Here is a 72,089-nt window from a genome sequence, read left to right as displayed (position 1 = left end):
CTCAGGAAAGATGATATTTCATTCAGAGTAAGTTGATTGTAACCAACAACCGACTGAGAAACAGACAATGGGATTTACCTGTCCTACTTTTTTACTATCGATGCTGCCTGGCCTGCTTTTGTGTGTGCTGAATGGGATTTACTTACTTCCTGTGTTTAAGGCCAGTGCTGAAAGAGCAGAACAGTTGCTGGTAGATTTTAAATACTGGCTCACTTACGGATACCTTGACCTGCACAACGTTAGTGAGAAACAGGATTTTCCAGTGTACATTGAACTAAAGAAATCCAGACCAAAAGGAACACAGAGCTTAATTTAAGTATTATAATTCATTAAATTCAAACGGTGTAATTTTCAAAAATTTGGGCAATTCCTTTTCTCATCTGGCATCCTGAAAAGTATCAGAAGCTCTGCATTTTTATTTTGTGCTTTGGGCTTTGATCCAGTCATTAATTTTGTTGGTAATTTTCTTTAATAAAATAATGTATGTTTTTCTTTAGAAGGAAACATTTGAGAGGATGTTTTTGCCTTTCTCCTAACAGCATGCAATGTTTGTGTATAACCTAAAATAGCCAAGTTTTGTCTGTTAATTCCCTGGAATAACAAATAGAACTGAAACGTTTAAAGCACTTTCATGAAAAGGAAAGCAAGTTTGCAATGTAGATAGCACCCTTGAAAGCCTTGAATTATTACAAAGTGGGCAGCCATTGAGGTACTTTTCAAATATACTTTTATATTAGAATCATAATCATAGAAAAGTACAGCTCAGAAACAGGCCCTTCGGCCTATCTAGTCTGTGCTGAGCCATTTAAAACTGCCTACACCCATTGACTTACACCAGGACCATAGCCCTCTATAACCCTCCCATACATGTACCTATCCAAACTTCTCTTACGCATTGAAATCGAGCTTGCATGCACCACTTAGGTTCCACTCTCTCATGAGTGAAGACGTTTCCCTACAGGTTCCCCTTAAACTTATTCTTAAGTACGAATGTGGGTTCATGAAAGCAAACAATCTTACAGGTGAGAAACTTTCATAGGTAGTTGCTTCACTGTCCCAAAGGTCAGATTTAGTTAGTAACTGGTATTTAATTTGGAATATTGAAAATACAGTTTGTCATTGCTGAAGCAGTATAATTTGAAAGAATTAAAGTGACCTGCAGGTACTGAAAACTGCCCAAGCTCTTTCGTTATCTGCAAGCTGTTCAAGTATTGAAAGACGTTTTACAGACTCAATTCATTGAAGATCTGTGTCAAATGCTAAAAATACTTTCTGAATATTTTTAAGACTCTTGTTCCTCAGAATTTATTCGTGATCTTTGGTGCTCGATGTCTCATCAGAACTTTGAATACTGCCTCCAAAATTATTCCATTAACTTCAACCAAATGCATTTCAGAAAGTGGTACATCTGTGCAGTGCCTGTAAGTGCTATTGGGTGTGGATAGATTTCCAGGTGATGGTAACTCCCTTCTCAGGATACATTGAATTCATTAAAATGCTGACTCTTCATTTTTGAACAGGTCGTAGGTGCAATGCACGATAGCTTTCTCACCTCCCTACTGAACAGCAAGTTTCCTGACCATTGCAAAGTGTAGGGATCACCAACAGTAACTGTACAGTGTATTAATAATAGGTCACATTGAATTATAATAATTTTAATCTATGTGTCTTTAATGTTGATTGTGAATAGCTTAAATATAATTCCTACTGGAATGATCACTTGCAACTTTTAGTGCATTTTACACTTGAAGGATCTGCTCTAGAAGTTGAAGATGTAGTAGGAATCACAACAATCATCATGCACATACCAAGTAATATGTTTGGATTTGTTTGATTTTGTCAATAGAGGGATAAATAACAGCTAAGAAACTGGGGCTACAAGCTTCATGTCCCACAAGGCACAGGGCAATGGTTACCATCAAGCAACCACACACACAGCCTTCCTTTGTACAATGGAGATCATGCAGATTCTGAGCTGTGTCAATGGGATTGTTGCAGTTTTGAGTCCTGGAGATGAGTGGAAAAATTTGCTGATAGACAGAAGGTTTGGGGCAGGGGGTTGCGGTTTAGCTGTGAGGCACTGGTGGTGTGTATGAATAGTACGTGGAAGATGGGTTAGAAATGATATGACTGGAGAGGTGGAGGGGCTTGGCAGGAATCAAACAGATGGAGATGTTGGGCTGGTGATTGGAAGTGCAAGGGGATGGCTTCAGTGAAGGAGGGTTTATGGGGGTTGGAGGGGGAATTTGGTAGTCTAATATCAATGATAGGGGATATATTGTCATAGAGGAAGACCTAACGGGATGCTTGGATGTTATTAATGGAGTAGATAAATTCAGCATGGATTTCTGTAAGCGAATGATGGGCTGAAGATCCTGTACTGTGATGTGTCCTGATGAAGGGTCTCGGCCTGAAACGTCAACTGTACCTGGTCCTATAGATGCTGCCTGGCCTGCTGCATTCCACCAGCATTTTGTGTGTGTTGCCTGTACTGTGATGTACAGTTCTATGAAATTTTGTATGACTAGCCTAGGGGAGGTCTTTGAGGATGAACTTTTGGCATAGATTAAAAAAAATGCATGGGATGTACTTTGATTTTCAGAAAGTTTTTGATAAATTGTCACATAAAATAATAATGTATAAAATCAAAGTGCATGATTTTTGGGATAATGCTTTCACGTGAATTTTAAATTGACAGGGTAGGAAGCAGGTTAGGAACAAATAGTCAGGCAGCATCTGTGCAGGGAAGTAAACAGTTGATGCTTTGGGCTGAGACATTTCATCAGGACTGGAAAGGAAAGGGGCAGAGGTCAGAATAAGAAGGTGAGTGGAGTGGCAGGTGATAGATAAGACCAGGTGAGGGGGCAGGTGGGTGTCTAGTCTGAGTGCAAAAACAGAAATTTTTAAAAAAGTACTGTGGTAGTGTTTGTGGGTTCAATCTCCATTCAGAAATCCGATAGCAGAGGGGAAGTAGCTATTCATGAATTGTTGAGTGTGTGCCTTCACGCTTCTGTACCTTCTTCCTGATAGTAACAATGAGAACAAGACATGACCTGGCTGACGGGGTCCTTAATGATGGACGCCACCTTTTTGAGGCATCGCTCCTTGAAGGTGTCCTGGATTCTATGGAGGCTAGTGCTCATGATGGAGCTGATTAAGTTTACAACTCTCTGCAGTATATATTGATTGAGTAAAAATTCTAAAATTCAAGTTAAGGTTTAGCAGAATTTTCACTGGCTTCAGTAACGTGAAATTATGACTAATCCCTGCCCGTCAGGAAACACATACAAATGTACTTAATCTCTTCACTGCAGGAGATAATTACTTGGAGACTGTACAAAATTTAAACTGCAAAAGACAAACATCAGATAAAAGGTAACCAGCAAACATAACAAAGCAGAAACAGAAAGTGAGAATATTGGAAGCAGTTACGGGTCAGGCAGCATTAACAGGGAGAGAAACAGAGTTGATCATTTGGTTCAAAGGCCCATATCAGTGAGAAAAGAAGTGTGTAGAGAGAGTTGAAAAGAACAGCAGGGGTAGGCTGTAGACAAAAAATTGTCTACTAGCAATGGCTTTGGGGACAAATAATGATTAAAAAAAGGCAAATCAAATTGAGACAGAAAAAAATGGAGAGAGATAGTATCAGAGCTTTTACTTAAAATTACTAACTTCAATATTTAGTCACCAGGGCTGTAGTATACCCGGATGGAAGATGCAATGCTCTTCCTTGAATTTACTATTTAAACAACAAAGAAAGCCTAAATCAGAGGGATGATAATGAGTATAGAATTAGAATGATAGATGAGGGGAAGTTCCAAGGTTATCCTTGCAAACTGATGGAAGTGCTCTGCAAAGAGATTACCCATCTTGTAATTGATATCAGCAATTTAAGTCTTTGAAGTTTGTCCATCTTTAAAGGGGAAGCTATATGACTTTGGGCATTTGCACCAGTATTCTGTCTGGCTGCATCACCATCTGGTATGGAGGAGCCACTGCGCAGGATCAGAAAAAGTTGCGGAGTTATAAACTTAGCCTGCTCCATTACAGTCACGAACCACCCCTCCACTAAGGACATCTTCATAAGGTGTTCCCTCTAATAGACTGTATCCATCATTGAGGATCCCCATCACACAGGACATGCTCTCTTCTCATTTCTATCATCAGAGAGGAGCTTTAAGAGCCTGAAGACACATCATCATCATCAGGTGCCGTGCCCAGTTTGAACTTTGACTGCCATGGCCCACACTCTCCTGTTTCAGGTCAAGTGGATCAATTCATTGGTATTCATTTCCAGTTCTCTGGCTGCTGTCTCCATCATCATTTGTCTTTGTCTTCCTCTTGCTTTCTTCCCTTCAATCTTTTCCATAATTACTGTACATTCTAACTCCTCTTTCCTAATCACATGTCCAATGAAGTTACGTTGCCTTTTCATGATCTCATACATTATTTCATTTTTTTTCTGCTTGCTCTGTTCATGACATCCTTTAAATGAAGACACATACTCACTGCTTCTGGAATGGCTTCTTCTCCCCCTCTGCCATCAGATATGGACAATGAACCCATGAATACTACCTTGTTATTTTTGCATGAATTGTTTTATATATATATAGTACTGTGCAAAAGTCATGCACACTAGCTATATATGTATGTGTGTGTGTGTGTGTGTGTGTGTGCCTAAGATTCTTGCACAGTACTGTATATAGTGTAGTCATAGTCATACTTTACTGATCCCGGGGGAAATTGGTTAAACTGTAACCGGCTGCATGCACGACCGGCGCATGCGCAGTAATCATATATATATATGATTGTAAGTTTTTTAATGTATTTGGCTGTATTGCTGCCGCAAAACAACAAATTTCATGACACATGTCAGTGATAATAAACCTGATTCTGATTCTGATTCTGGGATACCATGTAAAAACAGAAAATGCCGGTAATTACAGTCTGTGGAGAGAGAAGTAGAATTAGTCTTTCAGATTGATGACATTTAGGCTGTTCAGCATTGAGAAAAGTTAAAGCTCAAACTTGCTTTCAATTTTAATTTGCGGGAGGAAGGGAGATGGTGTGGAGAGAGCATAAAGAATGAACGTGGTAGGTTGGAGGCTTAGAAAGGTGAAATGACACAAATGAGTGAAGAAAGGTGATAAATTAAAGCAAAAAAAAAGGGCAAGCATTAAAAAGAGCCACTTTTCAGCATAATTGTATAAGGGCTAAGAGAGTTGTAAAAGAGCGCCTGAAGGCTTTGTGTGTCAATGCAAGGAGCATTCGTAATAAGGTGGATGAATTGAAAGTGCAGATTGTTATTAATGATTATGATATAGTTGGGATCACAGAGACATGGCTCCAGGGTGACCAGGGATGGGAGCTCAACGTTCAGGGATATTCAATATTCAGGAGGGATAGACATGAAGGAAGGGGAGGTGGGGTGGTGTTGCTGGTTAAAGGAGAGATTAACGCAATAGAAAGGAAGGGCATAAACCGGGATGATGTGAATCGATATGGGTAGAGCTGCGTAACACTAAGGGGCAGAAGACGCTGGTGGGAGTTGTGTACAGGCCACCTAACAGTACTAGTGAGGTCGGAGATGGTATTAAACAGGAAATTAGAAATGTGTGCAATAAAGGAACAGCAGTTATAATGGGTGACTTCAATCTACATGTAGATTGGGTGAACCAAATTGGTAAAGGTGCTGAGGAAGAGGATTTCTTGGAATGTATGTGGGATGGTTTTTTGAACCAACATGTCGAGGAACCAACTAGAGAGCAGGCTATTCTGGACTGGGTTTTGAGCAATGAGGAAGGGTTAATTAGCGATCTTGTCGTGAGAGGCCCCTTGGGTAAGAGTGACCATAATATGGTGGAATTCTTCATTAAGATGGAGAGTGACATAGTTAATTCAGAAACAAAGGTTCTGAACTTAAAGAGGGGTAACTTTGAAGGTATGAGACGTGAATTAGCTAAGATAGACTGGCAAATGACACTTAAAGGATTGACGGTAGATATACAATGGCAAGCATTTAAAGGTTGCATGGATGAACTACAACAATTGGCAAAAGAATCCCAGTTTGGCAAAAGAATAAATCAAGGAAGGTAGTGCACCCGTGGCTGACAAGAGAAATTAGGGATAGTATCAATTCCAAAGAAGAAGCATACAAATTAGCCAGAGAAAGTGGCTCACCTGAGGACTGGGAGAAATTCAGAGTTCAGCAGAGGAGGACAAAGGGCTTAATTAGGAAGGGGAAAATAGATTATGAGAGAAAACTGGCAGGGAACATAAAAACGGACTGTAAAAGCTTTTATAGATATGTAAAAAGGAAAAGACTGGTAAAGACAAATGTAGGTCCCCTGCAGACAGAAACAGGTGAATTGATTATGGGGAGCAAGGACGTGGCAGACCAATTGAATAATTACTTTGGTTCTGTCTTCACTAAGGAGGACATAAATAATCTTCCAGAAATAGTAGGGGACAGAGGGTCCAGTGAGATGGAGGAACTGTGGGAAATACATGTTAGTAGGGAAGTGGTGTTAGGTAAATTGAAGGGATTGAAGGCAGATAAATCCCCAGGGACAGATGGTCTGCATCCTAGAGTGCTTAAGGAAGTAGCCCAAGAAATAGTGGATGCATTAGTGATAATTTTTCAAAACTCGTTAGATTCTGGACTAGTTCCTGAGGATTGGAGGGTGGCTAATGTAACTCCACTTTTTAAAAAAGGAGGGAGAGAGAAACCGGGGAATTATAGATCGGTTAGCCTAACATCGGTGGTGGGGAAACTGCTGGAGTCAGTTATCAAGGATGTGATAACAGCACATTTGGAAAGCGGTGAAATGATCAGACAAAGTCAGCATGGATTTGTGAAAGGAAAATCATGTCTGACGAATCTCATAGAATTTTTTGAGGATGTAACTAGTAGAGTGGATAGGGGAGAACCAGTGGATGTGGTATATTTGGATTTTCAAAAGGCTTTTGACAGGGTCCCACACAGGAGATTAGTGTGCAAACTTAAAGCACACGGTATTGGGGGTAAGGTATTGGTGTAGGTGGAGAATTGGTTAGCAGACAGGAAGCAAAGAGTGGGAATAAACGGGACCTTTTCAGAATGGCAGGCGGTGACTAGTGGGGTACCGCAAGGCTCAGTGCTGGGACCCCAGTTGTTTACAATATATATTAATGACTTGGATGAGGGAATTAAATGCAGCATCTCCAAGTTTGCGGATGACACGAAGCTGGGTGGCAGTGTTAGCTGTGAGGAGGATGCTAAGAGGATGCAGGGTGACTTGGATAGGTTGGGTGAGTGGGCAAATTCATGGTAGATGCAATTTAATGTGGATAAATGTGAAGTTATCCACTTTGGTGGCAAAAATAGGAAAACAGATTATTATCTGAATGGTGGCCGATTAGGAAAAGGGGAGGTGCAACGAGACCTGGGTGTCATTATACACCAGTCATTGAAAGTGGGCATGCAGGTACAGCAGGCGGTGAAAAAGGTGAACGGTATGCTGGCATTTATAACGAGAGGATTCGAGTACAGGAGCAGGGAGGTACTACTGCAGTTGTACAAGGCCTTGGTGAGACCACACCTGGAGTATTGTGTGCAGTTTTGGTCCCCTAATCTGAGGAAAGACATCCTTGCCATAGAGGGAGTACAAAGAAGGTTCACCAGATTGATTCCTGGGATGGCAGGACTTTCATATGAAGAAAGACTGGATGAACTGGGCTTGTACTCGTTGGAATTTAGAAGATTGAGGGGGGATCTGATTGAAACGTATAAGATCCTAAAGGGATTGGACAGGCTAGATGCAGGAACATTGTTCCCGATGTTGGGGAAGTCCAGAACGAGGGGCCACAGTTTGAGGATAGAGGGGAAGCCTTTTAGGACCGAGATTAGGAAAAACTTCTTCACACAGAGAGTGGTGAATCTGTGGAATTCTCTGCCACAGGAAACAGTTGAGGCCAGTTCATTGGCTATATTTAAGAGGGAGTTAGATATGGCCCTTGTGGCTACGGGGGTCAGGGGGTATGGAGGGAAGGCTGGGGCGGGGTTCTGAGTTGGAGGATCAGCCATAATCATAATAAATGGCGGTGCAGGCTCGAAGGGCCGAATGGCCTACTCCTGCACCTATTTTCTATGTTTCTATGTTTCTATGTAAATACTTGCTAATCACAGCACCACACACAAAATGCTGGAGGAACTCAGCAGGCCAGTCAGCACCTATGGAAAAGAGTAAACAGTTGACATTTCGGGCCGAGACCTTTCATGACCCCTGATGAAAAATCTCGGCCCGAAACATCGACCATTTATTCAGTTCCATAGATGCTGCCTGACCTGCTGGGTTCCTCCAGCAGTTTGTGTGTGTGTTGCTTTGGACTTCCAGAAAATCTGCAGATTTTCTCATCTTTGTTTATCACAGCTGTTTGTTAAAGGGGTTGAATGAAAGCAGAGAGGGTTGAGGGGTGGGGTAGAGAGATCCAAGAGTGAGATCCAAACCACTATGCCTACTAGAAAGTTGAAATAAAACAGATTGCTAAAAATACGCAAAAGGTGAGGCAGCATCTATGGGGAGAGAAAAATATGCTAATACTAAAATTTGATGACTTTTCCTCAAATCCCCTCAGTTCCTAGTCGGAAGATCAGATACCATTCTTCGAACTTACAATGGACTTTATTTAGTCCATTTGGGGCAGCACAGTTGTATAGTAGTTAGCGCAACATTTTACAGTATCAGTGACCGGGATCAATTCCCACCGCTGCCTGTAAGGAGTTTGTACGTTCTCTTCTTGACCGGGTGGTGTTTCTCTGGGTGTTCCAGTTTCCTCCCACAGTCCAAAGACATACCAGTTTGTAGCTTAATTGGTGATTGCAAATTGTCCTGTGAGTAGGCGAGGATTAAATTAGGGGATTGCTGAGAGGCACAACTCCAAGGGCCAGAAGGACCTATCCATACTGTTTCTCAATAGGCAAATTATTGAAGTACATGGAATTTACTTTTTTCAACTTTACAGTGAAAGCAGATGATTGTAAGTACAACCCAAGGCGGTCAAAGCATGTGAACATCAGGGTGCCTTGCACATATAGTCATTTCCCTGTTTGTTCAAGTGTTGTGGACCCACCCTGAAAAACAACAGGATAAATGCAGGGTACTGTCAGTTTCACCACCGTACAATGTTCGATAAAACCACATTGTTTTAAGTGGAGGAAACCACAAGAACAACATTAAAGTGGTAGTGGTTGGAAATCTTACAGATGCTCCACTTTGTCATTGCATTGTATATCATGTGTACTGGTACTAATTAATAAAAGGCATTAATGTAAATTACTCACATTGCTATGAATGTAGGAAAATCTGTCCATGGAGCGAACTGGCATTCAGGTGCAACTTACTATTTGGAAGATGATTGTGTGACATTTTTTTTCTGAAACCAATTCCGAAAAATAGGAACCATAAACTTTTGATAAGGTACAGAAAGTTCTAAATAAAAGGAAAGCTGGTGGAATTTTTGGTACTCTCAGTTCTCCGCCCTTATTTACGTACCAGCTCATATGTTTACATGCAACCCTAAACCATTTGTCGGTCTCTCAGGATGAGGACAATTAGTCTGAAGTGACCCTCATCCTGCTCATGAATATATCTGGCTATTACTAAGCATTCCATCATTTACTTAAAACTGATTGCCAAAAGACGGTTGAAAATATGCACACTTTGCATTATTTCAAAACATTAGCTTTTGGATGAAATCAAACACTTGTTAAAATTTGCAAAGTAGCATGTGAATATGTAGACATTCTGTGAAGTTTTGCCCAGAATAAAAAGAACTGCATAGGCTATAAATCTGAAATAAAAATAGAATATGTTGGAAGTATTAAGGTGGTCAGTTATATCCATGAAAAGAAAGATTGCCTGATTTTCAGTTTTATGCATTTTCTAATTGTATTTAACCTAATTTTAGCACAAATCAATTAACAGAACATCTTAAAATTGAAATAAATGGTCTTAATCTGTGAATTTGTTATGCTTGTTAACATGAATGATGAAGTTGTGAATTAAGTTGTTGTTTTGTATATATTATTTAATTTAGAAAGTCACCTCTCATAAATATATCACATTATTTTTATGGTTTCCCAGAATCAGATTATCAATGATATATAATGTGAAGTTTGTTTTTTTTGTAGCAGCAGTACAATGCGAAAACATGAGGATAAATAAATAGCAAAAATAAATAAATAAATAGAGCAACGGAAAAAGGAATAACAAGGTAGATTTCATGGGTCCATGGGCCATTCAGATATCTGATGGTGAAAGGAATGAAGCTATTACTAAATCACTGAGTGTGGTTCTTCAGGCTCCTGTACCTCCTCTGATGTTAATAATGAGAAGGGGGATGTGCTGAATGGTGAATGACCTTAATGCTGGATGCCACCTAGATGAGGTACTGTCTTGTGAAGATATCCTCGATGATGGGGGGCGAGGTTGTGCCTGTAATGGAACTGGTTGATTATGTAACATTCTGCTCTGCAGCCTTTTGTGATTCAGTGCATTGGAGGTTCCATAGCATGGTGTGCTGCACCCCCACAGAATCCTCTCCACTGTACATGTAGGGTGTTTGGTAACATATCAAGTCTCCTCAAATGCCAAATGAAGTAGAGCTGTAGGAGTGACTTCTTCATGCTTGCAGTCAATGCGTTGAGTCCCTTCTCTGAAATGTTGATGCCGAAGAACTTGAAGCCGCTCTCCCTTTCCACCGCTCACCACTCAAATAGGGCTGGTGTGTGTTATCTGGACTTCCCCTTCCTGAAGTTGTTCATTTTAGTAGGTCAAATATGATGGCAGAATATATTATTAATGGTAAGACTCTTGGCAGTGTGGAGGATCAGAGGGATCTTGGGGTCCGAGTCCATAGGACACTCAAGGCTGCTGCACAGGTTGACTCTGTGGTTAAGAAGGCATACAGTGCATTGGCCTTCATCAACCGTGGGATTGAGTTTAGGAGCCGAGAGGTAATGTTGCAGTTATATAGGACCCTGTCAGACCCCACTTGGAGTACTGTGCTCAGTTCTGGTCACCTCACTACAGGAAGGATGTTGAAAATATAGAAAGGGTGCTGAGGAGATTTACAAGGATGTTGTCTGGATTGGGGAACATGCCTTATGAGAATAGGTTGAGTGAACTCGGCCTTTTCTCTTTGGAGCGGCAGAGGATGAGAGGTGACCTGATAGAGGTGTATAAGATGATGAGAGGCATTGATCGTGTGTATAGTCAGAGGCTTTTTCCCAGGGCTGAAATGGCTAACATGAGAGGGCACAGTTTTAAGGTGCTTGGAAGCAGGTACAGAGGAGATGTTAGGGGTAAGTTCTTTACACAGAGTGTGGTGAGTGTGTGGAATGGGCTGCCAGCGACGGTTGTGGAGGCGATAGGGTCTTTTAAGAGACTCCTGGATAGACAAGCGGAGCTTAGAAAAACAGAGGGCTATGGGTAAACCTTGGTAATTTCTAAAGTAAGTACATGTTCGGCACAGCATGGTGAGCCAAAGGGCCTGATCTGTGCTGTAGGTTTTCTATGTTTCTATGAAGTCCAAAATCAATTCCTTGGTCTTGCTGATGTTGAGTGTGAGGTTGTTGTTGGGACGCCACTCAGACAGCCAAGCAGTTTCAGTCCTGTATGCCTGCTCATCACCTATTCTCTTTACCATGCTTAAAAGAGCACTGACACCTTCTAGGCACTGCTTCACTGTTCCAGGGAATCTTCAGGATCTTATTGCAGAAAGGTATTTTGTATGGGTGCAACCAGACAAGATAATTGATAGGCTGCTTCATGTTGGATGGTGTTACAGCTACATCTAAGTCTCCCTAAGGCCAAAATTACTTCCATTAGGAAGTCACCCCATAGCAACCGAGGACAAAACACACCAGCATGTCTCCACTGTGCCATCGGGATCTTGAGTGTAACAACTGTATTATAATTCTGATTAAGGATTAGAGATTGAGAAAATAAATATACTGTATATAGCCAGGAAGAAAGAAACCAAGACTTGCATTTTTTAATATTTTGCTCTCAGCAGATCAAAAGAATTCTTTTGTTAGCATTGCCAGCAAATTTAAGATGGAATCTTAACTCATCTGGATGTTAGGAAAAATATGATACCCTAGCCTTTTCTGATTTAGACTAGAGGGTCCTGCACATAGTCGACTATGAAAGATTTGTTTATTGATGGTATATGCATGGGTGGGCACAATGAGCCCCATTGACATGTAGCCTTCTATAGCAACCATCATGTAATGCCATCTGGGTGCCATGGTAACGTGGTGGTCAGCATGATGCTATTATAGCTCAGGGTGCGCGGGGGCTGGAGATCTATTCTGCCACCATTCAGAAAGGAGCCTCTCTGTCCTCCCTGTGGAATGCATAGGTTTTCCACAAGTGCTCCAGTCTCCTCCCACAGTCAAAAGGCATACCGGGTCAGTTAACTGGTCATTGTAAATTGTCTTGTGATTAGGTGAGGTTAATAGTGTTTGTTGGGGTTTGCTGGTGTGTCATAGCTTGAAGGACCAGAAGCGACTACACCACACTGCCCCCTCCCCCAGCTGCCTATCACCTCCCTCATGGTCCTGCCTCCTTCTACTACCCATTGTGTTTTCCCCTATTCTTTCTTCACCTTTCCTGCCTATCACCTCCATGCCTCCCTTCCCCCACCCCTTTATCTTTCCCCTTACTGATTTTTCATCTGGAACCTACCGGCCTTCTCCTTCCCACCCTCTCTCCACCTTCTTCATAGGGCCTCTGCCCCTTCCCCCTACAGTCCTGACGAAGGGTTCCGGCCCGAAACGTCGACTGATCTTTTTCATGGATGCTGCCCGACCTGCTGAGTTCCTCCAGCTTGTTGTGAGTGTTGCTTTCACCCCAGAATCTGCAGATTATTTTGTGTTGACATTGCACCCCCACCACCTTATTTTGGTTGCTGCTCCCTTGCCTTTCCAGTTCCGGTGAAAAGTCTCAGCTCAAAATGTTGACTGTTTATTCCCCACCATAGATGCTACCTGACTTGCTGATTTTTTCCAGCATACTGCTTCCATTCCTCAAAGTTTACAGTAAATGCAGAATCCCTAGTGTTTATGATGTGTATTTGGAAGTAAGTTCTAAAATAAGTGGTTCATGAAGGTTTGTCTCATTATGGAATTATGTCATTAATGCCCCATTTCGTTAAATCATGTAATTCTGTGTCATACAAAAGACTAGAAGCAGCTGCAGGATCTCCAAGTTTGAGCATGTTCTGAATTTGTATAAATTTCCATCAAAGAATTTGGGCCCTGTAAGATCCAAATTTCATTATAAACTTTACAGTTTTAACATATCTCATCTACAGAGATTTTTCGGGATATGCTATTTAAAGTTCAAAAGTTGTAGATAATGATGAAGCACAAATAGTATTATTTGTGGCAAGGACTTACCCTTTCACATATTGCTTCAGTCAGGTGAGTAGTGTTCACCAGCTGTGATCTTACCAAGCCAGCTGATTAAGAATTTTCACAGACGGTAGATCAGGAAATAAATGGACATTTTAAAATCTATTTTTTACAGAGCTCTATATAAAAGAAGGAATGTACAAATAATTTTGAAGCTGAAATGTCTTAATTATACATAATCAAAAACAGTGGGTTCAAGCTATATTTTCATAACAAACATGAACAAATCTGCAGATGCTGGAAATCCAAAGCAATGCAAGCAAAATGCTAGAGGAACTCAGCAGGTCAGGCAGCATCTATGGAAAAGAGTAAATATTCAGCATTTTGGGTGTTTTGTGTATTCTTAGCCAACTGTAACCACACTATCGAATTTACACGGTTAGGAGTTGTGCTAATAACATATATTTGAGACTTTTGCCATGACTTATAAATAAAAATGTAAATTAAGTAATCTCATCCAGGGACAATGAGTAAAAGCTGAAAAACCCTATATGAACATAATTCTACTATAAATTTACTTTAAATATCTGAAAGTACCTCTAACCAGAAGATAGTGAATCTGTGGAAGTCATTGTTACAGCTGACTGTGGAGATCAAGTCATTTGGGTGTATCTGTCTATTTGCTGAGATACAGTGTGGAATAGGCCCTTTCGGCCCTTCGAGCCGAACCGCTCAGCAATCTCCTGATTTAATCCTAGCCTAATCATGAGACACGATTTGTGCAGGCATGTGGCCAAGTGGTTAAGGCATTGTACTAGTTGCCTGAAGGTCGTGAGTTCGAGCCCCAGCCGAGGGAACGTGTTGTGTCCTTGAGCAAGGCACTTAATCACACATTGCTCTGCGACGACACTGGTGCCAAGTTATATGGGTCCTAATACCCTTCCCTTGGACAACATTGGTGTCGTGGAGAGGGGAGACTTGCAGCATGGGCAACTGCTGGTCTTCCATACAACCTTGCCCAGGCCTGCCCCCTGGAGAGTGAAGACTTTCCAGGCGCAGATCCATGGTCTCGCAAGACTAACAGATGCCTGCTTAATTGTGAGACAACTTACAATGACCAATCAACCTTCCGAACGGTTTGTCTTTGGGCGGTGGGAGGAAACTGGAGCACCCGGAGGAAACCCACTCAGTCATGGGGAAAACATACAAACTCCTTACAGGTATTAGTCAGAGCATCAAAGGTTATGGTGATAAAGCAGGAGAATGGGGTTGAGAGTGAAATTAAGTCAGCAATGATGGAATGGCGGAGAAGACTTGATGGACCAGATGGCCTAATTCTGCTCTTATGTCTTATGGTTTTACTTTCCAAAGTACATAAAATTCTGACAGATTTACTTTCTGAGAATGCATTTGAATTGCTTGAGGGAACTGAGGAAGGATAATAGATATGGCCCAGTGAAAAGCTAGACATTACCACAAGCATTAAAAAGCTTGAACGTACTTTTCAGAGCACTTGTTGTGGGGAAAATTCAGGATTTTCCACACTGCCATGTAAGAAATATTTTATGCTGGATTTTTTTTGTGTGGTCATTTGGTCACAATCCTTGAAATTTTGTCCTAACAGGACATGGTTGTTGGGGGAGGGGTGATTGAGGGGCAAATTTAAATGGGACCTGATCAAGAAATTGGTCTAAGATAATAATTGTAAACAAATTGCTTGGCACAACTTTAATAATGGTATTGTGTGATCTAATGTTCTCTTTATGTTTGTAAGTCTTTTTAAAATAGAAATTACTATAACTTGTCTCTACGCAATTGTGGAACAGTAGTACTTGCTTTTCTGTACATTTTGTCACACAAAAATAACCTTACTCATTTCTCTAACTATGGTTTGATATCCTAATAATGATTGAGTGACGATATTGAGACAAGAGATGTAAGAAACTGCAGATCCTGGCAGCTAGAAAGGCAAGTAATCTACTAAATAACTCAAACAACAGGAATTCTGCAGATGCTGGAAATTCAAGCAACATACATCAAAGTTGCTGGTGAACGCAGCAGGCCAAGCAGCATCTATAGGAAGAGGTGCAGTCGACATTTCAGGCCGAGACCCTTCGTCAGGACTAACTGAAGGAAGAGTGAGTAAGGGATTTGAAAGCTGGAGGGGGAGGGGGAGATGCAAAATGATAGGAGAAGACAGGAGGGGGAGGGATGGAGCCGAGAGCTGGACAGGTGATAGGCAAAAGGGGATACGAGAGGATCATGGGACAGGAGGTCCGGGAAGAAAGACAAGGGGGGGGGGTGACCCAGAGGATGGGCAAGAGGTATATTCAGAGGGACAGAGGGAGAAAAAGGAGAACTCAAACTAAAGAACTCAATGGCTTGAGCAGCATCTGCAGGATGGAAGGAATCCTTGATATTTAGGGTTGAATCCTTGCATCAGGTCAGAGAGCAGAGAGGGGAAATAGCCAGCGTAAAAGGAGAGGGGGAGGGGTGTGACAGAAGCCAAAGATGATTGCCATATGGAGGGGGAGGGATTGTTGTTGAAAGATGGTTGGCAGTTTGAGCTAGGTAGAGAAGTAAGATTTCAGATAGGATGCAAGATAGATTGAGACAGGAAGACAAAAAAAAAAGAGACACTGAGACAATTACTGACTTGGGAGAAGCTCGTGGACAGCAAACAGCAGTTATATAGTGGAATAGAATCAGAACCGGAAGCAGGTTTATTATCATCAGCACGTGTTGTGAAACTTAGCTGCAGCAGTTCAATGCAATACTTAATATAGACAAAGGAGAAAGAAAAAAATAAATAAGAAAATCAATTACAGTATACATATATTGAATAGATTAAACATCATGCAAAAAACAGAAATACTATACATTAAAAAAGTGAGGTAGTGTTCAAGGGTTCAATGTTCATTTAGGAATCGGACGGCAGAGGGGAAGAAGCTGTTCCTGAATCGCTGAGTGTGTGCCTTCAGGCTTCTGTATCTCCTACCTGATGATAACAGTGAGAAAAGTGCATGGCCTGGGTGCTGGAGGTCCTTAATAATGGACACTGCCTTTCTGAGATACCGTTCCTTGAAGATGTCCTGGGTACTTTGTAGGCTAGTACCCAAGATGGAGCCGACTAAGTTTATAATCCTCTGCAGCTTCTTTCAGTCCTGTGCCTCAGCACCACCACCCCCCCACAACAGACAGTGATGCATCTCTCCACGGTACACCTAAAGAAGTTTTTGAGTGCATTCGTTGACATACCAAATCTCTTCAAACTCCTAATGAAGTATAGTCACTTTCTTGCCTTCTTTACAACTGCATCGATATGTTGGAACCAGGTTATGTCCTCAGAGATCTTGACACCCAGGAATTTGAAACTGCTCACTCTCTCCACTTCTGATCCCCCTATGAGGATTGGTATGTGCTCCTTCATCTTACCCTTCCTGAAGTCCACAATCAGCTCTTTCGTCTTACTGACATTGAGTGCAAGGTTGTGGGAAATATGGGAAAAAAATCCCTAAAATCCACACAGAAAATACCAAACAAAACTTGACACAAAGGTGTAGCACATCAGGCCATTAAATCAGCATATATATTTATGTTACCATATATATATATTCTTGTTACCATAAATACATTTTGTAACATGCAGAAAGCTTTATAAGCAATAAGATGATCTGGAAAGCAGATTAACATGTGATATAACTTTTTTTTATCTAATGCACCATTCTGAGGAAATATTTTAATAATAAATGTATTGTAACTAGAATAACCAATCAGACAAAGTAATCAGAATTTGTAAAAGTGCAAAATATGGTAAAACTTGCATTTTGAGACGATCAACAAGAAATTCTGGGTATGACCTGGTTGCATAACACAGGTTAACACGTAGGTAATCTGTCTGGTATGTTGAGCAGGTAGCACCAGAAAGGCTCCTGGTACCAGTATATATGGCACGGATGTTTGTGTTTAGTGCCGCTTTGATTCAATTCACATGCTGGGGGCTCTATAATTACAAGACCCTCAAGAGCACTTCTTGCTGTAGAAAGTGGAGATCTGGATTTGGGATTCATGCCATGGCAGCGCTTAAATTCCATTTCAATACAAATTTACAACAGGAAAGATTGTAGGATTTAGGCAGTGCACCAGCTGTGAAGGATGCGGTATTTTTTTTGTATTTTCCTAGGTTCTTGACATTGAAGGTAAGTGTCCATCTCAATAGAAACTCATTGCTGATGGTAAAAGCTAGATGAAGATCTCAGGTTTGGACTGCTGCCTTCTCATTGAATTCTTTAACTCCCAAGGGTTGTGGAGGATAACATATTGGCTGTATTTGAAGAGGAGGTAGCTAAGATAGACTGGCAAATGACACTTAAAGGATTGACGGTGGATATGCAATGGAAAGCATTTAAAGGTTGCATGGATGAACTACAACAATTGTTCATCCCAGTTTGGCAAAAGAATAAATCAAGGAAGGTAGTGCACCCGTGGCTGACAAGAGAAATTAGGGATAGTATCAATTCCAAAGAAGAAGCATACAAATTAGCCAGAGAACGTGGCTCACCTGAGGAATGGGAGAAATTCAGAGTTCAGCAGAGGAGGACAAAGGGCTTAATTAGGAAGGGGAAAATAGATTATGAGAGAAAACTGGCAGGGAACATAAAAACGGACTGTAAAAGCTTTTATAGATATGTAAAAAGGAAAAGACTGGTAAAGACAAATGTAGGTCCCCTGCAGACAGAAACAGGTGAATTGATTATGGGGAGCAAGGACGTGGCAGACCAATTGAATAATTACTTTGGTTCTGTCTTCACTAAGGAGGACATAAATAATCTTCCAGAAATAGTAGGGGACAGAGGGTCCAGTGAGATGGAGGAACTGTGGGAAATACATGTTAGTAGGGAAGTGGTGTTAGGTAAATTGAAGGGATTGAAGGCAGATAAATCCCCAGGGACAGATGGTCTGCATCCTAGAGTGCTTAAGGAAGTAGCCCAAGAAATAGTGGATGCATTAGTGATAATTTTTCAAAACTCGTTAGATTCTGGACTAGTTCCTGAGGATTGGAGGGTGGCTAATGTAACTCCACTTTTTAAAAAAGGAGGGAGAGAGAAACCGGGGAATTATAGACCGGTTAGCCTAACGTCGGTGGTGGGGAAACTGCTGGAGTCAGTTATCAAGGATGTGATAACAGCACATTTGGAAAGCGGTGAAATGATCGGACAAAGTCAGCATGGATTTGTGAAAGGAAAATCATGTCTGACGAATCTCATAGAATTTTTTGAGGATGTAACTAGTAGAGTGGATAGGGGAGAACCAGTGGATGTGGTATATTTGGATTTTCAAAAGGCTTTTGACAAGCTCCCACACAGGAGATTAGTGTGCAAACTAAAAGCACACGGTATTGGGGGTAAGGTATTGGTGTAGGTGGAGAATTGGTTAGCAGACAGGAAGCAAAGAGTGGGAATAAACGGGACTTTTCAGAATGGCAGGCGGTGACTAGTGGGGTACCGCAAGGCTCAGTGCTGGGACCCCAGTTGTTTACAATATATATTAATGACTTGGATGAGGGAATTAAATGCAGCATCTCCAAGTTTGCGGATGACACGAAGCTGGGTGGCAGTGTTAGCTGTGAGGAGGATGCTAAGAGGATGCAGGGTGACTTGGATAGGTTGGGTGAGTGGGCAAATTCATGGCAGATGCAATTTAATGTGGATAAATGTGAAGTTATCCACTTTGGTGGCAAAAATAGGAAAACAGATTATTATCTGAATGGTGGCCAATTAGGAAAAGGGGAGGTGCAACGAGACCTGGGTGTCCTTATACACCAGTCATTGAAAGTGGGCATGCAGGTACAGCAGGCAGTGAAAAAGGTGAATGGTTTGCTGGCATTTATAGCGAGTGGATTCGAGTACAGGAGCAGGGAGGTACTACTGCAGTTGTACAAGGCCTTGGTGAGACCACACCTGGAGTATTGTGTGCAGTTTTGGTCCCCTAATCTGAGGAAAGACATCCTTGCCATAGAGGGAGTACAAAGAAGGTTCACCAGATTGATTCCTGGGATGGCAGGACTTTCATATGAAGAAAGACTGGATGAACTGGGCTTGTACTCGTTGGAATTTAGAAGATTGAGGGGGGATCTGATTGAAACGTATAAGATCCTAAAGGGATTGGACAGGCTAGATGCAGGAAGATTGTTCCTGATGTTGGGGAAGTCCAGAACGAGGGGCCACAGTTTGAGGATAGAGGGGAAGCCTTTTAGGACCGAAATTAGGAAAAACTTCTTCATACAGAGAGTGGTGGATCTGTGGAATTCTCTGCCACAGGAAACAGTTGAGGCCAGTTCATTGGCTATATTTAAGAGGGAGTTAGATATGGCCCTTGTGGCTACGGGGGTCAGGGGGTATGGAGGGAAGGCTGGGGCGGGGTTCTGAGTTGGATGATCAGCCATGATCATAATAAATGGCGGTGCAGGCTCGAAGGGCCGAATGGCCTACTCCTGCACCTATTTTCTATGTTTCTATGTTTCTATCATTTTTTGAATCACTGCTATCATTGGGCAAGAGGTATAAACGCCTGAAGTCTCAATCCACCAGGTTCAGGATCAGCTACTTTACTACAATTATTAGTTCATGAATTGATCTTCATGACTCTAATTCTACCTGAGAAATGAAACACTATGGGACCATCACCTGCACACCTGTGGACTTGCTTCTAATTGTGTTTCTGTACTAATATCTTGCTTTTTTCACTGTCATGTATACATTATACATGGTACTGATCTGTGTGTTGTCTTATGCTGCTACAGGCAAGTCATCTCACTGGACCCTGTACTTCAGCGTCCTTGTGCATATGTCAATAAACTTGACGTAAAGACCTGAAGGAAGATCAGTGAAGTGCAGTCTATAGAGAACTGACAGAGTATAGGAATTGAGACTGAGGCGGATCAGTCATGATCATCTTCAATGGTGGGCAGGCTTGGGGGATGAGATGGACAATTTCTGCTCCATTTTTCTCTTGCGTTTTACGTGAATTCAAAGCTGTAAAAGACCATAACGTAAGCCAGGTAACTCTATTGAAAATATGAAGAGCCACCTAATTACCTGCATGTTGCTGGCATTCAGATAGGGATGACCCAGCTCCAGCAGGATTACACTACCCCTATGTCACATATAATTATATGAAAAGACTTTCTATTTATCATTACTAATCTGTCTGTTTCTCTCTCATTGCATGTTGCTCCTAAAAGCAAACTACTGCACAAACTGAGCAGGTCATAAGCTGCAATCCTGTGGTGACTGAGTCACTCCCTGACAATGGAAGCCATTCAAAGAAGGCTCACCAGACTGTACCTGCAAGTGCTGATTGGCTTGTAAAACTGGACAGACAAGAGTCTAGAGGAGAGGTGATGCGCATGGTCATTTTAGAAAGCATGTTTACGCTTATGGAAGATTTCAGTTTCAAGATTCACATATATCTAATAGCAAGGAATGTATAAATTATACAACTTTGAGATTGCCACAAAGTAGGAGTCCAGAAAGAACACAATTTAAAGGAAAATAACAGAATAAAAATAAAAGACCAGCACCCGATGGGCAAGACAAAGGAAAAAAAAATGCAAACAATTGAAGTGAACAGCAACATTCTGAACCTGTTCAGCTGGGTCCTCAGATGTGAACCCCGGAGTATACCCAAAAACTCGCTTATCAGATCATCATATTAGTGGGCACAGAGCACAGCAGCTGGCGCAGTCTTCATAGCCTCGGCACCATGGAGGGAGCAGTGATCATTGCGGAGAATGAGTGAAATCAGCTCCCGCCCCAGATCCCAACACCCTGTCTTTTCAGTCATTCTGGGCTGGTGTTTAAATTGACCAAACAATGGAACGGTGAAAAGCTCCGGCGTTCTAAAGACAGGTGTGAGTATCACCAAGAGCAAGCGAAATTGGTGAGAAGAATCTAAAGCTAGGGTGACTATTTAATCCACTTAAGACAGAAATCTAATTATTTTCTCTCTTACTGGAGTCTATTGAACTTCCTCAAACTTCAGTGAAAGAAGAACCTTTGAATATTTCTCAGGAAGAGCTCTTAGGCAAGGAGGTGAAAGGATTAATGGGTTGGCAGAAATACAGAGTTGAGCTTACAATCAGATTCAGCAATTGGTCTATTGAATGGCAGAGTAAAATCAAACAGATGAGTGGATTCCCCCACTCCTCATTCAGATATTTATACAGAGGGTTATATGTATTCCGAAGCATTTACACTATCTGCAAGGGGAGACTGGTGAGCAATGAAATACTCTCCATTTGCCTGAATAAAGCTAATCAATATCCAGGAAGAAGTTGCTGTCTTGACTGGAATGCAATCCATCAGCAAAACCATTTGCTCCCCCCCATTACCAGTGCACCGATACTGCAAAATGTGACACCTATAAAACACACCAGAGAGCTCTGGGGTGTACTACATGCTGTGTGTTGCAAAACTTTACCAACTGCTGACTTTCCAATCATGTGTTGCTTACTGTGCTGGCTCTAATGAAGATCTTACAGTGTGTCCTTGTCCTTCTTCTGGGGTAGACCAAGATATTAACCTCTGAACTAATAAAGGACAGGAAGACACTGAGTTGATTCAGACTTAAAAGACCCTTGCTCTGATCACCGTGCACACATTCACTTCGGCATCATTTCCACCTCAAGGAGAATTATATGGCCCACTAAGCAGCTGCAAAACTACATAGAATACATTCCTTATTGTCTGATCTTACTCACATGCAGTGCAACTGTATGATTTTTTTCCTGTGTGTGGGTCAAGCTGTGAAGGTGAATGAATGATGCTGCCTTGGATTGTGTCTGCTCTCAACATGGTTGCAGCACTTCCCTTAATAAAGTGAGTAAACTCACGGGATATTCAAAGTTCAAACTAAATTTTATTATTAAACCCATATACAATCCTGATACTCATCTGCTTGTGAGCATACTCAGAAAATTTATAGAATTGTAACTACAACAGGATCAATGAAAGATCAACCGGAGTGCAGGAGATAACAAACTGCGGCAAATGAAAATATAAATAAGTAGCAATAAATAATGAGAACATGAGATAATGAGATAAAGAGACCTTGGAAGTGAGATTATTGGTTGTGGGAATATTCCAAGGATGCGGCAAGTCAAGCTGAGTGTAGTTATCCCCTTTCATCAGATTTCATTTGCAAGATTTGCTTTTTGTGGCAAATTCACCACACACTACTTTTTCTTTTCCCAGCCAAAGACAACAAGAGTTCCCTGTGCACAAATTGGCTGCTGTGTTTCCTTCTTTTGAATGGTGACCTCATTTCAAAAGTATTTCTTAGGCTACAAAGGACATTGTTTGATGTAATAGTTGCTATATAAATGTACATTTTTCTTTTTCAGCACAGGAGAATCAAAAACACATGCAATGACATTTAACTAGTTATGGTGACACAATCTTTTAAAAATATATCTTTTCCTATCCTGTCACTGTGCATTGTGTCTGTGGAATTGAAGATTGCATATGATTCAAAAGCTCTGGAAATGTAATGAAGAATTTAACCACAGCTGAAGCTCCTTTAGGTGAAAAGTACCATTGTGGTTTAAAATGGAAAACATAGTTTTATTGCATGGAGATTATTCGATTATCCATTTATTACAAAGGGTAAACCACACATCAAATCGGCCTCTAGAGCTTTGTAGCAGCACTATTATTTCCAGACCAGCAGTTTACTCCCCCTTGTTACAAGAGCAGAAATAGCTGCAGAATTAGTTTGGAAGTGTGTGAATTGCAAGACAAAAATTATAATTAGATTTAGGTTGTTCTCAATGGCAGTCAAGTGCACAGACATGACAGTGGAGAAAATGTCAGCAAAAGCAGTAGTCAAATAACAGCAGACAAGCAGCACTGTTATTTAATACCAGGCATGTTAGCATAGTGAAATAACATCAGATAATATAACACAATTGTTTAGGACTGGGCAAGTTAGCACAGCTGAATAAAGCCAGGCAAAGTTGCACAGAAAAGTAACCAGAAAATCATGGAAATTTATAAAAGAGAAATACAATTTGATCTGTTGCATTTGTTTTGGGAATACAAAAAAGACAGTCACTTTATAATCTCAATCTCCTCCCCCTTATCTATTCAGTCCATAAATCCATTGGATCCTCATTCTCCAGTAATTATCCAGCCCTGTTGAAGTTATTTAACAGCGTCAGAGACTATCAGCTTTCTCAGTGAGAAAATCTTATTCCCCCACTGGATCTTAAATCTTCTGTCGATGATTGATTGGCTCACTAGCCAGAGTTAATCATATTTCTACTCAAAAAAACATAAAAAGTAGGAGCAGGAATCAGCTGCCTAGTTCTTTGAGTCCACTGTACCTTTAATAAGACTGTGGTAGATCTGAGCTTCACTTTCCTGGCTGTTCCCATTACCCTTGAGTCTCTGAAAAGCAAAAATCTGTGCAAATGTGCAGTATTCAATGATGGAGCCTTCATAACTTCATGGCGAATTTTAATGACCCGTAACCCTTTTGGAGAAGAAATTTCTCATCATCTCCTTAAGCAGTATCCTCATTAGTTCTAGGTGGTCCTTGTAATCAGTATATTAAGTGCCCTCCCTCTGCAAGTTTAGCTTTCAGCCTTCTACTCTCCAGTGAGTTTAGGCTATATCTAGTCAGCTTTTTATCTTAAGCCAATTCCTCTATCCCTGAATCAACTTGCAAATCTTCACTGAACACTGACCAGTGGAAGTCTATTCATCACAAACAGGCGCTTTTGTAGGTGGGCAGCTGAAAGAAGGCGACATTTATGCAATGGCAGCCAAATAGGCTTTCTTTGTAATTATATTTAACTCTCTTCCTTTTGTCTTAGGCTTGTCACATCTTGATCGGAGCACAGTGACGACAATGCTCCCTGCTTACCTTACTTCCTGTCCTGTGAAAAAAGTTCAGAGGTTTAGATAGACACTATTAAAGGAGAGGTATTAATTTAGTTCCTGTTGACTGCTTTCAAGCTTCATTGATGGTGTTAGTTTTTAGTGAGTTTGAGAGTTTTAGTTACCGACCCTGTTGTTTTCCTCTGTTCTGAACATTCTTATTAAAACTCAGTGAACTATTCATTTTGTGACTTTGGCTCTTCCTCTGCACTTGTGCCATCAATGAATTCCTGCCAGAAAGACTTGACCAAACAAAATGGACCCAGAGGTGAGAGAACAGCTGAAACTGGCACCGAATTTTGTTGGTCTGATGGGGGAGAGGTTAAAGGCGGCCGACGCTGGGTGGGTAGAAGTGGCTCTTGCAGTGCGACTACTCTCGGGAAAGCAAGCCCAATCCCAGCTGAATTCCAACGGTCAGGCAGAGAAGAAGTTAAAGCCACTGGAGATTGGTTTGATAGAAATAGCTCTTGCAGTGTGACAACTACTCTCAGAGCAGCAAGCCCAGACCAAGCCGGAAGAACAGGTGTCCATACTTGTAACAATAGTTCAGCAAATCACGACAGCCAGAATCAGGCAGCAGCCATTACTGCCCTCTCTGCCACTATTCAGCAGCTCTCTGCCAGGACAGTTCCACCCCCAGCATCCTCCTCTATTGTAGTCTCATCAATCTTAGCCACTAATGCCTGGAATCGCTTGGCTGCTTCTGGACCTGAACTGAGCACTCCTCCACCAGGCAGGTACTCCAGTGACCCCGAAAGCTGCAGAAACATTATTACCCAGTGTGAGCTGGCTTTTCAAACTCAGCCAGGTTAGTTCAGTGATTACGCAAGTAAACTGGCTTCCATGGTGAATCTCTGAAATGGACCCCCACGCAGTGTGTTCAATGCCCTACAAGAACAAGGTTCTCCTGCAAACCTGTCTTTCCAGCAACTTGTAGTCGAGTTCCAGGGAGTGTTCAACCCTCCACTGCGGGGTCAGGAGGCTACCCACCGACTCCTGAACTTGCGCCAAGGGAAAGGGTCGATGAGAGGCTATGCAGTAAAGTTGAAGCAGAGTGGAATGAGAGATTTTACATCACTACTTTCCAGCATAGGTCGAACTCAGATGTCTGGCATGAGATCACATTGCATGATGAGCAGGACAGCCTAGGTGACTTGATAAATCTGGCCATTTCAATAGACAACCGGGCAGCTGAGTGGCGCAGAGAGAGGAAATGCCCTGAGCTTCATACTCATCAGATTACTGCCTGCCTTCATCCCTTCTCTCATCACCCAGTACACACTCTGCAGTGGCGTTTATGCATCTAGGTTTCCTTCACCTATCTCAGGAGGAATGAGGTCGGCCCAGAAGAACAGCCTCAACTTGGCTCTTCAGGACAGCTCTGGGCATCATGGCCTAAGAGTCCAGCAGAAGAGGAGACCTTTCAGTAAGAACGGGAATTCTATCGGTTGGTTCCCTCTGCAAACATCTTCCCCTAAATGAGTAATGCTCCCAGTTTCCCCACCATGGAAGAGATAGCTTCTGGCACTTATTGACTCCAGGGCTGCTGGAAACCTGATGGACATCACTCAGGCTTAAAGATGGGAAGTTCGCAATCAACAATAGAGAGAGAATAGTGATGTAAAGGCTTTGGATGGTTGGCCTCTGGGCACCAGCAAAATCGACCTTCCAAAAAAAACCTCTCAAATTTGTGTTAGAAAGAAACTACAGGGAACAGCTCTCCATCTGTCTTGTTGAGTCACTGCCCTAATGCTTGGCTGTCCTTGGTTCTTTCAAAACAACCCATGGAATGATTGATCCCGAAAGGCATTCCAAGAGTGGGGACTGGCATGCTTGTCTGCCTGTCTGGGTTCACTTCAAGCCCCTGTCAGCCTATCCTCTCCTGAGCTAACTACCAGTGTGGACCCGTCTGGGTGTCCCAGGTGAATATACTGACATTCTTGAGGTCTTCAGTACAAAGAAGGCCACCTCCCTAACTCTACACTGGCCACACAACTGTGCCATTGACCTCTTACCTGGTTCTACACAAAAACAAACTGATTCGATATGTCCCAGAGGACATCGTTGACCAGGACCTGATGAACAGCAGAGGCATTGGCCAAACCAAATGACATCACGAGGTCATAGTAACCAGAAGGGGCTGGCTCTTTTCCCCTTCCTGTCCTGAAACAGTGACTGTGGAAAAATACATCAAGAAGGCATTCACCTTAGTATTTATCCATCCATCTACCTCACCATCAGGGGCAGGTTTCTGTGTGAGCAAGACGGATAGATGGCTGGCTGCATCCCTGCATTGACTATCAGCCCCTCAATAACATCATGGTAAAGAACCGCTACCCTCTTCCTCTGCTTGCCTCTGCATTTGAACATCTCCAGGTAGTATCATATTCTCTAAGATAGATCTGCATAATGTTTACAATCTGGTTCGCATCCAAGAAGGGAACAAGTGGAAGAAAGAATTCAATACCCCCTCTGGCCACTATGACCTCGTGATGCCATTTGGTTTGGCGAATGCCTCTGCTGTTTATTAGGTCCTGGTCAATGATGTGCTCTGGGACATATTAAATCAGTTTGTTTTTGTGTATTTGGATGATATTCTTATGTATTCCTGCTCTCGCCAGGAGCACGTCCAGCACGTCTGGAAGGTTCTCAGATAGCTTCTTGAGAACAAACTTTATGCCATGCCAGAGAAGTTTGAGTTCCACAAAGAGCAGGTGTGGTTCTTGGGCTAGATTCTCAGCCCTTCCATTGTTCACGTGGACCCATGCAAAGTTCATACAGTCGCAGAGTGGTCCAAACCATCTGCAATCAGACAGATGAAGTGCTTTGTGGGGTTTGCAAACTTTTACCGAAGCTTCACCGGTACCTTCATTTCCCTCGCGCCTCTGCTACATGCACTTACCAAGAACACATCCGCAGGATTGCATTGGAAAAGTGACCAACAGACTGAGCATTCCCAATGCTAAAGCGAAGCTTCACCACTGCCCCAGTTCTGCAATATCCAGACACATACTGGTCTATTCACTAGTGAGGGTGATGCATCTGATGTTAGCATTGGAGCTAAATTTCCCCAGTTCTCTTCAATAGATAATTGGGTGCTTCTGTGTTTTTCTTTCCCATTGCTTGACTCCTTCAGAGTGTAAGCTTGAAGTCAGGAACCAAGAACTTCTAGCTGTCAAGGAGACTCTGGAAGCATGGCTATATCCCTTTCTGGTATGGACAGATCACGAAAACCTATCCTACATTTGTGATGACTAGTGACTCAACACCCATCAAATCCATTATGTTCTCTTCTTTATCTGGTTTAATTTCACCATCACCTACCATCCTGGCAGCAAGAATCCAAGGCTGATGCTCCCTCTCCTCAGTTTGACATCTGAGGCCAATGTGAGTCCAAAGTCCATCATTCCCTGCATGTGCATAGCTCTTCTGGTGACTTGAGGATTAGAAGCAGGGGTGAAGGCTGCCCAATGGTCGGATCCAGATCCAAATGGCTGTTTGTCTCTGCCACTGAGCACCCCAGAGTGTAGGAATAGTGTCACTCTTCCTGTCTGGTGGGCTATATTGGGATTCAATGGACACTGGAATTTATATGGAGATGATTTTGGTGGCTGTCTACTGTATATCCCAAGATGTCCACAACTTTGCCTTGCCTATTCCACTTGTGCCTGGGGCAAGACATCACATCAGCGCTCTGTTGGTCTGCTCTGCCTGCTGCCTGTGCCTCTCTACCCCTGGTCCCACCTTTTGGTGGATTTCATCACGGATCTACCTCTGTCAGATGGGAACAGTACCATTCTGGCAGTTTTGGACTGGTTCTCTAAAGCAGCCCATTTCAATGCTCTCAAGGCTCAGCCCATGTTCAGCTGCATGGCTTCCCTCAGGACATATTGACTAATCGAGGACCACAGTTCATGTTCCATTTTTTTGGCCCTGTAACAACCATTGGCACTGCCATGGAGTCTGGGCACTCTCCCAGGCAGGCAGCTGAAATAAGATGACAATCACACACATGACAGCCAATTAAGGATTCTTCGTAATTGTATTTAACACTCCTCCTTTGATTTCAGTATGGTCAAGTCTTGATTGAAGAACAGTGATGACAATGCTCCCAGTTTACCTTAGTCCACGTTCCGGGGAAAAAGATTCATGATTTAGATAAATGCTACTAAAAGAGTAGTAGCTTAGTGGTTAACACAACACTTAACAGTACACGTGACCCAGGTTTAATTCCCATAGTCACCTGTAAGGAGTTTTACCTGCTCTTTATGACTTCATGGGTTTCCTCCAGGTGCTCTAGTTTCCTCCCACAGTCCAAAGATGAGCCAGTTGGTAGGTTAATTGGTCATTGTAAATTGTCCCGTGATTATTTTAGGATTAAATCAGGCAACTGCTTGGCAGCACAGCTTGAAAAGCCAGAAGGGTGTATTCCATGTTGTAGCTCAGTAAATAAAATAAATAATTTAGAAATATAGAAGAAACGTAGAAAAACTACAGCACAATACAGGCCCTTCAGCCCACAATGTTGTGCCAAACATGTACTTACTTTAGAAATTACCTAAGGTTACCCATAGCCCTCTATTTTTCTAAGCTCCATGTACTTATGCAGGAGTCTTTTAAAAGACCCTATCGTATCCGCCTCTACCACGGTAGCCGGCAGCCCATTCAATGCACTCACCACACTGCGTAAAAAGCTTACCCCTAACATCTTCTCTGTACCCATTTCCAAGCACCTTAAAACTGTGCCATCTCGTGTTAGCCATTTCAGCCCTGGGAAAAAGCCTCTGACTATCTACACGATCAATGCTTCTCATCATCTTTAACACTTCTATCAGGTCACCTCTCATCCTTCGTCGTTCTAGGTTCTAGGTTACTGCGTTTGAGCCACAGTGATGGCATTGGTTTTTAGTTAGCTTGAGAGTTTTTAGTTAGCGGCCCTGTTGGCCTACCATTTATTATTTTCCTTTGTTCTGAACAATTCTTAATAACATTTAGTGAACTGTTCATTTCGTGTCTGTGTCTCTCCCACTGCACTTGGGGCATCATTGAACTCCTGTCAGTATTATATGTGGTACCCTCAGATATGATCTAACCAACACAATGTATGGTTGTAACAACACGTTACTACTTTTACAAAGACACAAGAGAAAGCACGAGTTGGAACCTAAATAAAAATAAACAAGCTGCTGAAGGAAATCAGTAGTTCAGTCAGCATCTGAGGGAAATGGAGAGCTGATGTTTTAGGTTGAGATCTTTCATCTCCACTGAAAGAATGGGAGGAGTATAGAGAGCATCTGCAACTTCTTGTGTTTTCATCTAACTTTGCCTGAATCAAAATGTCGGCAGTTCAAGCCCCACTCCAGGGCCTCAGGATTCGTCTCCAGTACAGAAGGGAAGACAGATTGCATTTGGGGCAGAACTGTTGAACCAAGGCCCTTTCAGATGGATGGGAGAGATCCCGTGGAGAATTGCCAGAGAGATCTTCCAGTCACACTTGGCTCAAATTTGAAAAGCATCTCATGACTACAATAAACTTTGTCAGGAGTTTGAAAAAGGCACCTTATAAAAATAACTTTTTTTTAATAATGCATTGTACTCAGCCGTAATTTGAATCAGATTGGAATTGGAATTTATTATTGTCACATATATCAAGGTACAGTGAAAAGTTTGTCTGTACAGATCAATTCATTACACAGTCTATTGAGGTTGTATAAGGTAAACCAGTAATAGATTGTGGAATAAAGTGTAACAGCTATAGAGAAAGTGTAGTGCAAGCACACATTAAACTACAAGATAAAGCAAGGCAGATTAATCTAAGTTAAGAAATTTTACAGCAAGATGCATTATTTTGATCCTGCTTTCCCACTCACTGACAAAATGCCCGAGTTTTCAACTCAACTGCAGTATTAGCTGGAAGAGTTCCCTAGTTCCCTGATGAATACTGGTTGTCTCTGAGTGCAACTGGAAGGCTCAGTCTAGCGAATCTGTGTGAGGCTTAACTCCTCCGATTGTTGGCAAAGCGACTGACTTTGTAAAAGTGATTGAATGGCAGGGTAGCGTTGTGGTTAGCCAAATCACTTTATGGTGCCATCGATCACTGATCGGGCTTCGGTTCTCAATGCTGTCTCTAAGGAATTTGTATGTTTTCTCATGACCGTGTCGGTTTCCTCTAGCGGCTCCAGTTTTCTCACACATTTCACAGACTTATACGTTAGGGTTAGGGTTGGGATTAGTAAATTGTGGGCAATGGAAACATGGCAACACTTGCAGGCTGCCCCGAGCTCATCCTCAAACTGTGTCGGCTGTAAATGCAAAACAAAGCATTTCACAGTACAAGTTTTGAAGTACATATGACAAATAAAGCTGATCTAATCTCTGAATAGCTCTCTGCTTCTCACTAATATTCAAACAAGTTGCAGTTAAAAATGAAAAGTTTTCTTAAAAATAACTAAAGTTCATCCAGCGAGTCAAAAAAGTTAAAATTTTAATACACCGAGTAACAAAATGAAAGAATTAACATTCAAATTTAAATAAATAAACTATTAAGTCAATAAAAGGAAGTGACCTTGTAGCTACCCTTTTCCCAAAAGTGGAATGAGTGGGCTCCTGGCTCTGTTCCACCTTAATACAGTGCAGGCTCAGCGGGCAGTGTTCCCAGCCTAAGTGCTGAGTGTTCTGTCCCAGACTGCATTCCCCCTGCTGGACTCTCTGAGGAGTCAAATGGTATAAGATCTGGAATAACAGATAGCTGTGCAGAACTTCTGCATGCTTACAAATATGTAGGTGGACATATAGACCACTGCACATTTTTTCCTCCATAATTACTTTTACTTTTTAAGATTATTTATTTAAGCATCTCAAAATAGATTAGATTCACAGCACAGAAATTGGCTCTTCAGCCCAACATGCATTCCTGAGCTAGTCCCATTTGCCTGCACTTGGCTCATGTCCTGCTAATACAAATTCTACAACATTTGCTGTCAACAGAAGTAGATATATTAATATAAAAGCACTGCAATCTGCATGCTTAATATATACACAGCGGCCACTTTATTAGGTACACCTGTATACCTGCTTGTTAAAGCTAATATCTAATCAGCCAATCATGTGGCAGCAACTCAAAGCATGAAAGCATGCAAACATGGTCAAGTTGTTGTTTAGACCAAAATGGGAAAGAAATGTAATCCAAATGACTTGACCTCTGGAAGGATTGATGGTGGCAGATGGGGAGGTTTGAGTATCTCAGAAACTGCTGATCTCCTTGGATCTTCACAGCCAACAGTCACTAGAGTTTACAGAGAATGGTGTGAAAAACCAGAAAGAATCCAATGAGATGTAATTCTGTGGGTGAAAATACCTTGTTAATGAGACAGGTTAGAAGAGAAAGACCAAATGATTCAAGCCGACAGGAAGATCACAGTAACTTGAATAACCATGTGTTTCAGCAGTGGTGTGCAGAAGGGCTTTGAAGTGGACGGGTTACAGCAGCTAAAGACCATGACCATAAACTCAGTGGCCAGTGAGTGTAAATATAATAACATTTAAATGGCAATTCATTCTATTACAATAATTTGGACTCCTCCAAAAGAATCTCATTGTCTCTAATAGCCAGTCTTATAAAACTGCTGTAGCTTGTACAGCCGCCTGCCATCTCATGTTCAGAGTACTTCAGGCTTGCCTGTACTGTATTGTTCTCAGGATGCAGCCAACAATGACCAGATCTCATTGAAGTTCACATTTATATACAATCTTTCATGACCTGGGGACATTCACAAGTATTTCACGACTAAAGAAGCATCTTTGAAGTATTTATTGAAGTGGCTGTAGCAGAGTAGGAAGTTATTAGTTATCATAAAGAGGTGGTGTTGAGCCTTGCTCTTCAAGTAATTACTCATACAATCAAGTAGCTTCCGAGGCCACTTAAAGAAAATCGAAAGTCAACTAAGCAGAACAGAGAGACATGTTGAACAGAGAGTAAAGGAAACAGTTCCCTTCTTCAACTCAATCAACTGATTTACTTCTTTTAATATAATTTTTCTTAGTTTCTGAAATTAGTCCACAAATCTATTGCTTCATTTTCATGATTTAATAAGGAGGAATTTTAAAATAATGTCCTTTGTGTCCAGTACTATAACCATTAGAGAATCATACTTGCCAAAGAGCATTTCAGTTTACAACACCAACCTGTTACTGGCCCCCAACCATTTCAAGAATCTGTAATAATTTAATCTCCAAAAATACATGAATACAAGTGGAGATTATATCTTCTGTGATATAACCATCATCTCTCAATGAAGTATCTGAAAAAGTTCATTCCAAAACTTAAGAATAGTAAATCATGATGCAAAGAATTTCGAGTATGAATGAGCTTAAATGGCTGTACAAGCAGCAACTGCTTTACTGTATATAATTCCACAACATGTTTTGGACCATAATCCTTGTTCCTTTGAATATCTGACAGTTAAGCATATGTTGGTTTGTATACAATCTATGTTACAAGGTGTATAATTAGATTTTACAGTTTAGGGACTTAGTTTGAAACAAATTCAACAAACAATAAAACAGTATTTTTAATGTTGCACTATATAGTCTTGAGATTAGTTGGGTCCACAAATGTAAAATTGCTGTCAATTCGATAAAAACTCTTCACCCAGGAATTGCTAGGATGTGGAACCATGAGGAAGAATAGGACAGTATGGTACTTTAAAGGGGATGAGTGGGATAAATAGAAGATGATGCCACAACTAGCAAAATGTTGGAGGATCTGAGCTGATAAGGCTGCATCTGTGGAAAGAAATAGACAGTTGACTTTTCAAGTTGAAATCCTTTATTGGGATGACTATACTGATCGAGTTAGAGGAGGTTTATGTGGACTATAAACATCATCATGGACCAGATGATGTGAATGGCCTGTTTCTATGTTCTATGCAATGTGCAATTCTACAAAGTACAAAAAAAAAATACTTTCCAATCCTATTGGCTTCTTTCCCTGGTAAACACTCTACATCTCTCTCTCTCTCATAGCTGGCTTCTTGAAATCTGTAAAAGCATGAAATATATGTGAACCAAATATTTTGGCAAATCAGCCTATTGTTGCGACATTTAGGTTATAAATGAGGAGTGGAATGTATCACGCCTAATGCTGTAATTCATCCACTTCGCATTGTGGCATTGTATCAAAAAGGAGTCATCTACATGTGGAATTGTTCTGTATATACTATTTACTTATGTAACTGGTAATAGCTCAAGGATCTGGCAGCTTGCAGATGAGATGTTTAAATACAATGATCAACAGCCCTGCATCTCCACTGAGTGATCTCAATATATTACAGAATTGGATGCAGTCTTCTGAAAATAATTCAGAACGTAGATTCTGCTGGGTCTGATTGTAAGGGACTGGCCCATTGCCTGGACTTGCTGCTCCCATGCCTGGCGGTATCTTTTCCCAATATGGAAAGTGGAATGAGGCAACACTTAGATCCAAAAAGACAGTATGGGTTCTGAGTGACAGACACTCAGAACCCCAGTGGTCTATGACTGAGACCTCTCCCCTGATGTCCTTTGAAAGCTCACCAATGATTTCTATATGTCATTGGTTCTATCAAAATCAATTCAAATACACTAAACAGCCATGTGATTAGGTGTATGTGCACACCTGCTCATTACACCTAATCAGCCAATCATGTGGCAGCAACTCAATGCATAAAAGCATGCAGATCAGAATCAGAATCAGGTTTATTATCACCAGCGTGTGGCGTGAAATTTGTTAAGATATGGTCAAGAGGTTCAGTTGTTGTTCAGTATAAACATCAGAATAGATGAAAAAGTGTGATGTAAGTGACTTTGACCCTTGACATTTGCCAGTTAGGGTTGCTTGAGTATCTCAGAAATTGCTGATCTCTTGAGACTTTTACGGACATGCCGCCAGAGTTTATAGAGAAAAGTGCGAAAAACAACAAAGTGGACAGCAGTTCCGCAGGTAAAATTGCTTTGTTAATGTGAGAGGTCAGAGGAAAACGGCCAGACCGGTTCACACTGACAGGAAAGTGACAAGAACTCAAATAGCCAAATACTACAACGTGGTGTGCAAGAGAGCACATCTGAATGCACAACATGTCGAATCTTGAAGTGGATGTTCTACAGCAGCAGAAGACCATGAACACACTCCCAGTGGCCACTTGATTAGGTACAGGAGGGGCATAAAAATGTGCCACTGAGTGTGGATCTAAGTAGCTCAAAAATTTAAAAAAAAATTCATTTACCTTTATCCGCTGGTTCAGCTGCATCATTCAAGTGAACAAGCTGCTGTTCTTAGACCTGTTGTCTCTGGTGTAGAGCTGAAAGCATGAATGCAGGTTACATTTTAACCCTCTCCCCAGCATTGTGCACGCCTGCCAGACCATGCACCTGTATCTGATCTCCTGCTCAGCTCTGACTTCCTTGGGGGTTCAGCGTTCTCAGATGTGTACAGGTAGGCACCTGTTGTCCTCTACGGAACTGTTCCAGTCAGTCATTTATCTCCATTCCACCATTATCTTCACTTCCGTATTTTACTGCAGGGAACCATTTGGAGAATTCAACTAGAAATAAAATGCTAAAAATACTCAGCAGATCAGGTAGCATCTGTGGAAAGAGAGTTAACATATCAAGTCGAAGACTCTTTGCCTGTGTGGAGAAATAGAGGAAAGTATTAGTTTTAAGTTGCAGGTAACATTAGATTAGGTTATGAGAACACTCAGTCCTCTTTTATTGTCATTTAAAAATGCATACATGCGTTAAGAAATGATACAATGTTTCTCTGGAGTGATATCACAAAAAAACAGGACAAACCGAAGACTAACACTGACAGAACCACATAATCATAACGTATAGTTACAGCAGTGCAAAGCAATACCATCATTTGATGAAGAACAAACCATGGGCACGGTAAGTAAAGTCTCAAAAGTCCCCGAGTCGATCGACTCCCGAGTCCCCGATAGCAGGTGACAAAAGGGAGAAACTCCCTGCCATAAACCTCCAGGCACCGTCAACTTGCCGATACCTTGGAAGCAGCCGACCACAGCCAACACTGAGTCCATCCGTCCGAAAACTTCGAGCTTCTGACCAACCACTCCGATACAGACTCCCAAGCGACATCCTCTGCCGAGTGCCTTCGTCCTCGCCCCGGCTGCTGAAACACACAAAGCCGAGGATTTCGGTGCCTACTGCTCCGGAGATTCCGATTACCACACAGTAGCAGCGGCAGCGAAGTGGGCATTTCAGAAGTTTTCCAGATGTTCCTCTGTACTCTCACATCCATCTCCATCAAATTAGAATTGTGCACAGTCCCCTACTCGACAGATAACAGACATCACCACCGAAGTGGCCGTGCGCGCTTCCGTCGCGCTGCCCTCTTCTCCTCCTCCTTGGGTCAATCTGCACTAATAGACAAGAAGGCAAAAACTAAGACAATATCACAAATGGCGAAAAGGATGGAAATGATAAAGTAAATGTCCGTGATAGGTTGAGGCCAGGGTTGCAATGGGGATAAGTTAGAGGTCAAAAAGAAATGTAAAGTGTTGCAGATGGTGGGTCAATCTGTACTAATAGACAAGAAGGCAAAAACTAAGACAGTATCACAAATGGGTGACTTACAGCAAAAGTCACTGGAGAAAGAGTCAATGCAAGTTGAAAACATTGATATTGAGTCCACAAGGCTATTGGCTGGCTGGTGGCATAGTGGCATCAGCGCTGGACTTCGGAGTGAAGGCTCCCGAGTTTGAATCTAGCCGGCTCCCTTGCATGCTTTCCATCCGTGCTGGGATGAGTGTCGAGCTAGCAACTCGGCCTCGTAAAAATAAGAAAGCCTGCTAAAAGTACACCGTCATGATGCCGTCCGGATGACTCCACTCAGAGTTAAGGGCTTTCTTCTTCTTCTTCTCCACAAGACTATACAACACAAGAGCACAATTAGGCCATTCGGCCCGTTGTCTGCTCTGCCATTCCATCATGGCTGATTTATTATCTGTCTTAACGTCATTCTCCTGGCTCCTTCCCATAACCTTTGAGACCCTTACAAATCAAGATCCTATCAAGCTCCACTTTAAATATACCCAATGACTTGACTTCTACAGCTGTTTGTGACAATGAATTCCACAGATTCACCACCCCCTGGCTAAAGAAATACCTCCCCATCTCTGTCCTAATGGGACGTTCTTGTATGCTGTGCCTGTGCCTTCTGGTCGTAGACACCCCCGCTACTGGAAATAGTCCAGAGGGCTGATGTGTGCTCAGAGGGAAGATGGAGTTTTCTTCTTCAGATCTGCACTGAGCTCACAGATCTGCACTGAGCTCATCATTACAGTCCAGGAAGCTAGAGACAAACAAGTCAGAGTGAGTGGGAGGCAGGATTAAAGTGACAGGCAATAGATAGCTCAGGGTTACCTCCCACTGACTGAATGCAGTTCTCTGTATAACTATCACACAATCTGCATTTGGTTTCTCCAGTGTAGAGGGGAACACATCATGAACACCAAATGCAGCAGACCAGATCAGAAGTGTAAGTAATTTGCTGCTTCAGCTGGGAAGACTCTTCAAATGCCTGTATAGGGGAAGGGAAGAGGTGAGAGGACAAGAACTGCACCTCCAACCATTGCATGGGATTCTCAGCATTCATTTTGAGAGGACTAGACTATAAAAGCAAGTATGTAATGCCAAGGCTTTATAAGGCATTGGTCCGATGGCTTTGGAGCAGCTTTGGGCCCCTTTTCTAAGTGCAGATGTGCTTACATTGGAGAGAATCCAGAGTAGATTCCCGAGAACAATCTCGAGAATGAAAGAGTGAACATGAGGAGCATTTGATGGCTCTGGGCCTGTACTCACTGGAGTTTAGAAGAATGAGGCTGCATCTCATTGAAATCTACCAAATATTGAAAGCGCTAGATAGAGTGGTTGTGGAGAGGATGTTTGCAATAGTGGAAGAGTCTAGGACCCAAGGGCAAGCCTCAGAATACAAGGATGTCCCTTTAGAACAGAGATGAGGAGAAATTTCTTTAGCCAAAGGGAGGTGAACCTGTGAAATTCATTGCCACCTATGGCTGTGGAGGCCAAGTCATTAGGAATATTGACAGCGGACTTGAAAGGTTCTCGATTAGTAAGTACATCAAAGCTAATGGGGAGAAGGCAGGAGAATGAGGTCGAAAGGGATAATAAATCAGCCATACTGCCCTTGGTCTTATGGTATTACAGTCTTATAGAAAGTGCCCTCGGATGGAGAATGGTTGTTGGGGATGGAAGAGCAGAACAGCAAGTCACAAAGAGAATTATCCCTTCAAAGTGCTGAAAGGGAAAAAGAATGAAAGGATCCAAAATTGAGAAGGATGATTCATTGAGTGTAGACTTTGGTGCAGAAGAAGGTGGGTACCATGAAAACACAGTCCGAGGAGGGAGGGGGTGAGAGCAGAGGTTCTGGGAATAGATGAGATGTGGTCAAAGGTATTGTCCACTATGGTAGTGAGGAAACCACAGCTCAGGATGAAGGAAGATATTTTAGAGACACCGATATGGAAGGTTTTATTGTGGAACAAATAAAACAGAAGCAAAGGAGGTGGGGGAGTGGAACAGAATCCTTACAAATGTTGGGGAGCAATGCACACAAAATGCTGGAGGAACTCAGCAGGTTAGGAGAGAAATAAACAGATAGGTGGGCTGTAGTTGGATGGGTCAGGGGGGCAGGTGCTGCTTCTGGAGAACTGTGCTATTAGAGACACCATCTTCCAGATGAAGCATGGAACATCAGTAACTCTGTTCATGGGCCAGCAATAAAGTTGTCCTTCATCTGACACCACTTATCTCACTGTGTACGAAACACTGACTGCCTCTACTACCTTGTAGCAATAAATACAATGCATAAATGTTTTATTACCTATCAACTCCTTTGGGAAGCACTGGGGATGTGAAAGCCGCAATGTTAATGGAAGTTCTTCCTTCCTATCATTAAGATGGTAATTTTATTCCAGCACCACAGTCAAATTCAGGTTATTAAGTTTCCTGCTCCTACTGTTGTCCCAAGATCTCCTCCCATTATTGTCTGCAACTTTCACAGTGGAAGTATTTCCTCCACTATGTTAATACTTAAGTTAATGACAAGGGAAGTAATCTCTTCAAGGCACAATCAGCACTTGTGCATATTTGTGGACTTCTGCTTTTGTAGCCCATACTTCAAGGTTTGATGTGTTGTGTGTTCAGAGATGCTCTTCTGCATACCAGTTCGTAACACATGGTTATTTGAGTTACTCACATCTCACCAGTCTGAGCATTCTCCTCTGACCTCTGCCATTATCAGGGTGACTTCACCCACAGAAATTGATGTTCTTTTTTCTGTGTTTTTTTTTGCACCATTATCTGTAATCACTAGAGACTGTTTGCAAGAAAATCCTCTGAGATCAGCCGTTTCTGAAATACGCAGATCGCCCCATCTGGCACCAACAATCATTCCACAATCAAAGTCACTTAGATCGTGTTTCTTCCCCATTCTGATGTTTGGTCTGAATTTAATAAAGTGGCCATTGTGTGCATCTTTTAAATTCAGTGCCTTCCACTCTCCAACCAATCATAGTAGAAGAAGTCCAGAGTGAATGTCTGAAGGCAGTGAATGCAATTATTATTAAATACCACCGAGAAAATAACTTGGACATTATTTCTGCAATACTATTGAATTTTCTTTTTAAGCAACCAGACTTTTTGATTCCTGATTTGGAGTTGAGGTCTTACGTGTGATAGCTTGGGGCTGTTTTCAAAGGAGAACTACTCTCTGGAGAAGTTACACTGTGTTCTGATTTTCAAACCTAGTGCACAGTGACTGCTAAATACACTGAAAATTTAATAATAATCACTTTCATTTTCCCTCACTGTTACTAAAATAATTTCTTTGGAATAAATGGCAAGCAGGAGAACAATAAAGAAAAGAAAACTAAAGGAAAATAAAGAAAACTAAATAAACAAGAAAACTAAAGAAATTTGGCCTGTCCCCTAAAACCCTCACTAATGTTTGTAGATGCACCGTAGAAAGCATTCTTCCAGGGTGCATCACAACCTGGTATGGAAGTTGTCCTGTCCAAGACCGGAAGAAGCTGCAGAAGATCGTGAACACGGCACAGCACATCACGCAAACCAATCTTCCGTCCTTGGACTCACTTTACACCGCACGCTGTCGGAGCAGTGCTGCCAGGATAATCAAGGACACGACCCACCCAGCCAACACACTTTTCGTCCCTCTTCCCTCCAGGAGAAGGCTCAGGAGCTTGAAGACTCGTACGGTCAGATTTGGGAACAGCTTCTTTCCAATTGTGATAAGACTGCTGAATGGATCCTGACCCGGATCTGGGCCGTACCCTCCAAATATCCGGACCTGCCTCTCGGTTTTTTTTTCACACTACCTTACTTTCCATTTTTCTATGTTCTATTTATGATTTATAATTTAAATTTTTAATATTTACCATCAACTTGTAATCCAGGGAGCGGGAAGCACAGAATCAAATATCGCTGTGATAATTCTACGTTCTAGTATCAATTGTTTGGCGACAATAAAGTATAAAGTATAATCCTTCATTGAGAATATCTACATTCCTACTTCATACCTGTAGCACCTTTCTATAATAACGGATTAAATTAACTATACAGAGTAATATTATTGCCCTTGTTTGCGTTTTCCAATTGGCTTCACCCCAGAGACTGCACACTTTATTATTTACTGATGCAGATAGACCTGTGTATTTTGTTTTGTTTTACTGAATTATAGCCTTATACAGAAACAGGCACTTTGCCACCAGCCCACCTGTGTTTAAGCTGCCCCATCTGCACTAATAAATGTATCGTTTTTTGCTTCATACCACCATACCTGCACCCTCTGTATACTGTCTGGACCACTTCCAAACCTGCTCTCCATGCTTCACCTTGCACCCTATTATATGTGGCCACTTGCTCTCTTCTGGTGTTCACCCTACTCGGTTCACTAGGCCACCACCTGTTCAGGTCCTCTCAGGCTCTCAGATCTGCTCGAGCTCCACCCTGCTACATGTGCATTTCATTTTACAAATCCAATCCGGATTACATTCTTCTCTCCCTTCTGCCCACAATCTCTGCTGCTGGTTCACCCTACCTGGCCCACTGGGTGACTACCCATTTAGTTCCTCTTGAACACCACCTTGCCTTCTCCCTTTCTGACCCGCTTGAATTGGCACTTTCCTTTCAGGTCCGGTTCAACTCCACTCTGCCAGTCCACACCCAGTCTGCCAGAGGTAGCACCACCTCACAACCCTACAGTATGCTCTCTTTATGCTTCTCTCCGCTATCTGTGTTCCCTCGCAGTTTATCCTTGTTTTGCATTATTATACCTGGTGTGCTGGCTCATCGCCCTGCACTTCTTCACACTGCTCGGATCATTTCTAATCATCCCACTCTCCATGCTTCATCCTGTGCCTATTCCATTTGGCTAGTTGCCCTTTGCTCTGTCCACTCCTGGTTCACCCTGGACAGACCGGTAGTCCAGTATCGTGTCTGCTCGATCTCTACCCAACCAGGTCCACAATTCATTTGCTGGATCCTGTCCAGATTGCCTGCTTTGCTCCTTCAGTGCTTCTCCCTGCCGCCTGCAACCTCTGCTCCAGGTTCACCCTTTACAGTCAGCTAGGACATCACTCGTATGTGTACCACCTTACTTTCTTCCTTTCCGGTCCTCTTGAACTAACATACCTCTTTCAGTTCCACTTTAATCCGGCCTGCAGGGTCCGTATTCAGTTTCCCAGATCCGTTCAGGATCACACTGCCTTCGTGCTTCTCCCGTTCACCCGTTACCTCAATATTCCCGTAGTACTCCCTCATTTTGCTCTGCCACTAAAGTAGGCCTGTTCATGCTTCACACTACCTGGTGGGAGAATTTATCACACTATATATCTTCACACTGCCTGGACAATTTCCAATCAGCCCTCTTTCCATGCTTCATCCAAAGCACCAGTAACCTTACAGAGCACCTTTCCTGGTCACTCTACAAGGTTCGCTCCAACATTATCCTTTGAAGTTCACTTAAACTCCACCTGGCCTTCTCCCTTTCAGGTCCACTTGATCAGCCTTATTCTTTTCAGGTCTGCTTCAACTCCACTATACTTGGGTCCACATCCAGGTTACCAAATCCACTCCGGGACATCCTGCTCTCCCCGTACTTCTCCCTGCCGCCTGCTCTATTCCACCGCAGTTCACGTTCTGCTGCCAGAGTAGGATGGATTCATTCCAACTTCCTATCTGCTGTGCTGACACATCACCCAGAACTTCCTTGCATTTCATGGTCTACTTCCAATCATTTCACACACTCTGCCTCGCCCTCTGGCAGATTTCTCTTACGCATTGCCTGGTTAATTGTTTCTTCATTCTGGCCTGTCTAGCCCTCACCCTTTCAGTTCTGTTTGAGTTCCAGCTGCTGGCTTCCTTTCAGGTGCTTTGTCTAAGTTTTGCAATACTCAATCAAGTTAGTGAATGATTATTAAAGCGTTGTGAAAGTAGGTCAGATTACATTGGAAGCTATGCAAATGACCACCGGAACTAGGACCTGAATTAGCTGTTAGGCTTAGAGTCTGCTCGACATTCGATCATGGCTGATTATTTACATTCTCAACCCTATCCTCCTGCCCTCTCCCATCACCTTTGAACCTCTTATCAATCAAGAACCTGTTAATCTACTCTTTAAATATACACAATCAGTTGACATCAGTCACGAGTCAGAGGTTCCTGGAATCAGTGGGATGTTGGATATCATAGAAACCTACAGCACAATACAGGCCCTTTGGCCCACAAAGCTGTGCTGAACATGCCCTCACCATAGAACTACCTAGGTTTACCCATAGCCCCCTATTTTTTGAAGCTCCATGTACCTAAACAGGGGACTCTTAAAAGACCCTATCGTTTCTGCCTCCACCACCACTGCCACAACCCATTCCACGCACTCACCACTCTCTGCATAAAAAAAAACTTATCCCTGACATCTCTTCTGTACTTACTTCCAAGCACCTTAAAACTATGCCCTCTCGTGCTAGCCATTTCAGCCCTGGGAAAAAGCCTCTGAGTATCCACAAGATCAATGCCTCTCATCATCTTGTACACCTCTATCAGGTCACCTCTCATCCTCCATAGCTCCAAGGAGAAAAGGCCGCGTTCACTCAACTTGTTCTCATAAAGCATGCTCCCCAATCCAGGCAACATCCTTGCAGATCTCCTTTGCATCCTTTCTATGGTTTCCACGTCCTTCCTGTAGTGAGGCGATCACAATTGAGCACAGTACTCCAAGTGGGGTCTGATCAGGGTCCTATATAGCTGCAACATTACCTCTCGGCTCTTAAACTCAATCCCATGGTTGATGAAGGCCAATGCATTGTATGCCATCTTAACCACAGAGTCAACCTGCGCAGCAGCTTTGAGTGTCCTATGGACTCAGATCCCAAGTTCCCTCTGATCCTCCACACTTCCAAGAGTCTCACCATTAATGCTATATTCTACCATCATATTTGACTTACCAAAATGAACCACTTCACACTTATCTGGGTTGAACTCCATCTGCCACTTCTCAGCCCAGTTTTGCATTCTATCGATGTCCTGCTGTAACCTCTGACAGCCCTCCACACTATCCACAACACACCCAACCTTTGTGTCGTCAGCAAATTTTCTAACCCATCCCTCCACTTCTTCATCCAGGTCACTTATAAAATTCACAAAGAGACGGGATCCCTGAGGCACACGACTGGTCACTGACCTCCATGCAGAATCATCTGCAACCACTCTTTGCCTTCTGTGAGCAAGCCAATTCTGGATCCACAAAGCAAGGTCATTGTGGCACACTACTGGTCACTGACCTCCATGTAGAATATGACCTGTCTACAATCAGTCTTTGCCTTCTGTGGGCAAGCCAGTTCTGGATCCACAAAGAAATGTCCCTTTGGATCCCATGCCTCCTTACTTTCTCAATAAGCATTGCATGGGATATATTGTCAAATGCCTTGCTGAAATTCATATACACTACAACTACTGCTCTACCTTCATCAATGTGTTTAGTCACATCCTCAAAAAGCTCAATTAGGCTCGTAAAGCACGATCTGCCTTTCACAAAGCCATGCTGACTATTCCTAATCATATTATGTCTCTCTGAATGTTCATAAGTCCTGCCTGTCAGGATCTTCTCCATCAACTTACCAACCACTGATGTAAGACTCACTGGCCTATAATTTCCTGCGCAATCTCTATTCCCTTTCTTGAATAAGGGAACAACATCTGCGATGCTCCAATCCTCCAGGACCTCTCCCGTCCCCATTGATGATGCAAAGATCATCACCAGAGTCTCAGCAATCTCCTCCCTCGCTTCCCACAGTAGCCTGGGGTACATCTCATCCAGTCCCGGTGACTTATCTAACTTAATGCCTTCTCAAAGCTCCAGCACATCCTCTTACTTAACATCTAGCTTTTCAGTCCGTTGCAAGTCATCCCTGCAATCGCCAAGGTCCTTTTCCATAGTGAATACTGAAGTAAAGGACTCATTAAGTACCTCAGCTATCTCCTCCAGTTCCATACGCACTTTTCCACTGTCACACTTGTTTGGTCCTATTCTCTCATGTCTTATTCTCTTGCTCTTCACATACTTGTAGAATGTTTTGGGGTTTTCCTTAATCCTGTCTGCCAAGTCCTTCTCATGGCCCCTTCTAGTCTCCTAATTTCATTCTTAAGCTCCTTCCTGCTAGCCTTATAATCTTCCAGATCTCTATCATTACCTAGTTTTTTGAAACTTTTGTAAGTTCTTCTTTTCTTCTTGACTAGATTTACAGCAGCCTTTGCACAGCACAGTTCCTTTCTCTGTCTCATTGGAACGTACCTATGCAGAACCCCACGCAAATATCCCCTGAACATTTGCCACATTTCTTCCGTACGTTTCCTTGAGAACATCTGTTTCTAATTTATGCTTCCAAGTTCCTGTCTGATAGTCTCATATTTCCTCTTACTCCAATTAAACGTTTCCCTAACTTGTTTGCTCCTATCCCTCTCCAACGCTATGGTAAAGGAGATAGAATTATGATCACTGTCTCCCACAGAGACCTGCCACTTGACTAGGTTCATTTCCCAATACCAGATCAAGTACAGCCTCTCCTCTTGTAGGATTATCTACCTATTGTGTCAAGAAACCTTCCTGAACACACTTAACAAACTTCACCCCATCTAAACCCCTCGCTCTAGGGAGATGCCAATCAATATTTGGGAAATTAAAATCAGCCACCACAACAACCCTGTTACTATTATACCTTTGCAGAATCCGTTTCTGTATCTGCTCCTTGATGTCCCTGTTACCATTGGGTTGTTTTATAAAAAAACACCCAGTAGAGTTATTGACCCCTTCCCATTCCTAACTTCCACTCACAGAAACTTCATAGACCACCCTCGATGACTTCCTCCTTTTCTGCAGCTGTGTTACTATCCCTGAACAACAGTGCCCTGCCCCCACCTCTTTTGCTTCCCTCCCTGCCCTTTCTGAAACATCTGAAGCCTGGCATTTGAAGTAGCCATTCCTGTCCCTGCACCATCCAAGTCTCTGTAATCGCCACAACATCATAGCTCCAAGTGCTGATCCATGCTCTAAGCTCATCCGCTTTATTCATAATGCTCCTTGCGTTAAAATAGACACATCTCAAACCATCAGTCTGAATGCATCCTTCTCTATCACCTGCCTATTCTCCCTCTCGCACTGTCTCCAAGCTTTCTCTATTTGTTAGCCAACCTCCACTTCCTCCGTCACTTCAGTTCGGTTCCCACCCCACAGCAATTCTAGTTTAAACTCTCCCCAATAGCCTTAGCAAACCTCCCTGCCAGGATATTGGTCCCCCTGGGATTGAAGTGCAACCTGTCCTTTTTTACAGGTTACGCCTGCCCCAGAAGAGGTCCCAGTGATCCGGAAAACTGAATCCCTGCCCCCTGTTCTAATCCCTCAGCCACGCATTTATCCTCCACCTCATTCTATTCCTATAATCACTGTCAAGTGGCACAGGCAGTAATCCCAAGATTACTACTTTTGAGGTCCTGCTTCTCAACTTCCTTCCTAACTCCCTCTAGTCTGTTTTCAGGACCTCCTCCCTTTTCCTACCTATTTCATTGGTACCAATATGTACCACGACCTCTGGCTGTTCTCCTTCCCACTTCAAGATATCATGGACGCGTTCAGAATCATCCCAGACCCTGGCACCTGGGAGGCAAACCACCATCCGCGTTTCTTTCCTGCTTCCAATCGTCTGTCTGACCCCCTAACTATAGAGTCTCCTATCACTGCTGCCATCCTCTTTCTTTCCTTACTTTGCTGAGCCACAGGGCCAGACTCTTTGCCAGAGGCATGGCCACTGTTGCTTCCCCCAGGTAGGTCGTCTCCTCCAACAGTACTCAAACAGGAGTACTTATTGTTAAGGAGGTCAGCCACAGGGATACTCTCTAGCATCTGCCTTTTGCTCTTCCCTCTCCTGACTGTTACCCACTTATCTGTCTCCCCAGGACCCGGAGTGACTACCTGCCTATAGCTCCTCTCTATCATCTCCTCACTGTCCCTGGCCAGACAAAGGTCATCAAGCAGCATCTCCAGTTCCCTAACGCGGCCCCTAAGCAGCTGCAGCTCAAAGCACCTGGTACAGATGTGGCCGTCGGGGAGGCTGGGAGTCTCTAGGACATCTCACATCTGACACCGAGCACAGAAAACTGACCTCACACACATACTTTCTGTCTGTATTCTACTCAAGTAACCTGCCTCGCCTCGACCCTTTATCGCCTAAGCCCCATTGAGCCAAAGCCTTCCCACTCCGTCTCCCTCTACTCAATCGTCCACTTCTCTAACACCCGGTGTATAAATCTGTGTTCTTTTTAAACTCTTCTCGCTGTTCTCACTAGCTGACCTCCATGCCCTTGCGCAGTCATGCCCCGATCAAACCGCTGAAGAAATAACTTCAGCGCTGTTAGGAGAACCCCCTCAAATCTTTTCTCAGCACCTTCAGCTTGAACTCTCAAAGTCTAAATCTTCCAAGAACATGCTGTGTCTTTCTGAGATATCCAAAAGTATTCAAAAACTTCTAAACCTTTTAGGAATTTTAAACAAAACCAGAACATTTCAAAAAATTAAAATATTTGAAAATTCTAACATTTTTAAGAGCTTCAAGTGTAAACAAAAACGTGTAATGTAAAATACATAGACATTCAATAAAATATAAAAAATATACTTCTATCATTTTATCAATTCCAACCACTTTGAAGAGCATCAAGGAAGTCTATAAAATCTATTTTAAGATGTTCAAAATTCTTGGAAAGATTTAAAGTATTTTAAATGAACAACATAACAAGAAGTTTCTTTGAATAAAAGGCGATGGAGGAAAGAAAAGGGGGATGTCAGAAGAGTTTTTTTTTACCCAGAGAGATGGGTATGTGGAACACACTACCAGGGGCAGTGGTAGAGTCAGACACATCAGGGACATTTAAGACACTCCGGGAAAGGCACAGAGATGAAAGAAAAATAGAGGGCCATGGGGGAGGGAAGGGTTTGTTTGATTTTGAAGTAAGTTAAAAAGTTGGCACAGCATTATGGGCCAAAGAGCCTGTACTGTGCTGTAATGTTATTTGTTCTATGTTCCAAAATCTCTTACCAGGCATGTGCAGTTGTTCTCTACTATTTAACCCACTCTCCTATTTCTCTCCTATTTACGTACACAGATCTGGCGTAAAACCTCTTGGCGTGAGAGATTTTAATTGTTTAGCTCAGCCATGCTGAACTCCATGGGTCATACAGCAACAGAAGACATCTCACTACTTCACAATCATCAGCAGCAACTTCCAAGTTTCTGTATTTGTCTACAAGGTTGCAGGAGAATGTGATGGTGTGTTCTAACATAACCGCACAGAAATGTGGCCACTGGAGGAAATGTGGGATCCTCTACAATTCCCACCCAATTGTTTTCGCACTTTTGGTGTAATAACCAAATTTAACTTGTAGTTAGCAGAAAACAAATGGCTGGAGGAACTCAGAGACTTATGCAACATCTGTATCGGGAAGGAAATTGACGACGTTTTGTGTTGAGACCCGACATCAGGTTTGCTGTTTGCTTTATGTTCCAGTATCTGCAGTTTCTTGTGCTCTGAATTAACATAGATATACAGTTGCTCAACATAGACCAAAAGCAAGTTCAGAAAGAGCATTTATTATAGTCACACAGCTGAAAGAAGGGCATGGTTCCATTCTGACCTGCCTGGTCCCTGCACTTAAATCAGAGAATATTCAGAGTTTAAAAGAAAATTATTCAGCCCATTAAATCCATAATTGTGTACTAGAACAATGCTATTGGTTTAATTCTCTACTATATCCCAGTAACCCTGCAAGTTTATTTCCCTTCAGAGCTTGTCCAACTTCCATTTGATGTCATTAATTCAATTTCCACCTCTCGTACACAAGAAATAACTTCCTCTAAACCCCTTAAACCCATATTTCATGGTCAAAGCATTAATTCCATGCCTCTTATTCCCTGCAACATCATCTTTTCCTTGTATACCTTATCTAAATCTATCATAATTGTTTGCTTATATCTTATCTACCAAATTCCCCTCACTCTCCTTCTCTTGAAATAGATCATACCCAGATACTTTAATCAAACTTTCTAGCCAAATCTCAACTCTCCGGATTACTTCGTCAGCATTCTGTCAGGATCCATTACTTTATTTCTAATGTGCAGTGAGCAGAACTTTAGTTACAGCCAGAGTTTTGTGAAATTTCATCATAATTGTTCTCCTTTTGTACTCACTCTGTTTATGAAACCCAGCTCCCAGATGGTTTACTAATTACTCTCTCTGTATATCCTGTCACCTTTGGAAGATCTTTGCACATGAACCCCTCAATCTCCCCACTCCTGTAAAATCTTCAGACCATTAAGTCTGTGCTATGTCTCTTCCTGCTCATTTTTCAAAATGCATCATTCCTGACCTTTCTATGCCTTATTCCATTTGCCACCTGACTGCCCATTTTCCAGTCCATTCATACCATTCCCTTTCAGTTTGCCTTCACTGACGAAGTTTGAAACTTTACCCTTGCTTCCTTTATTCAGGACATTTATATTCCTGCGTGTTTCTGTATATTTGTGGTCTTCTGCTACATTCTTCTGCCGGACTGGTCAAAGAACACTGAGGCTGTCTACAAGAAGGGTCAGAGCCATCTCTATTTCCTGAGGAGACTGAGGTCTTTTAACATCTGCCGGATGATGCTGAGGATGTTCTACGAGTCTGTGGTGGCCAGTGCTATCATGTTTGCTGTTGTGTGCTGGGGCAGCAGGGTGAGGGTAGCAGACACTAACAGAATCATCAAACTCATTCGTAAGGCCAGTGATGTTGTGGGGATGGAACTGGACTCTCTGACGGTGGTGTCTGAAAAGAGGATGCTGTCCAAATTGCATGCTATCTTGGACAATTTCTCCCATCCACTACATAATGGACTGGTTGGGCACAGGAGTACATTCAGCCAGAGACTCATTCCACCGAGATGCAACACAGAGCGTCATAGTATGTTATTCCTGCCCGTGGCCATCAAACCTTACAACTCCTCCCTTGGAGGGTCAGACACTCTGAGCCAATAGGCTGGTCCTGGACTTATTTCCTGGCATAATTTACATATTACTATTTAATTATTTATGGTGCAACTGTAACGAAAACCAATTTCCCTTGGGATCAATAAAGCATGACTATGACTATGACTATGACTAGCCCATGTCATAAGGGGGAAAATGCAAGACACAGACACTGAAGTACTAGGAACAGAACAGGACTAGAGACTACAGGGTTGGAACAAGAGCACAGACTTGGGCTAGGACTTGACTAGGAAAGTGGGACCTGGACGAGGATCTAGGAACTTGGAACCTGGACAAGGACTTGAAACCTGGGTCATGACTTGGGCTCGGACCCTGGACCTAGGCGAGGACATGACATGGCTACGAGACTGGACGAGGCTGGGGTTCCTCAAGGCGAGGACACGGCGAGGCTTGGGTTTGGACTCCAAGCCAGATACTGGACAAGGACCCAGAACTTGGGTCTTGACTCGGGCTCGGACTCCGGAACTAGGCGAAGACATGACGTGGTCTTGGGAAACAGGAATATCGGAATGCAGAGCCTTGGTCTAGGGAGAGACAGGAACGCAGAGCCTTGGTCGAGGGAGAGACAGAAACATGGAACACAGAGCCGGGAACTGTCCTTGGAAACAGGACATAGGGCCGGGACTCATACACAGAATGCAGAATACGACGAGACGGTTCCCAACACGGGGCAGTGGCAGACGGCCAGACCTACCTAGCGAAGGCGTGGACACAGACGGTTCTCAACACTAGATAGCGGCAAACGGCCAGACCTACCTAGTGAAAGCATGGACACAGAGACAGTTCTAAACAATAATAGACAGTTCCTTATCTTTCTCTGGCAATGTTACTTGACAGCAGTGCAGGCAAGGGTTACAGGTGAGGCAAGGCTTCAGACGAGGCAAGGCAAGGCTTCAGACAAGCCGGGACCCCTCATACGCAGAATGCTGAACACGACAAGACAGTTCCCAGGCGAGACAAGGCTTCAGGCAAGGCAAAGCTTCAGACACTGGTTGCAGGGCAAGGCTTCAGGAGGAAGGGACAGAGAAGGAATTCAGACAGGGAGTTTTAACAAGAACAATCCAGCAACTGAAGCTGAACCAAGGAGCTATTTTTGTAGCCAGCCCAAACTGTGAATCAGCTGCCTCAATTAGAGCACCCAACAGAAAAAGGGAAAACCAGAAAACCTGGAATAAGGAACGATGGACCGGACCATGAACCCAGAATCCGGACTTCACGGACTGGACCATGCCTGCCCATCAGTTTGAGGTTCAATGTGTTGTGCTTTTAGAGATGCTCTTCTACATACCACTGTTGGAATGTGTCATCATTTGAGTTACAGTTGCTTTCCCGTCAGCGTGAACCAAGTCTGGCTATTCCCCTCTGACCTCCCTCATCAACAAGGCATTTTCACCTACCGAGCCTCTGCTGACTTTGTTTGTTCTTCACTGTAAGCTATAGAGACTGTTGTGTGTCAAACTCCTAGGAGATCAATAGTTTCTGATATACTCAAAAACCCCAGCAGGCACCATCAATGGCAAATGTTGGATTTGCTCACATTCCCTGACTGAAGATTAGAATAAAATTGCACAATAGAGTTAATTTTCTTACCTTCAATGTGAGGTGATACTTCCAACTGCATCCAGTCCTCCCTTCCCTTTTTAGGAGTCACTTCTCTCTGTAGCTCCCTGATAGATTCTTCCATCTGCAGAGCACTCATTCTCCTTCTCAGAAACCTTTCTTCACACCTATGGGAGATGAAGATTCTTCCCTTTCATCTTCTTCCTTTACGTTATCTACAGACACAAAACTTCTTCCAGGTTAAGCAGCGTTCTACTTGTTTCTTTCCCAATTTAATGTACTGATTTCGACATTTTATATCACAGTCTCATAACTGTATTTTTTTTCTGTGTTCTCACAAATCTCCTTCTGTTTACACCTCCACTGAACAGTTTTCATGACCCTCTCAGTCACACAGTACCATTGCCCTTTTGGTCTCCACTTTATCATATATTCAAATTTCTGAGTTGTTCAATATCATTTCCTGTAGACAAGTGTAAAAGGAGAATGAAATAACTTGTACTCTGGATCCGATGCAGCACTGAAAAAAGCACAACACAATAAGATTAAAAAAATACAGTGAATATAAATGCATAAATAGCTGATATACATTGACGTTATGTTCATAAAGTGACACGAGGCATAGCAGTGCCTGTACAAAATATGACTGACAGGAAATGATAAAGTAGTGATGGTTGGGAGTGTGGAGGGTTGGGTTGGTAGGTGGAGGTGTTGATCAGCCTTACTGCTTGGGGAAGGTAACTGTCTGAGTCTGGTGGTCCTGGTGTGGCTGCTATGTAGCCTCCTCCCTGATTGAAGTGGAACAGTCCTTGAGCAGGACGGGTGGGATCCTTCAGGATGTTTCTGGCTCTTTTCTGGCACCTTTCTTCCTCTACAGACCTTCCTGTCCTCCGCAGTGCAGTTTCCATACCACACAGCGACGCAGCTTGTTAGGATGTTCTGTACTGCGCAAATGTAGAATGATATGAGAATAGATCAGAGTCAGAATCAGGTATATTATCACCGGCATGTGACGTGAAATTTGTTAACTTAGTTCAATGCAATACATAATATAGAAGAAAAAAAAACACGAAATAAAATAATAGTAATAAATAAATAAATCAATTACAGTATACATATATTGAATAGATTAAAAATTGTGCGATAAACAGAAATACTATATATTAAAAAAGTGAGGTAGTGTCCAAGGGTTCAATGTTCATTTAGGAATCGGATGGCAGAGGGGAAGAAGCTGTTCCTGAATCACTGAATGTGTGACTTCAGGCTTCTGTACCTCCTACCTGATGGGGTAATGAGAAAAGGGCATGCCCTGTGTGCTGGAGGTCCTTAATAATGGACACTGCCTTTCTCAGACACCGCTCCTTGAAGATGTCCTAGATACTTTGTAGGCTGGTACCCAAGATGGAGCTGACTAGATTTACAGCCCTCTGCAGCTTCTTTCGGTCCTGTGCTGTAGCCCCTCACCCCCGTACCAGACAGTGATGCAGCCTGTCAGAATGCTCTCCACGGTACATCTATAAAAGTTTTTGAGTGCATTCGTTGACATACCGAATCTCTCCAAATTCCTAATGAAGTATAGCCACCGTCTTGCCTTCTTCATAACTGCATTGATATGTTGGGACCAGGTTAGATCCTCAGAGATCTTGACACCCAGGAACTTAAAACTGCTCTATCTCTCCATTTCTGATCCCTCTGTGAGGATTGGTGTGTGTTCCTTCATCTTACCCTTCCGGAAGTCCACAATCAGTTGTTTCGTCTTACTGACTTTGAGTGCCAGGTATTTGCTGTGACACCACTCCACTAGTTGGCATATCTCACTCCTGTACGCCCTGTCGTCACTACCTGAGATTCTACCAAAAATGGTTGTGTTGTCATCAAATTTATAGATGGTATTTAAGCTATGCCTAGCCACACAGTCATAGGTATATAGAGAGTAGAGCAGTGGGCTAAGGACACACCCCTGAGGTGCACCAGTGTTGATCATCAGCGAGGAGGCGATGATTGTGGTCATCCGGTTAGGAAGTCGAGGATCTAATTGCAGAGGGAGGTACAGAGGCCCAGATTCTGCAAATTCTCAATCAGGATTGTGGGAATCATGGTATCAAATGCTGAGCTATAGTTGATGAACAGCATCCTGACATAGGTGTTTATGTTGTCTAGATAGTTTAAAGCCGTGTGAAGAGCCATTGAGATTGCATCTGCCATTGACCAATTGTGCTGATAGGCAAATTGCAACGGGTCCAGATCCTTGCTGAGGCAGGAGTTCATTCTAGTCATGACCAACCTCTCAAAACATTTCACCACTGTAAACGTGAGTGCTACCAGACGATAGTCTTTAAGGCAGCTCACATTGTTCTTCCGCCCGTAGCAGTGAGAGGTTGAAAATGTCCTTGAGTATTCCCACCCAGGTGTGCATAGCCCAGCTGTCTTCAGACACCATAGAAGGTAAAGGCATTGGTGAGCTTTCTCAATTGTGCAGGATGTGTTCGAGGACCATGAGAGGTTGTGTGTGATGTGCACTCCCTGGAGATTGAAATGTAAACTCATTTCCAACATGTCGGAACAGGAATGAGAATCAGAATTGGGCTCCTGGGAAGTTCCATTTTTGACAGCTGGAGCAGAAGTGCTTGACAAAGCAGTCCCTCAGTTTATGATGGGTCTCACCACCATAGAGGAGGCCACGTTGGGAGCACTGGGTACAAAAGATGACCCCAGTAGGTGCAGTGTTGCCTCACCTGGAAGGACTGTCTGGAGCCCTGATTGGAAGTGAGGAAGGAAATGTTTGGGAAGGTGTAGCACTTAGGCTGCTTGCAGGGATAAGTGCCGGGAGGGAGATTAGTTGGGTGGGATGAATGGATTAGGGAATAATGGAGGGAACAATCCCTGTGGAAAGGAGAGAGTGGGGATGAGGAGGTAAAGATGTGTTTGGTGGTAGGATTTCTTTGAGGATGGTGGAAGTTGCAGAGAATGGTATGTTGAATGTGGAGTCTCCTGGGATGGTAGGTAAGGACAAGAGGAACTCTATTACCGTTATGGTGATGGGAAGATGGGGTGAATGTGCATGTCTGGGAAATGTAGAAGATACAGGTGAGAGTAGCATCAATGGTGGAGGGAGGAAAAGCCTTTTCTTTGAAGAAGGAGGACATCTGTGATATTCCAGAAAGGAAAGCCTCATCAAGTCAAGTCAAGCCAAGTCAACTCGCTTTTTGTTGTCATTTCGATCATAAGCTGCTGGTATAGTACACAATAAAAATGAAACAACGTTCCTCCAGGACCATGGTGCTACATGAAACAACACAAAACTACACTAGACTACAGACCTACACAGGACTACATAAAGTGCACAAAACAGTGCAGGGCAGTACAATAAATAAAAAAAAACAAGACAATAGGCACAGTAGAGGACAAGTTACAATATAATAATAAATGATGTAGATGTCAGTCTGGACTCTGGGTATTGAGGAGTCTGATGGCTTGGGGGAAGAAACTGTTGCACAGTCTGGTCGTGAGAGCCCAAATGCTTCAGTACCTTTTGCCAGATGGCAGGAGGGAGAAGAGTTTGAATGAGGGGTAATGCTGTTGGCTTTACTGATGCAGCATGTGGTGTAAATGTCTGTAATAGCGGGAAGAGAGACCCCAATGATTTTCTCAGCTGACCTCACTATCCGCTGCAGGGGCTTGCAATCCGAGGCGGTGCAATTCCCGGACCAGCTGCTCAGGATGCTCTTGATACATCCTCTATAGAATGTGGTGAGGATGGGGGGGTGGGAGATGGACTTTTCTCAGCCTTTGCAGAAAGTAGAGACGCTGCTGGGCTTTCTTGGCTATGGAGCTGGTGTTGAGGGACCAGGTGAGATTCTCCGCCAGGTGAACACCAAGAAATTTGGTGCTCTTAACAATTTCAATGTTCAGTGGAGAGTGGTCGCTCCGTGCTCTCCTGAAGTCAACAACCATCTCTTTTATTTTGTTCACATTCAGAGACAGGTTGTTGACTCTGCACCAGTCTGTTAGCCACTGCACCTCCTCTCTGTATGCTGACTCGCCACACTTGCTGATATGACCCACCACGGTCGTGTCATTGGCGAACTTGATGATGTGGTTCGAGCTGTGTGTTGCAGCACAGTCGTGGGTCAGCAGAGTGAACAGCAGTGGACTGAGCACACAGCCCTGGGTCCCCATGCTCTCAGAGTGATAGTGTTGGAGATGCTGCTTCCAATCCAGACTAACTGTGGTCTCCCTGTCAAGAAGTATAGGATCCAGTTGCAGAGGGAGGTGTTCAGGCCCAGCAGTTTCAGATTTCCAATCAAGTGTTGAGGAATGATTGTGTTGAATGCTGAACTGAAGTCTATGAACAGCATTCGAATGTACGTGTCTTTTTTGAGAACAGATGAGATGGAGATGATGAAGTGAGAAAAGGGAATAGTATTTTTACAGGAGACAGGGGGGAAGATGTATAGTCAAGATAACCATAGAAATCTGTAGGTTTATAGAAGATGTTGGTTGACAGTTTGTCTCCAGAGATGGAGACAGAGAGGTTGAGAAAGGAGAGAGCAGTGTCAGAAATTAACTAAGTGAATTTAAAGGCAGGGTGGAATTTGGGAGGAGCTGAAGGAGGAATCGTTGAGGGTGCGGACCTGTTCTGCCAGATGGAGGAGGATGGTGGTGGAGAGGAACCGACTTGTTCTTTTATTGAAAAAGGAACAGAGAGCTCTATGACCTTCTCGATGGGGGGGTGTGGGGTGGTAAAAGTGTTAAGGTATGAGGACACGAGTTCAATGGGACAGAATTGTATTTTCTGCATTGCATTCCTGCATTTTCTGTTATTAAGCAGAAACTGAGCCTGCTTCGTTAATCAATAAGATGACATCTTACCTCATCTACTTTCTCACACCATCAAGCATCCTGTGACCTCTAGTATCCAAAAATCCACTAATTTCAGCCTTGAATCTACACAAAGACTAACCAGCCCCACCCTGAGAGAAAGAGAATTCTGAAAATTTGTAATCTTCTTCCTTAAAAAAAATTCTCCTTGCATTTTTTCTAGATGCCCATTTAAAGTCTTAAGTTCAAATTAAATTTATTTTCTAAGTGTGTGTACATTACCATATACAGTAAGTCCCTGGGTTAAGAACGTCCGACTTACGGACAACTCGTACATAAAAACGGACTGCCATAAAGCCTATGATATTAAAAATTTGAAAACATTGTGCGGCTTCAGCAGTTCGTCGGCTCGAGGAAGGAGAACGCCATCCGCCATCTTAAGCCGGATCGTGTTGCCGTTAACGCTATGTTGAGTGTGTAACTTTGTATTTGGCTTAAATTTTTCTCTTATTTACCCTTGTAACTATGCCTCCAAAGCATAAATCCAATGCAAGTGCTGGTGATGCATCAAAGAAAAGGAAAACAATCACGATTGAAAATAAAGTGGAAATAATAAACGATCAGAAAGAGGTGAAACACCATTGGTCATTGGAAAAGCTTTAGGCTACAGTTGGTCAATGATCGGAACAATTTTAAAGGATAAAGTGAGAGTAATGGAGCATGTAAAAAGCCCTGCCCTGATGAAAACTACAACTATTACTCAGCAACGCAGCGGTTTAATTATTGAAATGGAATGGCTATTGATGATTTGGTTAGATGATCAAAATCAGTGTAATATGCCTAATAACCTTACTTTAGCGCAAAAAAAGGCTTGAAGCCTTTTCCGTGATTTAAAAGCTGCACGTGCAGCAAGTGAAGGTGATTGTGATGAAGAATTTGTTGTGAGTAGGGTTTGGTTCAATCGTTTCAAAGTGAGGGCAAATTTACATAATATTACAGTGCAAGGTGAAGCAGCGAGTGCCGATATGTGCTACCTACACACCCACACACACACACACCACAAACACACACACACACACACACACACACACACACACACACACACACACACACACACACACACACACACACACACACACACACACACACACACACACACACACACACACACACACACACACACACACACCACACACACACACATACACACACACACACACACCACACACACACAGGCACACACACACACACAGGCATACACACACTCACGCGCACACACACACACACACACACACAGATTCTCACTTTCTCTCTCTTCAGTACAGTACTGTATGTAGTTACTTTTATTACTGTACTATTATTATACTTAAGATGTTTTAGTGCATTTGGAATTGTTTCTTAAGTGCTTTATATGCATAGAAAGGTAAAATATATACTATATACTAAGACAAACATTTATCTAACTGACGCTAAATAAGAACCGTATGTACCTGTTCTGACTTATCTACAAGTTCAGCTTAAAGACAGACTTAGGAATGGATATTGTTCATAACCCCGGGACTGCCTGTACCACCATTTACAGGAAAAACATATAAAACTGAATTTATGGAAAATTATACATAAACAGGCAAAGACTTAACCAATGCTTAAAAAAAGTCAAACTTTCTAAATAACAAAACAAAATACTGAGGACATGAGTTGTAAAGAGTCCTTGAAAGTGAATCATGGTATCAGTTCAGAGTAATGGTGATTGAAGTTATCCACAGCATTATTCAGGAGCCTGATGTTTGTAAAGGGATAACTGCTCCTGAACCTGGCAATGTGGGACCTAATGCTTCTGTACTTCCTGCTGATAGTAGGAATAAGAAGAGAGCATGGCCTGGGTGGTGGGGGTCTTTGATGATGAATGCTGCTTCCTTGTGGCAATGCTCCATTTGAATGTACTCAACGGTGGGGGAGTTTTGCCTGTGATGGACCAGACTGTATCCATCACTTTCCATTCCTGAGAATTAGTGTTTTCATACCAGACTGTGATGTGACCAATTAGGATCTTCTTCACTGTGCATCTATAGAAGATTGTCAAAGCTTTTGGTGACATGCTAAATCGATGCAAACTCCTAAGACTGCTGAGGCTGATTTGTGCCTTCTTTATAATAACACTTACATGCTAGTACCAGGACAGATCCTCTGCTATTTCACTCCCAAGAGATGTAAAGCTACTGACCCTCTCCATCTCCGGTCCTCCAATAAGGACTGGCTCATAGACCTCCAGTTCTTCCTCCAGAAGTTGATAATCAACTCTTTGGTTTTTGCTGGCGCTGAGTGAGCGCTTGTTATTATGGCACCATTCAATCAGATTTTCAATCACTCTCCTATACACCGACTCATCACCACCTTTGATTCTGATAACAACAGTGGAGTCATCCACAAATTTAAATACGGCATTGGAGCTGTAGTTAGCCACACAATGATAAGTATAAAGTGAGTAGAGTAGGGGGCTAAGCATACAAACCTGCAGACTTGCCCTGGGACCCAATATTTGTAGCCTGTTGATGACAGAGTTGTTGGCACTCCACTTTCAGATAATCAGGAGATTCATGTAACTTCACAAACATGAGAGAATCTGCAGATGCTGGAAATCCAAAGCAGCACACACAAAGTGCTGGAGGAAATCAGCAGGTCGGGCAGCATCTATTAGAAAAAATAAACAATCGATGTTTTGGGCCGAGACTCTTTATCAGGACTGAAAAGGAAGAGAAGTCAGAGAAAGAAGGTGGGAGGTGGGGAGGAAGAAGTACAAGGTGATAGGTAATGGGCGATATGTAACATTGTAGGTAGTGAAAACTGCATGAAGCCATTTGTTATAAATGTAAAAAGCTGACGGTTTTAGGTTTCAAACAGATAGCTTTTCAATTGTTTCATAATCCTCAAATATGTTGGCTAAACATTTTCTTGGAGTGGATATTTGACTGTCCACCAGTCAAAAATGCTTGGGCACAGCTACAGTTCTCTTTGTTTTAGTTAGCTCTTACTGGCTGGAGAGGGAAAGACAGAGCTCACGCTAAACCTCGGAAGACAATGCCTCCAGTATGTGCTGTGAACCTTTGATGCATTCCATGATTAGGCATTCATCTCACAGTATGGCCGTGCATTAAACTTCCCTGATTTTAAAACATGCATTTCCAATAGGGTTCACTTATTTCACCAGCTGCCCAGCCAAGAGGCCTTCCAGTGCGCATTCCAATGGCTGAAGCCACGGATGAGTACCTGAAGGCCTATCCCCATCGGGTCAACCCCCTCTCCGCAAGTGCTAATGATAAATTGCTTCTTCGAGCAGTGGCAATTTCATGGTTCACTACAAGCAACCACTGACTGCATTTTTCCTGAGGTATTCAAGCTATTACAGGACAATGAGCACTGTACTGTCAGCCTTTCTCTTCCCTCTCACTATTAAATGAGCAGATACCATATAGCCAAAGGCAAAACGTTATTTATTACTTTATTAGATCAAGTGCTCTACTAATTTGCTTCTTTGTGTATATATCCCCCGCCCACAGATTATTCTTGATTACCTTGTCACAGTTTGAATTATTAGTGGTAAATTTATTAGCATGGATACACAAGTTAATGGCGAACTAGGTAGATAAATGAAGTAAGATTGAAGCACGCAACTAAAGAAAAACTGTTTCCCTAAGGCTAAAAAGGGCTTGCAGCCCTGATAAAATATATATTTATGTGTTCTTAATCAAAACTCTGCTGGCAATGGGAAATGAGAAGGTGAACCACCTACAAATGGTAGTTACTTCAAATTCACGGTGCAGTTTGCAAAGTAAAGCATGCCTGTATTTATGAGCTGGTGAAGGGAATATAAAATTAAATTGTATATTCCCGCCCCTCTTTCCCTATTGAAGTCACTGATTGATGGGAATACCTGATGTTAAGCACTCAGGATAGGAGACAGACAACAAAACATGAGTGAAAAACAGGCTCCGCACAAAAGATTGAGTGAGAAGGTGAAAGAAAAATGCTGTGACAGAGTTAAGTGATGCTGTCAAAATAATTTATGGCAAGTGATTAAAACACGAAGGTTAATGTACTGGTCTAAAACTGCATTGTAAATAATACCTAAGTGACACAATACTTAATTAATTGTGTGTTTTCAAAAGTCTGTCACATCATTCTGTCATTTTTACTAATACTACTATGAAAAGATACAGCTGGTAACAAGGCAGTTAAAATATTCCTTACAAATAGACCCAAGAGAGAAAGGAATAATAAATAGACACACACAATCCCTGTAAAATTAGCTTTTCCTAACTTCTTTAAAAATCACATTTTAAGATCAGGGGTGTTTCTTCAAAAAGGGTACGAAGAAGACTTCTATGAATTTTTACAAATTCTTCCTCCTCATGTTTCTAATTTTGTTGTCTTCCAACAAGACCTCTTGACCCCTTGTGACCTTCTGAAGGTCAAAGCTCAGCTTTAGGTGTGGGCTGGTTGAAGCCAAGAGCAGCTTGTCAACCCCTGCTTCTACCATTTCATGATCAGCTTACAGAAACGTCCTTGTAACGTGCCCTAGATGGCTATGCCAACTACCTAAGTACAATTTCAATCACAAAAACCTCGAATGAATCAAGTGGAACCTGTTATTACTTTTTGACTGATTTTGAGAAACTCGAGAAGAAATTGCTTTAAAAATGTACAAATAACAGGTTTAGTTAGAACAATACTTGAGTATGGACTTAGAGCTCCAATGGTAAATAAAGCTTTAATTTTAAAGACACAGTTTTATAGAACAGTACAGCACAGTACAGGCTTTTTGGCCCGTGATGTTGTGCTGATCTTTGAATTTACTCAAGGATCAATCTAAGACTTCCCCCCAACATGGCCGTCCATTTTTCTTTCATTCATGTGAGTATCTGAGAGTCTCTTCAATGTACCTAATGTGCCTGTCTCTACCACCACTCCTGGTAGTATATTCCAGACACATACCACTCTCTGTGTTAAAAACCTACCTCTGACACCTTCCCAGACATCCCTTCAATCACCTTAAAAGTATGCCCTTTCATACTAGCTATTGTCACACTGGTAGAAAGTTGCTGGTTGTCCACTCTATCTATGCTTCTTATCATCTTATACACTGCTATCAAATATCCTCTCACTCCTATCAAATCTCCTCTCACTCTTCTTCACTCCAAAGAGAAAAGCCCCAGCTTTCTCAGTCTTTCCTCATGAGGCATGCACTCTAATCCAGGCAGCACCCTGGTAAATCTCCTTTGCACTGTCTCTAAAGCTTTCACATGCTTCTTATAATGAAGTGACCAGAGAAGAACACAATGCTCCAAATCTGGTCTAACCAGACTTTTATAGAGTTGCAACATTACCTCATGGCTCTTGAATTCAATCCCCCGACTAATGAAGACCAACATATCATATTCCTTCTTAACCGCCCTATCAACTTGCATGGCAATTTGAGAGAACTATGGACTTGGACTCCAAGATCTCTCTGTTTATCCTCACTGCTTAGAATCATGACTTCAACTTTGTACGTGCTTTTATATTCTAGTCCTCTTGAAATACATGCTAACATTGGATTTGCCTTCCTTACTGTCGAGTCAACCTGCAAGTTAACCTTTAGGGAATCCTGCTTAAGGACTCCTAAGTCCTTTTGCACCTCTGATTTTTGAATTTTCTCTCCATTTAGAAAATAGCCTATGCCTTTATTGTTTCTGCCAAAGTGTATCACCATGTACTTCCCTCCAATATATTCCATCTGCCATTTCTCTCCCATTCCCTCAATCTGTCTAAGTCCTTCTGCAGACACCTTGCTTCTTCATCACTAACCTGTCCCTCCGCCTACCTTCGTATTGTCTGCAAACTTGACCACAAAGCCATCAATTCCTTCATCCAAATCATTGACATATAACGTGAAAAGAAGCGCTCCCAACATCAACTGCTGCAGCACACCACTAATCACTGGCAGCCAACCAGAAAAGGTCCCCTTTATTGCCACTCTTTGCCCCTGCCAGGGCACCAATCTTCTATCCATGCTGGTACCTCTCCTGTAATACCATGACCTGTTATCTTGTTAACCTTACCAGAGAGTTAATCAGCCAGTAAATCTTTATCCAAGTGAAGGATATAAAAACATGAGAAGAAAACAACAACTTGTACCATGTAGAGGAGGTAGACAACATTGCTAGATGACATATTGCATTAACTGGCATGTTCCTGTGATTTGACATTTTCCCTGAGAGCGAGGGCAGCAGCAGCAACAGCTGTAAACTACTGTTTCAGGACCAGCAAACTAGAAGCTGAAGGATTCATGTTTCAGTGATGGCTCCAAATCTTACCATGAAGTTGGAATGAACTAACTACATTTCATTAAAGATATTTTGAATATTAACAAATTTTAACCTCCATGTATGTTAATTATTAATTGACTGAATTGTAAACAAAAACCGTTGACAGCTAAGACATATATATAAACTTCTAACATCATGCCCATATATCACTTGCCTGACGGCTAATACAGTGTCCAACTGCTCTCTAGACTGGTAAGTATAATACAATTGACTAAGTTGTCAATGGTAATGGAATGAACAGGGTGGAAGACGTTGCCAAGAATAAGAGAATGAATACATGCACAAACAATTATAAAGCAATCTGGACAAATGAGAACACTGTGCTGGTGAACAAACAGACTTTAGATACCCATGAAATGAAAGGCAATGAAATGATTAAATACACATTGATCCCAATTAACAGTAATCTGTTCAAGAAGCAGCCAAGATCTAATGTTCCCATTCTGCTTCTAATAGCAAGTATCTGTTAAAGGTTAGTGGAGCTGCTTGTGACTGTGTATCTGAAGATATCAGGATATGGATGTTATTTTCACCTGAATTTCCTCTGCCACTTCAAAAAGGATAATAAATGTCGAGCTGAAAGAAAAACTAGTGGAGAGGGAATATTGAATAAATAAATAAAAGTGAGTTCAGTTTATAGTTTTGATAATGAGTGGCATGGTAGCAAAGCAATTAGCATAATCACGCTGGCGATCACTGATGAATTTGATTTCTGTTGCTGTGCCTAAGAAGTTTGTCTATTCTGTGGTGACCATGTGAGTTTTCTCCAGTTGTTCCGATTTCCTCCCACGTGCCTGAGATGTACATATGAGTTAGGGTTAGCGAATTGTGGGTGTGCTATTTTAGTACCAGAAATGTAGCAACACTTACGGGCTGTCATATGTATTCCAGAAGTGGAGAGCTTCCAAATTTACCTGCTGGTCTGTCACTGTTCAAGCAAGAAGAAAGTAGCAGGATGAAAATGGAGAGCGGCTCACAAGTTCAATAAACACAAGAAAATATGAAGATGCTGGAAATCCAAAACACACACACAAAATGCTGGAGGAAACCAGCAGGTTAGGCAGCATCAATGGAAAAGAGTAAATGGTCGATGTTTCGGGCCGAGACTCTTCATCGGGACCGGAAAGAAGTGTCTCGGCCTGAAACGTCAGCTATCTACATTTCCATAGATGCTGCTTGGCCTGCTGATCTCCTCCAGCATTGTGTGTGTGTGTGTGTGTGTTGCTTGTGACACATTTCACCAGGTGTTTTGATGTACATGTGACAACTAAAGCATATCTTGATTTTTTAATCTTTGGATAATACAGTTCAATAAAGTCTGCAAGCTGGTTAAAGATGCACTGAATTGAATGGGAATGTCTATCGCAGGTTATTGAAAAGCAGTTGCAGTCACTGCATGGGTTGATTTACATGATACTGGATGGAAAAAATAGATAGCAGGGAAATCAGAAGCTAGCATTGCCTCTTGGGCTGTGCTAGGAGTGAATGTGTCAAATATTTCTGTGGGCTGTCTCAAACTTCTTGAGGTATGATCGCAGTAATATGTTTTGTTAGTGTCTGGATTGACAAAAAGATACACAGTAAATGTTGCCAAATTCTGCAGAAGACCAATGACCTGCATTGCTGGTCACTGGTGATTTCTTGAAGGAATGAAATACTAGTTAGTGCAGGTTTATGAATATCTCTTTGATTGCTCTCTATCCATATAAAGTTTGTCTTCAATTTTCCTCTTGCATGACAGCTAACATCCCTTGAACAACCTCAGTTACCATCTTAGAATAGCAAATACTTTCGACCAAAGAATTAAAAGACAGGACCTGGGAGAGGTAGATTGGGAGCTGCCGTAGTGGGAGAAGCCACATCTAATAAGTGGGAGGCAATTAAAACAGAGATAGCAAGAGTTCAGAGTCAGCACATGAGTAAGATACAAAGATGGTTAATGAAGGATTTTAAGGGCTTGAAAAGGAGAGGTATGTCAGGAAGACGAGATTATTCAGATTCACGTTCACATTTATCACATATACAGTGCAATGCACATTTATGTTAAGGGTTGGAAAAGAGGGAATGCGTTAGGAGAGGAGAGTGGACCAGAGGAGTAAGGGAAGGAGGAGGGGACCCAGGGGTAAGTAACTGGCAGGTGAGGGGAAGTAAAAGGCCAGAGTAAGGAATGGGGACGGGGATATTTGTTCACCAGAAGTTGAAATCGATGTTCATGCCATCAGGTTGGAGGGTAGCCAGACAGAATATAAAATGTTGCTCCTCCACCCTGAGGGAGGCCTCACCATGGAACAAGAGGAGGCCATGGACCGACTCGCCAGAACTGGAATGGGAATTAGAATCAAAATGCTTGGCCACCGGGAAGTCTCACTTGTGGCAGATGGTGCGGAGGTGCTTGGCGAAGCAGAGCCCCAATTTATGATGAGTCGCACCCAAAAAGAATCGTGTAGTCTAAATCAGTGATACTAAATCTGGCTCTTGCGATTCTGAAATGTCACCAGCTGCAGAATGTTCACATCTCATCAGTGAACCAAAAGGCAGGGAGCACTGCTCCCTGTTGGCAATAAACATTTTGCTGGGTTTGAGGTCTTGACATTAAAACACCTTTTCCCTCAGAGAGCTAAAAGAGCTGATGTGCTGAAGGTAATATGCAGATGACTCTGTGTATGTATGTGTATCTGTGTACCTGTATGCGTGTGCAAGGCGTATCACCTGCTCTGTTTATTGCTCTCTTTCCTTGGTCTCCATAATACATTTTCTTGCGATTAATTCTGTTTATTTCTCCATTTAAAGTCCCATAAGAAAGCTTGTATTTAAAAAGTAATTTCTCCTTACCAGTGGAGTACCTGGCAGTACTTGGACTGGTAGCTGACGAGCCAGAAAGGAATCGTGACTTTGGAGCTTGTAAACTTGAATGAACTGTTTGAAATATTTTCACAATTTGCTTCCCATTGTTTCTTGACATGCTGTAGAGCCATTATTTCTTTTCTCGCCTTTTATGGCATTTCCCTTAACATTTCCCCGTCTGCTTTCAATGTGATGCAGCGTGCTGTGCAGGGCTTCTGCAACTACAGACCAGCCTTCTCTGCTTCATTAAAAGCTTCTTCCTGAAACATAAGACGTATTAGAGTACACTCCAACTTTGGGTGCACAGCACCAATGGAACGCATGAAAATCAAGTGGCTTAGCTGATGAGACAAATTAATGAAAAACTGTGCACAAACAAAGAGGGACAAATAACCAATGTGCAAAAGACACAGATTGTGTAAAGACAAAAAGAAAAACAAAATAATAATAATAAATAAATAAGTACTAAATAATATTGAGAACTTGAATTATAGAGTCCTTAAAAGTGTGGTTATGGAATCAGTTCGGTTCTGAGGTAAGTGAAGTTATCCATTCTGATTCAGGTGCCTGATGGTCGATAGTTAATAATTGTTCCTGAGCTTCGTGGTGTGGAACCTAAGGCTTCTGTACCTACTTCCTGTTGGCAGCAGAGAGAAGGAAGCATGGCCTTGATGCTGGGGGTCCTTGATGATGGATGCTGCTTCCTTATGGCAGCTCTTCCTGATTCTCAATGATGGGGAGAACCTTTCCTCTGATGGACCGCATTGTATCGATTACAATTTGTCAGCTTTTCCATTCATAGGCTAGTGTAGACCAGAATATGTCAAGGCCATTTGTAAACAGACAAATCACCTGTGTTCAGATGAGAGGAATATGACAGGAACTTGAATCAGAGTATCTTAGTTGGTTACCTGGATGAGTACTCCTATTCTTACTGACATGAAAGCAACATTTATATTCAGTTTCATTGCTACAGCAGGAGTACATGACCTATACTTAATTTTATTCTTTAATTCAGCACAAAGTGGGCGCAGAGTGTGAAGTCATTTTAATTTGTGTAGTACTGCTATAATTAGTTTATTTTTTGTTTAACTGCAAGAGAGGAAATGTAGTCCTTTCATTTTCACACATCTTGGTGTCAACTTGCACATGTATCTGACTTAGATTCTTTAATAGTAATGATGGTGATCAATCCACAACCTATTTTTACATCATGAAACTCATGGCAAATTTAGAATTTTGGCTCAAGTGTAATGTCGATATTTTAATTACTGTGTGTGGGAACATGCTTTGTCAATTCTTGGTCAATCACTTATAACAGTAACTCACAAAAATCAGAAGAGGTGCACACTGCTTCTATAGACTGCTGCCTGTAGCCTTCTTCACCATGGTTAAGGGAAAGTCAGAGAATTGACATAAAGTTTTAATTGAAACAAGCTAGCCTCACTGTAAAATATTCTGACAAATATTACAGTTTGCTACTTGAGGCATAAATGATTTTTGATGATATAATGGATTTCAACATATTTACCACCAATAAGTATTTGCAATGATAACTCCTTCCAGATAAGTTTTCCAAAATAAACAGACTTTAAATTTTTAAACAAAATTTGGTATTTTTCTTATCATATTTCAGAACTTAGCTAAAATACATGAATGCAACCTACTGTTATTTGACACTCTGGAAAGCAAGTCTGTAATGATGATGAGAGATTAGATAGGCTGGGTTTATCCTCATTTGAACTGAGTGATGATCTTACTGAGTTTTATAATATTATGAGAGGTCTAGCTAGAGTAGATAGTTAGAGCTTTTATCCTAGGGTAATGGAGTTCAAAAACAGAGAGTCCAGGTTTAAGATGAGAGGGGAGAAATTAAAGGAAATACAAGGGGCAAGTTTTTCCGCAAACAATAGAAACAAGTTGCCAGAGGAGTGTGGTGGTACAACGTTTAAAAACCATTTGGTCAGCTACTCAGATCAGAGAGGAACTGAGGGATGTACTGTAAGTCTAATGTGGATAAATGGGATTAGCATAGAGGTACCAGATTGATTCCTGGGATGGCAGGATTTTCAAATGAAGAAAGACTGGATGAACTGGGCTTGTACTCGTTGGAATTTAGAAGATTGAGGGGGGATCTGACTGAAACATATAAAATCCTAAAGGGATTGGACAGGCTAGATGCAGGAAGATTGTTCCCGATGTTGGGGAAGTCCAGAATGAGGGGTCACAGTTTGTGGATAAAGGGGAAGCCTTTTAGGACCAAGATTAGGAAAAACTTCTTCACACAGAGAGTGGTGAATCTGTGGAATTCTCTGCCACAGGAAACAGTTGAGGCCAGTTCATTGGCTATATTTAAGAGGGAGTTAGATATGGCCCTTGTGGCTATGGGGATCAGGGGGTATGGAGGGAAGGCTGGTGCAGGGTTCTGAGTTGGATGATCAGCCATGATCATAATAAATGGCGGTGCAGGCTCGAAGGGCCGAATGGCCTACTCCTGCACCTATTTTCTATGTTTCTATGTTTCTATGTACCATAGTTGGCATGAACAGAAGTTGGGTCTTTAGAGACATAGAGAAGTACAGCACAGAAAAGGCCTTTCAGCCCATCTAGACCATGCCAAAACCATTTAAACTGCCTGCTACCATCAATCTGCTCCAGGGCCATAGCCCTCTTTACCCCTACTGTCCATGCACCTATCCAAACTTCTCTTAAACATTGAAATCGTGCCCACATTCACTATTTATGCTAGTGGCTCATTCCACATTCTCACAACCCTCTGAATTAACCCTCATGTTCCCCTTAAACTTCTTATCTTTTACCTTTAACCCATGACCTCTGGTTGTAGTCCAACCCAACCTCAGTGGAAGAAGCCTGCTTGCATTTATCCTATCGAAACCCCTCATAATTTTGTATATCTCTATCAAATCTCCTCTCAATCTTCTACATTCTAAAGAATTCAGTCCTAACCTATAAACATAGAAACATAGAAAACCTACAGCACAATACAGGCCCTTTGGCCCACAAAGTTGTGCTGAACATGTCCTTACCTTAGAAATTACTAGGCTTACCCATAGCCCTCTATTTTTCTAAGCTCCATGTACCTATCCAAAAGTCTCTTAAAAGACCCTATCGTATCTGCCTCCACCACTGTTTCTGGCAGCCCATTTCACACACTCACCACTCTCTGCATAAAAAACTTACCCCTGACAGCTCCTCTGTACCTACTCCCCAGCACCCTAAGCCTGTGTCCTCTTGTGGCAACCCTTTCAGCCCTGAGAAAAAGCCTCTGACTATCCACACGATCATTGGCTCTCATCATCTTATACATCTCTATCAGGTCACCTCTCATCCTCCGTCGCTCCAAAGAGAAAAGGCTGAGTTCACTCAACCTGTTTTCATAAGGCAAGCTCCCCAATCCAGGCAACATCCTTGTAGATCTCCTCTGCACCCTTTCTATGGTTTCCACATCCTTCCTGTAGTGAGGCAATCAGAACTGAGCACAGTACTCCAAGTGGGGCCTGACCAGGGTCCTATATAGCTGTAACATTACCTCTCAAATCCTAAATTCAATTCCATGATTGATGAAGGCCAATGCACCATATGCTTTCTTAACCACAGAGTCAACCTGTGCAGCTGCTTTGAGCGTCCTATGGACTCGGATCCCAAGATCCCTTTGATCCTCCACACTGCAAGAGTCTTACCATTAATACTATATTCTGCCATTATATTTGACCTACCAAAATGAACCACCTCACACTTATCTGGGTTGAACTCCACCTGCCACTTCTTAGCCCAGTTTAGTATCCTATCAATGTCCCGCTGTAACCTCTGACAGCCCTCCACACTATCCACAACACCTCCAACCTTTGTGTCATCAGCAAACATACTAACCTATCCCTCCACTCCTCATCCAGGTCATTTATAAGAATCACGAAGAGTAAGGGTCCCAGAACTGATCCCTGAGGCACACCACTGGTCACTGACCTCCATGCAGAATATGACCCATCTACAACCACTCGTTGCCTTCTGTTTGCAAGCCAGTTGTGGATCCACAAAGCAATGTCCCTTTGGATCCCATGCCTCCTTACTTTCTCAATAAGCCTTGTATGAGGTACCTTATCAAATGCTTTGCTGAAATCCATATACACTACATCTACTGCTCTTCCTTCATCAATGTGTTTAGTCACATCCTCAAAAAAACCTTTTCAATCTTTCCTCATAACTCATGTCCTCCAGACCCGGCAACATCCTTGTAAATTTTCTGTGTTTTATCTCCCACTGGTTTAGTCCCTTCCTATTCACATCTGTAACACCTCACACACTCTTGATCATTTTAAGGATTTCAAGTTCCTTGACCCCCATCATCTCATTTTTACTATGGATGACCAGTCCCTATACACATCCATCCCCCACCAGGAAGGCCTCAAAGCTCTTCATTTTTTTTCTGGACACCAGACCTGACCAGTTTCCCTCCACTACCACTCTCCTCCGCCTAGCAGAACGTTCTCACTCTCTACAGTTTCTATTTTGGCTCCTCCCACTTCCTTTTTTACAAGTGGTGTAGCCATGGGCACTCGCATGGGTCCCAGCTGTGCTCACCTCTTTGTCGGCTACGTGGAACAGTCTATGTTCTAAGCTTACACTGGTGACCGTTCCAGACTTTTCCTATGGCACATCAATGATTGCGTTGGTGTTACTTCCAGTACCTGTAATGAACTCGTCAACTTCATCCATTTTGCCTCCGACTTCCACCCTGCCCTCAAGTTCACCTGGTCCATTTCTGACACCCCCCTTTCCTTGTTCAATCTCACTGTCTCTATCTCTGGAGACATTTTATCCACTGTTGTTCATTACAAATGCACGGATTCTCACAGCTACCTAGACTATACCTCGTCCTACCCTACCACTTGTAAAAATGCCATCCCTTTTTCTCCATTCCTCCATCTCTGCTGCATCTGCTCTCAGGATGAGGCTTTTCATTCTGGAAAGAAGGAGATGTCCTCTTTTTCAAAGAAAGGATCTTCCCTTCCTCCACCATCAACGTTGCTCTTAACCACATCTCTTCCATCTCACTCAAGTCTATTCTTACCCCATCCTCCTGCCACCCTACTAGGGATAGGGATCCTTTTGTTCTCACCTACAACCTCACCAGTCTTCGCATCCAGCACAAAATTCTTTGAAACTTCTGCCACCTCCAATGAGATCCCACCACCAAGCACATCTTTCCCTCTTCCCCACTTTTCGCTTTCCACAGGGATCACTTCCTATGCAACTCCCTTGTTTCTTCGTCCCTCGCCACTGATCTCCCTCCTGGTACTTATCCTTGCAAGAAGAACAAGTGCTACACCTGCCGCCACACCTCCTCCTTCACTACCATTCAGGGCCTTAAACAGTCCTTCTAGATGAGTCAACACTTCACCTGTGAGTCTATTGGGGTCATTTACTGTGTTCGGTGCTCCCGGTGTGGCTTGCTATACATCGGTGAGACTCAACGTAGATTGGGAGATTGCATCGCTGAGCGTCTGTGCTCTGTCCGCCAGAACAAGCAGGATCTCCCAGCGGCCACCAATTTTAATTCCACTTCCCATTTCTATTCCAATATGTTCAACCATTGCATCCTCCACTAATGTGATGAGACCACACTTAGGTTGGAGTAACAATACTTTATATTATGTTTGGGCAGCCTCCAACCTGATGGCATGAACATCCATTTCTCAATCTTCCGGCACATACCCCCGCCCCCCCACCCCTCCTTCTCTATTTCCCATCCCCTTTTCCCTCTTTCACCTCATCACACCAATCAACTTCCCAGCTCTTTACTTCATCCCTCTCCCTCCAGGTTTCACCTATCACCCGGAAAGTTCTCTTTCCCCTCTCCCCAGCTTTTAAATGCACTCCTCCAGCATTTTTTCTCCAGTCCTGCCGAAAGGTTTCGGCCTGGAGCATTGACTGTACTTTTTGTGTAGATGCTGCCTGGCCTGCTGAGTTCCTCCAGCATTTTGTGTGCGTTGCTCGGATTCCTCTTGTTTGTGGTGTAAATTTTCTCTGTATTCGTTCAATCTTGGTTGCATCTTTCTTGTAGGTAGGTGACCGGAACTGCACACAATACTCCAAATTAGGCCTTGCCAATGTCTTGTGCAACCTTAACATAACATCCCATCTCCTGTACTCAATACATTTATTTATGAAGGCCTATGTGCCAGAAGATTTCTCTATGACACTTTCTACCTGTGACATCACTTTCAATGAATTATGGACCTCTATCCGCAGATCCCTTTATTCCACCAATCTCCTCAGTGCCCTACTGTTCACTTTGTAAGATCTCGTTGGTCCCTGAGTGACCCTACCAAAGTGCAAAAACTTGCACTTGTCTGCATTAAATTCTATCTGCCATTTTTCAGCTCATATTTCCAGATTCCTCTGCAAGCCTTAATAACCGTCCTCTCTGTCCAATACACTCCCAAACTTTGAGTCACCTGCGAATCTGCTTATTGAATTAACCACATTATCCTCCCAATCATTGATATAGATGACAAACAACCAAGGACCCAGCACTGATCCCTGTGGCACACCATTAGTCACAGACCTCCAGCCAGAGAGGCAACCCTCTACTACCACTTTCTGGGTTCTCCCATACAGCCAATGTCCAATCCAATTTACTGCCTTATCCTGAATGCCGAGCGACTGAACCTTCTTGATCAGCCTCCCATGCAGGACCTTGTCAAATGCCTTACTCTATATGACTGTAAAACATATTGGTCAAAGGTTCCTTAAGGTTGTTATAACTGGGGGAAGTAGCGGGAACATGCTTCCACTACCTATTAAATGCTCCCAATGATGTGCGTCTCAAATGGCCTCTGACAACCAAGTCCAGCTCCTGGCCTTCATAGGTGGCTTAGCTACTAAGTCTGGTGGAACCGTTTCTACTGACTGGGGCAAAGTCGGGTTACTGGCATCTTAAAACCAATTGCTTTGGGTAGATGGGGCTTGTCAGCCATGGTTGGCAGCTCACCTAGGAGAAGGAGAAGTCTGAATTAAAACCTCTGCTGCCTTCCAGCTATACCCACCCACGGGGACGGCTTCAGGAATGAATCCCAAGGGAAAAGGCAATCCTACATCGTGTTCAGCTCTGAATGGTAATTCCTGCGATACTGCTGGTGCTAAGCTGTATCATTCTCTGCTGTTCCTTTCGATTCACCAGCTGCGTGGAGCGGGGGAGCCTGCTACACGGGTAACAGCTTGCTCTCCATATCGTACCATCCTGTCTTGTGTACAGAGGGCCTCATTAGTCAAAATTTTCTTTACTTTTTTGCTGTGTTAGTTCCTCCTAATGACATCATGGCTCCTGTTTAAAAAGGAGCAGACGGAACTGATGCTGGACTGCAAACAACTTCACAGAAAGGTAAGCAAATAATACAGAGGTCAAGAGACCTTTGTGCAATATTTTTGAGGTTATTTGAGGTTATTTTTGATGGTCATTGCTTTGGTTTTG

This window comes from Mobula hypostoma, chromosome 14, assembly GCF_963921235.1.
Source record: "Mobula hypostoma chromosome 14, sMobHyp1.1, whole genome shotgun sequence".
Classification (NCBI taxonomy): Eukaryota; Metazoa; Chordata; class Chondrichthyes; order Myliobatiformes; family Myliobatidae; genus Mobula; species Mobula hypostoma.
The sequence above is the reverse complement of the archived record's forward strand: the minus strand, read 5'-3'. Positions refer to the sequence as shown.